This window comes from Hevea brasiliensis, chromosome 3 (assembly GCF_030052815.1).
Source record: "Hevea brasiliensis isolate MT/VB/25A 57/8 chromosome 3, ASM3005281v1, whole genome shotgun sequence".
Lineage (NCBI taxonomy): Eukaryota > Viridiplantae > Streptophyta > Magnoliopsida > Malpighiales > Euphorbiaceae > Hevea > Hevea brasiliensis.
Genome location: NC_079495.1, coordinates 69,700,617 through 69,772,705, shown reverse-complemented (window position 1 = coordinate 69,772,705; position 72,089 = coordinate 69,700,617).

Below are 72,089 nucleotides of genomic sequence, written 5' to 3'. Positions count from 1 at the left end.
TTGCAGCAGCTACCTCCCTCCCCAAAAGCCAGCCGAAACATGCCCTAGACACCTCCATGGATTTTTCTTCAATCAAGCTTAATCTCTCCCTTTCTTACACCACTAAACCCTAACCCCTTTCATTAAACCTTGACCATATCACTTGGAGAAGCTCTTGGCAGCCAAGAAGAAGAAGTAAAGTGAGGTTTAAGGGCTTGGAAAATTCTGCCACTTGAGGTTAGTGCACTTATACCCATTAAACTCTTTATTTCCATGATTTTGGACTTGAACTTAGTAAGATTTGTAGTTTAAATGAACAAAAAAACCTATGTGTATGAACACTTGAATTTTGGCTGCCCTAGTAAAAGAATATGTAGGAATGTTTTTGATGAGCTTGAAGTGAATTAGAAACCATATTTGAAGTTATAAACATATGAGTAATGCCTTAGTAGCTAGCTAAGGTAAATGGCATAAATTATGAATTTGAATTAGGGTTTTGGGGAGTGAAAAATTGATTTGGCTTAGGAAATTGTTAGAGCACATTTTAATGGTCAATTAGTGACCATTTTAGGTATGTTGACCATAATTAGAACTGAAAAATGGTATGGCAAAGTCAAGGTATAAACTGCCCTAGGACAGCAGCATAGGGACTGAAAATTCAGTCCCTTTGCACTGCCATAACTTGGGCTGTGTTAGTCCAATTGAAGTTTGGCCAATTGGACATGAAACTAGGCTTATAATGGCACATTTTTGCTGAAGAAACCATGCCCAAAGGACCAAAGCAAGAGGACCAAAACTTGGCCCCAATCCGGAACCCTGAAACTGATTCTGCAGAATTGGCCAAATGAACAGTAACTGTTCATTTGGCCATAACTCACTGTAGATTTGGTCAATTGACCTGAAATTTTTACAGCAACAAGTTAAGACATAGACAAACAACTTTCATGAAGGAACCTACCCCAAATTATGGCCAGAACCCATCCAACCAAGTGACTCTAGTTACTGTTCATGCACTGTAGATATGGTAATTTTCTGCAGAATGCACATTCGGCCAGCTTGGGTCTTTGGACCATATCTAGAGCTACAAAACTCCAAATGGAGTGATTCAAAAAAGGAAATTCAACTAGACAAAATAAGGAACAACTTTCATGTTTTACATTTCTTCAAATTCCTACAGTAACAGTGTCCAATGGAACAGTGAAGTTGACTCACCAAAACTGAAAATTCTGCTTGTGTTGAGTTACACTTTGAAATGGTATTAACACTTAATGCCAACAAGTTTTAAACACCAAATGTGGTATGTTGGGAGTGCCAAAGTCAATGTACACATTTTTATTCTAAAAGTCAACATTTTTGTTGACCAATGATGAATAGTGACACTAAAAATTTGAAATTCACAAATTGAAGAATTTAAAAGTTTCAAATGCCCTAGTATACCTAACAAGATTGGTTTGGATAGTTTGGCATGCCAATAGGGTTCAGTTAGCGATCGCACATGGCAATATGCCATTCTGTGATTTCATGGCTTTTAGCCATTCTGACTTTGTATTGAGACTTGGCCTTGTGCCTGATATTATTTACAGCTTGTTAGCTGTTCTGTTGCACACCGGGAGATGCATATGTGACCGATGGTGTGACGGCCCGAGGTACTAGGTACCCAGTGCCAGTTTACCCGTTATCCAGTCCAGTCGTCTAGTGTAGGTTACTTGGGGCAACCAAATGAATAAAAGTGAACAAAGTTAATGAAATAATGAATATACCAATACCAAACAGAGAAAGCATACATATTCTATACATATTTAGTTTCTTGCTATTTTCTTTTATTATATTATTGCACCACTAAGCATTATTGTTTAGCGCGTTGCTTTTGCCACGCGTAGGTACTGGAGATCCCGATCATGAGCCCAGTAGACCGCAGACTGGGTGAGTTCATCCTGTAGATCTGCACAGTGTCCGTGTCACCTCACTACCTGCAGTGCATTGGTAGGGCACTAGGTGTCATTTTGTCATTTTGATATTTTGTAGCAGATTTTTACTTTCTCATATGTATTTGAACTCATGTAATATATTTTGATGTTCATGTAAATAATGAAAGTTATGACTATGAATGCAAAAATTTGAGCATGTATTTATCGCTTGTATATGAGAAATGGATGTTTGAGAAATGAAAAGATTATTGAGAATTGAAATTGAGAAATATTGTTGAGATTTTGGATATTGGAGTTTGAGATGATGGAATACAAATATTGGAAGTGTTTTTAACAGTTCAAGAAGCGCTTTCTCCATTTTTAGCCAGATCTACTGGATTTTCTTTAAAATCTTCGGAACCTCAAATGAATAATGTTTTTGATAAATGGTTAAAATAAATCATATTTCATAAATTAGCTTCAAAAGCATGACACAAATTAAGTAAGGTATATTACAGTGTGCCAGTACACCGTGTGGCATTACTTACTCGGGTATACTATACACGGGTAAGGGGTGTCACATTTAGTGGTATCAGAGCACGGTTTAGGCATTTCTGGGCCTAGATTGAGTCCATACCATGCATTGCATTTGTAAGAGTCGAGGTGACACTAACGCAGATCTGTTTATCTTTCTTATTTTGAATATGATATGGATCCTTCATCTCAGAGGGCAGTCGAGGAGGAAGTGGAGAGTCATGCTCCACCTGCAGCAGCGGAGACTGGGGGCATGGGAGAACCTGCTCCGCCAGCTCAAGCCGAGCCTGCTCAGCCTCCACAGGCCATGTTCCAACAAATGGCCGATTTCTTTAGACAAATGGCCGGGGTAATGCCAGCACCACTACCACCACCAGCTCCACAGCAGAAATCACATCTGGAAAGGCTAAGAAAGTTTGGCGCTGTGGACTTCTATGGCAAGAGAGAAGATGACTCTGATGCAGCCGAGAATTGGTTGAACAGAACAGGCAGAGTACTAAAACAACTCCACTGCACTCCAGAGCAAAACCTGGAAGCTGCCATCTCTTTACTGCAAGATGATGCATATGAGTGGTGGGACACCGTGTCCAGTGAAGTGCAGCCAGAAGCTGTAACTTGGGACTTCTTTCTCTCTGAGTTCAAGAAGAAATATGTGGGTACTGTATACCTGGAAGAGAGAAGAAGAGAATTTATTAACCTGAGGCAGAGACAATTGTCAGTGGCTGAGTATGAGAAAGAATTCGTCCGATTAAGCCGCTATGGAAGGGAGATAGTCCCAAATGAAGCTGAAAGATGCAAGAGATTTGAAGAGGGACTAAATGACAACATCAAGATCCAGCTCACTGCCTTGGGAATCACATAATTTACCAAGTTAGTGGAAGCTGCAATAAAGGTGGAAAAAGTAAGAATTAGTGAATGCACTGGAAGGGATAGACAAAGAAGAGGGACCAGTCGTCTAGTTCTCGCTCCTGGATTTGGGAAGAAGTTTAAGGGTCCTCCCGCACGCAGTTTGGGTCAGCCACAAGGTCGTGGTCACCTCGGGGCCCAGCCACGCTCACCCCTAGGAGAGGTCAGTCCACACCATCAGTGGGCAGCTCTCCAGGGATGGGGTTCAGGGGACCAGCCCCAGCATCTTCTGCGTGTCCACACTGTCAAAAATGGCATAAGGGGGAGTGTTGGAGAGTGACCGGTGCTTGCTTGAGGTGTGGGTCAACAAAGCATCAGTTGAAGAACTGTCCACGCAGAACTACTACAGCTGCTCCAACACAATCAGACAGACCTGCTCCTGCACCACCAAGGGGTAGAAGGTCCGTAAATCCAGCTGTGGGACCATCTCGAGGCTCGCATCCGAGCCGAGAGAGGCGGATAACAATGCACCACCTGCCAGAAATTATGCCCTGAGAGCTCAGGAGGAGCAAGATGCCCCGGACGTCATCAGGGGTACGTTTTCCCTCTACAATACTCCTGTGCATGCATTGGTGGATCCAGGATCCACTCATTCCTATATTTGCATCAATCTACCCGTAGAAAGGGGGATACTAGTAGGGGAGAGTGACCAAGACATTCTGGTTACTAATCCATTAGGCCACAGTGTAGTGGTGAACAAGGTATACAAGGGTTGCCCTTTAAGGATTCAGGGGTATGAATTCTTGGCAGACTTGATTGAGTTGCCTTTCCATGAGTTTGACGTGATTTTGGGAATGAACTGGTTGTCACGTCATCAGGCAATAGTTGATTGCAAATTGAAGAGAATTTCTTTAAAAACCCCTGAGGGTAATGAAATTACAGTTGTGGGTGAAAGGACAGATTTTCTGTCTAATGTCATCTCAGCCACTGTTGCAAGAAGAATGATGAGAAAAGGCTGTGAAGCCTACCTAGCACATGTGGTGGATACTAGGCAGGCTAAGCCAAACCTGAGTGACATACCCACAGTGAGAGACTTCCCAGAAGTATTTCCTGAAGAGTTGCCTGGTTTGCCACCAGAAAGGGAAGTCGAATTTGCTATTGAGACACTGCCGGGTACAGTTGAATAAAGTGACTGTGAAGAACAAATATCCGTTGCCTAGAATTGATGATCTGTTTGATCAGTTGAAGGGAGCAGGAGTATTTTCTAAGATTGATCTCATATCAGGGTATCATCAGTTGAGGGTGAAGGATGTAGATGTGCCCAAGACTGCATTCAGGACTCGGTATGGGCATTATGAGTTTCTGGTGATGCCCTTTGGCCTAACAAATGCACCAGCGGCGTTCATGGACCTTATGAACCGTATCTTCCATCCATACCTAGATCGGTTCATAGTGGTCTTTATTGATGATATTTTGGTGTACTCCAAGACCAGGGAAGAACATGATGAACATTTGAGGATTGTTCTGCAAACTCATGAAAAGAAGTCAGTATGCTAAGTTGTCTAAGTGTGACTTTTGGCTGAATGAGATTGCATTCCTTGGACACATAGTGTCAGCTGATGGGATTAGGGTGGATCCCAAGAAAATAGAAGCAGTGATGGAATGGAAGCCTCCCAGGAATACAACTGAGGTCAGAAGCTTCTTGGGGCTAGCTGGGTATTACAGAAGATTTATGAAGGGATTTTCCCTAATAGCTACTCCAATGACCAAGTTGTTACACAAGAATGTCAGATTTGACTGGAATGACAAGTGTCATACCAGTTTTGAGAGGTTGAAGGCTATGTTGATAGAGGCACCAGTGTTAACACAGCCAGTGTCAGGAAAGGACTTTGTGGTCTACAGTGATGCCTCTCATAATGGGTTAGGGTGTGTATTGATGAGAGAGGGGAAGGTGATCGCCTATGCTTCCAGACAGCTAAGGCCACATGAACAGAACTACCCTACCCATGATCTAGAGCTTGTAGCAATTATCTTCGCACTGAAGATATGGAGGCATTACTTGTATGGTGAAAAGTGCTACATTTACACAGACCACAAAAGCCTGAAATATTTGCCAACCCAGAAGGAGCTCAACCTTAGACAGAGGCGATGGATTGAGTTCCTGAAGGATTATGACTGTGTAATTGACTACCATCCTGGGAAGGCAAATGTAGTTGCTGATTCTTTGAGCAGAAAATCCATGACAGCTTTGAGATCATTGAATGTCCGTCTATCTTTGATTCGAGATGGAGCTATTTTGGCTGAGTTGCAAGTGAGGCCAAACTCACAAGCAGAATCTTGGATGGGTAAAAGGCAGATGAGAACTTAATGGCTATTATGAGCAAGATCTCAGAGGGAAAAGCAACTGACTATGAGGTGAAAGCAGATGGGTGTCTGTACTGCAAAGGAAGACTGTGTGTACCAGATGATGGGGAATTGAAAGCTAGTATTCTAAAAGAGGCACACACCAGTGTGTATGCTATGCACCCAGGAAGTACAAAGATGTATCATGATCTGAAGCTTCAGTATTGGTGGCCTGGTATGAAGAGGGACATAGCTGACTATGTGACTAAATGCTTGACATGTCAGCAAGTCAAGGCAGAACATCAAGTTCCATCAGGTTTGCTACAGCCTATACGCATACCTGAATGGAAATGGGATCGGGTCACCATGGATTTTGTAAGTGGCCTACCTCTCACCCGGAAGAAGCATGATGCAGCATGGGTGATAGTTGATAGATTAACAAAGTCAGCACACTTTCTCGCCGATTAGACCGACTACTCACTAGAGAGGTTAGCGAATTGTATATCGCTGAGATAGTTAGATCGCATGGAATTCCACTTTCCATCATATCTGATCGAGACCCAAGATTTACATCGAGATTTTAGAAGAAGTTGCATGAATCCTTGGGTACACAACTCCATTTCAGCACAGCTTTCCATCCTCAGACGGATGGGCAATCCGAAAGAGTAATCCAGGTAAACAATTGAAACCAATGAAATTGATACAAATATTGAATTGAAATGATAACAATAACGTGAAATATATGTCAGGTCCTTGAGGATATGCTAAGGAGTTGTGTCATTGAGTTTGAGGAAGTCGATAGATACCTCCCAATCGCGTAATTTGCATACAACAATAGCTACCAAGCTAGTATCCAAATGGCCCCGTATGAAGCAATCGTATGGGAGAAAATGTAGAACTCCAGCAGTCTTTGGACTGAATTGGGCGAAGACAAACTAGTAGGGCTGCACTGTGAAACAGTGAGGAGAAGGTGAAATCAATCAAAGCCAACTTAAAGGTTGCCTCGCATGCATGTAAATCTTATGCCGACCTGAAGAGAAAAGAAATAGAATATGGGGTTGGCGACAAAGTGTTCCTCAAGGTGTCACCATGGAGGAAAGTATTGAGGTTTGGAAGGAAAGGTAAGTTAAGCCCTAGGTTCATTGGCCCATATGAAGTCATTGAACGTGTGGGTCCAGTGGCCTATAGGCTAGCTTTACCACCAGAGCTGGACAAGATCCACAATGTGTTCCACGTGTCTATGCTCAGAAGATACCGCTCAAATCCTTCACATGTCATCTCCAGAGAAGAAATTGAAATACAGCCGGATTTGACATACGAAGAAGAACCTCTACGGATCTTGGCTCGGGAAGTGAAAGAGTTGAGAAACAAGCAAATTCCATTGGTGAAAGTGCTATGGAGGCACCACAACACCGAGGAGGCAACTTGGGAAAGTGAAGAGTCGATGAGGCAACAGTTCCCTCAACTGTTTGCATCAGGTAAATTTCGAGGACGAAATTTAAATTAGAGGGGAAGAGTTGTAACACCCTCCCGGTAATCATTCCGTACATTCTACTGTTCCGGTGACCGGTGTCGGTCCGGACAGCTAGAACGTCCGGAAAAATAATTAAATTTAAGTGAGGGACCATAATTAACTCAAATATTAATAAGAAAAATTTAGTAAAAATTTTAGAAATAAAATACAACCAAGTCAAACGAGCCGGTGCCCAAGCGATGGGTAACCAGAGGTAAGTTGCGGTTCTCGCAACGAGGAGCCCTATACCCGGGGGAAAAATTATAAAATAATTTTTGGGACTCCAGAGAAGGGTTACTGAGGTTCCCATGGCATTAGAATGCCAAGAAAATACCTAGAAAAATTTTTCAATCGGTACAGACAATTTTGACCCGTTAAGCCAAACGGAGGGCATTTTGGTCATTTCGCCTTTAGATGTGATTTTTGGCCGACTTGTCCAGTTGAGTAAATAATTAATATGACATAAAATATGAATAAACATTACTAAAAATGAAATTGGAAATGAGTAGTGAAAGAAAAGAAAAGAAAATGAAAAATAATGCAAATAATGACATATTATGATGTCATTCAAGATTTTCCACCAATCACCATTAAGCCCTCATTTGACTAACTATTAAAATGGACTAAAAGAAGACCAAAATAATAAAAATTGCAGCAGCTACCTCCCTCCCCAAAAGCCAGCCGAAACATGCCCTAGACACCTCCATGGATTTTTCTTCAATCAAGCTCAATCTCTCCCTTTCTTACACCACTAAACCCTAACCCCTTTCATTAAACCTTGACCATATCACTTGGAGAAGCTCTTGGCAGCCAAGAAGAAGAAGTAAAGTGAGGTTTAAGGGCTTGGAAAATTCTGCCACTTGAGGTTAGTGCACTTATACCCATTAAACTCTTTATTTCCATGATTTTGGACTTGAACTTAGTAAGATTTGTAGTTTAAATGAACAAAAAAACCTATGTGTATGAACACTTGAATTTCGGCTGCCCTAGTAAAAGAATATGTAGGAATGTTTTTGATGAGCTTGAAGTGAATTAGAAACCATATTTGAAGTTATAAACATATGAGTAATGCCTTAGTAGCTAGCTAAGGTAAATGGCATAAATTATGAATTTGAATTAGGGTTTTGGGGAGTGAAAAATTGATTTGGCTTAGGAAATTGTTAGAGCACATTTTAATGGTCAATTAGTGACCATTTTAGGTATGTTGACCATAACTAGAACTGAAAAATGGTATGGCAAAGTCAAGGTATAAATCGCCTAGATAAGAAAGATAGGGACTGAAAATTCAGTCCCTTTGCACTGCCATAACTTGGGCTGTGTTAGTCCAATTGAAGTTTGGCCAATTGGACATGAAACTAGGCTTATAATGGCACATTTTTACTGAAGAAACCATGCTCAAAGGACCAAAGCAAGAGGACCAAAACTTGGCCCCAATCCGGAACCCTGAAACTGATTCTGCAGAATTGGCCAAATGAATAGTAACTGTTCATTTGGCCATAACTCACTGTAGATTTGGTCAATTGACCTGAAATTTCTACAACAAGAAGTTAAGACATAGACAAACAACTTTCATGAAGGAACCTACCCCAAATTATGGCCAGAACCCATCCAACCAAGTGACTCTAGTTACTGTTCATGCACTGTAGATATGGTAATTTTCTGCAGAATGCACATTCGGCCAGCTTGGGTCTTTGGACTATATCTAGAGCTACAAAACTCCAAATGGAGTGATTCAAAAAATGAAATTCAACTAGGCAAAATAAGGAACAACTTTCATGTTTTACATTTCTTCAAATTCCTACAGTAACAGTGTCCAATGGAAAAGTGAAGTTGACTCACCAAAACTGAAAATTCTGCTTGTGTTGAGTTACACTTTGAAATGGTATTAACACTTAATGCCAACAAGTTTTAAACACCAAATGTGGTATGTTGGGAGTGCCAAAGTCAATGTACACATTTTTATTCTAAAAGTCAACATTTTTGTTGACCAATGATGAATAGTGACACTAAAAATTTGAAATTCACAAATTGAAGAATTTAAAAGTTTCAAATGCCCTAGTATACCTAACAAGATTGGTTTGGATAGTTTGGCATGCCAATAGGGTTCAGTTAGCAGTACTGCACATGGCAATATGCCATTCTATGATTTCATGGCTTTTAGCCATTCTGACTTTGTATTGAGACTTGGCCTTGTGCCTGATATTATTTACAGCTTGTTAGCTGTTCTGTTGCACACCGGGAGATGCATATGTGACCGATGGTGTGACGGCCCGAGGTACTAGGTACCCAAAGCGGTTACCCGTTATCGATCCGATCGTCTAGTGTAGGTTACTTGGGGCAACCAAATGAATAAAAGTGAACAAAGTTAATGAAATAATGAATATACCAATACCAAACAGAGAAAGCATACATATTCTATACATATTTAGTTTCTTGCTATTTTCTTTTATTATATTATTGCACCACTAAGCATTATTGCTTAGCGCGTTGCTTTTGCCATGCGTAGGTACTGGAGATCCCGATCGTGAGCCCAGTAGACCGCAGACTGGGTGAGTTCATCCTGTAGATCTGCACAGTGTCCGTGTCACCTCACTACCTGCAGTGCATTGGTAGGGCACTAGGTGTCATTTTGTCATTTTGATATTTTGTAGCAGATTTTTACTTTCTCATATGTATTTGAACTCATGTAATATATTTTGATGTTCATGTAAATAATGAAAGTTATGACTATGAATGCAAAAATTTGAGCATGTATTTATCGCTTGTATATGAGAAATGGATGTTTGAGAAATGAAAAGATTATTGAGAATTGAAATTGAGAAATATTGTTGAGATTTTGGATATTGGAGTTTGAGATGATGGAATAAAAATATTGGAAGTGTTTTTAACAGGTTCCGAAGAACTGCTTTCTCCATTTTTAGCCGGTACTCCGCCGGATTTTCTTTAAAATCTTCAGAACCTCAAATGAATAATGTTTTTGATAAATGGTTAAAATAAATCATATTTCATAAATTAGCTTCAAAAGCATGACACAAATTAAGTAAGGTATATTACAGTGTGCCAGTACACCGTGTGGCATTACGTACTCGGGTATACTATACACGGGTAAGGGGTGTCACAATTCCTTTCTGCCAAAAATATTAAAATACTGATAAGACTCCATATCTATGTCCAAATATCTTCATCCTCAAGGTGTTCTTTCTAATTTATCGCCATACTAAATTCTCAAAGCTTATAGCAATTTTTGTGGTAACGGTAGTCCACATTAGTGTAACCGAGTCACTGACTCTAGCTACCTTAGAAGTGTAGTCTTTCAAAAGGCTAGTTCTGAAGTTTTAAATTTCTGACTAGAATTTTCACATTTATTTCCCGTAATAGTACTCTATTCGGACGTAACTGTATCAAATTATAGATTACTTACAAATATTCTTAGTTTATTATACCACGAAGAAGCACGTAGCTTTACACAATAATCTCATGTCGATACTGTAATCTGCAGCTTATAATACAAACATCGAGAACATTACGTAGTTATTACATTATAACCTCATGAACTAGGTTTTCCACTTCTTTTTCTAATGCACTCTGCGGCTCTAAGTCCATATCTTAACTTTTAATAATAAAAAGTAAACAGATCTGCATTAGTGTCACCTCGACTCTTATAAATGCAATGCATGTATGCACACAATCTTTCCACTTACCTTTGCCTAGGAACGCCTAAACTGTGGTCTGATACCACTAAATGTAACACCCCTCACCCGTCTACAGTAAAGCCAAGCAAAGTGTGTTACACGAAGTGCCGGAGCACCTGATCTTATCTGATTTCATTACAGTTCTTGATTTATTTATTCAAAAACTTTATTTAAGGTTTAGGCTATTTTTACTTTTATCAAAATCTAACTAATTTTGAAATTTCAAAAATTTTAATGATAATCCGACAAAGTGTCGGCTGTAATTTGGACTAACAGTTCTTCTGAACCTGCCAAAGACAATTCACAACATAGTCAAATTCATAGCTCAATTTATCTCAATAATATCTCATCAGTTTCTCAAAATTTCTTAAACTCAATCTCATTCAAAATCATTATGATTAGATAATCAATTTAGACATCAGAATTCTTACATTTCATTAACTTATATAATTTTCCAATTAAGTACATAAATTTGTCAAGTACAGGATATACAAATGAAATTACAATATACATAGAATGAACAAAATACATAACATGTATAATTATGAGCCCTATCTACATGCATTGCTGAGAAGGTGACAATCTTGAACTCTTCTGACACTTCTGTAGATCTGGACTCTAAAAATCTCAGTCGACAGTTTACAGGTTTTAACTTTAGTACCTGCGCGAGGAAGCAATTCCATCGCGCTAAGCATTTCTGCTTAGTGGTGCAATAATATAACAAGAAATATAATATACAAATAAAGAAAAAAATAACTCATAATTCGGATATCCAGGAATCAATTATTCTAACTGTATTATATTTTAAGTCTCTAAGGTTCTGCAAATTGTATCTTTGTTATGTTTCTGTTGCTAATCTCTTTTACTCATTTCATTCAATGCTTAATTTAATTGTACTGAAATTTTCGTATACTTAACTTAACTTAACTTAACTGCCTGAATTGAATAATGTTTTAATTGACTGCCCATGTAGCCTATACACTGACCAGACTGGATAAACGGATATACTAGTACTGGGTACCTAGTACCTCGGGCTGTCACACCATCGGTTACAAAGTATCTCCCGGTGTGCAAACAGTGTGGCTAAAAAGCCATATAATCAATAAGGCATTAAGCCGAGTATAATAACACAATCTGTATAGCCATAGACTATTAAAATCACAGTATGGCATAATAAGCCATAAAACACAATATGACGTAAAGTCATTTACAGAACAGCTGTCAGAATCCTATTGGCATGCCAACCTATCCAAACTAGTCAACTAGGCAAATTAGGGCATATTACAATGTTACATATTTAATTCTTTATTCATAGGGTTTATACATCTTTATGCCTTTCACTGGTCAATAAAATTATTGACCATTTTATGCATCATGGATAGGTTGATTCTAGCATCAACATGTCACAATTTACAATTCAATATGTTGGCAATATAATGCAATTTACCCTTTTCACAAGTTGGCATTCATTGCCAAATCACTTCAAGCATCATTTTATGTAATTACCAATTTTCAATTTTAGTGTGCTAGATTGGTCTAGCTTAAAGTCCTATTTCCCTTGGTTTTTAGCTTGTGGTCAAAGAAGCAAAATTGTAGCTCTATGTCTTATTGCACTCGGGGCAAAATTTCAGGTCATTATGAGTTGTATAGACCAAGATATGGTCAATTTACTAAAGCTGGACAGATTGCACCTTTGGTGCAAAATTTGGTCAATTTCTCAATTTTTGTGTGCTAGATTTGTCTAGCTTAAAGTCCTATTTCTCTTAGTACTATTCCCTTCAATTCATTTCATTAGTCAATCTATAATGTTGACCATTAATGCACTCTACGTGAGTCAATTCTAATGTTACCAATATGTCACATTTTATAGCCCTTTAGTGTTAGTATATGTTACCAATTTCATTTCCAAGTGTATTGCATTTTATTGTAATTTGCCGAATTTCGGTATACTATTTTGACCTAGCCGGACGACCTACTTCCCTCGATTTTTGGGTTTCGGTCAAAACTACAAACTTGTAGGTCTATGTCTTATTGCATGCGAGGAAAAATTTCAGGTCATTATGAGTTGTGTAGACCAAGATATGGTCAATTTACCAACGCTGGACAGATTGCACCTTTAGTGCAAAATTTGGTCAATTTTAGGTCACTTTTGGTTCGGCAGTTTTTGTAGCCGAAATTTTGCAAGCCATTTGACTTGGTTCTGGTCATTTCTGGGCTTTGGTGTCTTCATAAGAATTGTAGATCTATGTCTACACTAACCATGGTAAAAATTTCAGGTCAATTGGACTTGTTTTGAGTGAGTTATGGTCATCCCAAGGAATACTGTTCATATGGTAAAAAATCTGGGTTGCAAGGTTGCTATTCCGGATTTGGTCATTTTTAAGGTCAGTTTCTAGGCAGAATTTTTGCAACATTTCTACATGAAAGTTGGCCTATTTGGTGTCTAGTTTCACCCCCCATTGGCCTCATACCAATTGGGTTCATAGTTTGGCACTTATGGCCTAATTTAGGTACTGCCTTCAATACACAACCTGCACAAAGCACATTCACTTCCAATTTGATATTCCTTCTCCTCCTAATTACTTCAATATTCAATCAATAACACTTCCATATATATATATATTGTACACAATTCCAGCAACACTTTTGGGCAGAATATTCAAGTGCTCAATGCACACAATTCACCATTAAGTTCAACATTCACTTCCACCAAAATTCAACATATCTCAATGTCAATATTACACATACACTTCAACATAATCATACTTCAACATCACTTACACTTGTTGCCCACAATTTAACATTAGCATATTTCATTAATAACTACATGTTCACACACAAATTCATGGTTTAATAGGCTGCCAAACATGGCAGTTTGCCCAAAGCATTAAGGTTCCATTACACACCCTTAATTCAAGCACTACATGTACATACTTAGATTTTAACTTACTACTTCCTCCATTTAAGTTATTCAACCTTAATTTCCATCCATTATAGGTAAGAAAAACTCAACTACAATAAACTTTCATGGCTGTCCAAAATTGAATATATCAATAACTCATCGAATCTTTCAAATTTCTTCACCATCCAACTCATCTCAACCTTAATACAAACTTTAATGAATCAAGGGATGAAAAAACTAACACTAACCTTTTTTGAGCTTCACCAAAACTTCATCAAATCCTCTTCTTTTTGCTTCCAACATACTGCCCAAGGTGTGTGTGCAAGCTTTGATGAAGAAACTATGGTGAAATGAAGGCTTGAACATGGTTGCATGGTGATGGAGGGAGTTTGGCCATGGTGGACTTCCATGGAGGTTTTGCTTGGATCAATTCGGCTGGTCATTTGGGAGGAAGAAGATGGACTGAATTTTTGTCCAAAATGACTTAATTAAGTGTCCCAAGACTTGAGTTAGTGGAGCACTCACTTTAACTTAATGTTTAATTAATCTGATTTTCCTAATTTGCACATTTATCTCATTTCCTTCACTATTTACATAATGTAGCACCATTTAATTTTTTATGACATTTATAAAGTGTAATATCATTTATTTTTTTAATGGACATTGAGGTCAAAAGGCAACTCTAGGTGTCAAATGACCAAAATACCCCACTTCGGGCTATATTCCCGATTTTTCAGTAACACCGATTTTTGTGTGTTTCTCGATTTTTCATTTTTCTTTGTACTAATTTATTAATTTTTCCTTAATAATTCTAGTGTCAATTATATTTCAATAGACCTTTACTTACATCCCGAAATTAAATTCTGAGGGTTCTCCATGGTCCTGGGGTCAGCAACGGCCTTCCCAGTGCGATCACCCATCGCTGCGGTGTCGGTTCGTTTAACTTAGCTTCATTTTCTCTCTTTCATTTGTCTTTGATTTTTCTTGCATTTTCTTCTTATTTATTTCATCATTACATGTCTTTTCATTATCATCGAAGTGTAGTTCTAGACATTCCGACTTTCTGGGGCAGACATTAACCGTCGGAACAATAGAATGTACGGACTTCGAAAATGAGGATGTTACATTTATCTATTTGATTTCAATGATAAACAATATATTAAAACTCTTTTAATATGTTTTTGGATCTGTATTTGCCATTTAAGATTTTAAAATTAATCAGATTAATTTTAGAACCCTAGATTAGATCAAGAATAAGTGCACTAACCTCTTAATGCATAGCAGTGTGTTTGGCACCTTTGGGATGCATCTTTAGGACACCAGATGTTGTCCCTCCAGCTTGTCCACACCAAGATCACCTATGGCAGCCCTTGAACAACTTCTAAAGCTTTTTCTATGAATTAGAAAATCAAGTTTTGCCTTTTGAGAGATTAAAGATGTAAATAGAACACTAGAAACAATTTCTAGTATTTTTAATTTAAGAGATTGTTAGGAAATCGTTTTGAATTGATGAGAGATGAAGAAGATGAAAGGGAGAGGTGCTTTGGGGTGGCACCAATGAAACAAATAGCAGCTAGCTATTTTTCTTTTCATCCTTTCCCTTATATAGCTAGGTCACCACTTAAAACCATTGCCGCATGTCACCTTCTGATTGGCTCTAGGTTTAATTGACTCAATCACATTGTGCCAAGTGTTAAACCTATATTTAATCTTGACTTTAATCATCTTACATGATTAAAAGACATATGGCAAGCTTATGTGTAGTGCCATGTGTCACCATTTCATGGTGCCACATGTTACCTTGTGAAATGACAAAAATACCCCCGTGTCTTAATTTTGAGTTCTCAACCCAAAATAATTATTTCTCTTCTTCTAATCAATTTATATCAAATATAAATTAATTAATTAATCTCTATTAATTAATTTTCCATTAATTAAATTCATATTTAAACACTTTAAATATAAATTTAACTTATACTATACATCCAATAACCTAGATTTGGTTTCAAGCCATGCTAGGAACTATGCAATCTAATTGCTGTTAGTAGTATGCCCTAGAGCATATCATTTAGTATGTATCTTGTACATATTTTTATTAATAAAAGGTATTTCCACTTTTCCATTTACATAATATATTTATGTGTAATAGTTTTAGGTCCATTGATATTTTGTTAGAAATATTATTCTTAAGTTGTTAAGAATATGAATGACAGTATTTCTAACACAAAGTATCATAAATAGGTTCACAATCGAGGATACTTCATAATAAGGACATGACTTATCCAGAAAGATTGTATTCATGTTTGTTACCAAGTTATTTATATGAGATATAAATAAGATGGAATGGTGAGTCTCATGCCATATGACAAACATGATAGGCACTTATAAATGATAAGTAGGCCGAACCAGTGACACTTATAACAAGCACATGGAGTTTATCTTGTCAATGTATTGTCATAAATCATATCAGTGCATATAATCTTTAGACCTTAGATAGCACAGTTATCTTGTATATAGGTGGTTTGAGTTTGATACTGCTTTCATACTTGTACTATGTATGGGTATATGGGCATGTGTTGGCTCCTACTAGTTATATATGGAGGTAGGTGTTGATCAAGATGGAATCTGTTCCTCTAAGTAAATAGAGATAAAATCCGATGTTCATTTAATTGTTCTTGATGTTTCAAGTTCCTGGCCAGGGCAGAGAGATTTATTCAGAAAAGAGTTTCTGATGAGAAAAATCTTTTTAATCAAGAACTGGAATTAAAAGAGAACATAATATTCATAGCAAATGAAGTTTGACATAAACCATGACTCCAGCTTGAGTTGGGATTTTGTAACAGAGAGATTGTAGTGCATGGTAATATATGATTATAGGTTCATTTAAGATAAACCTTATTACTAATTGGGTGGCCATGGCATACTATGCTAGGTGTTAACCGTGGTCTATGAGGTTCATAAAATGATTTAGAGAAATCATTTATGGTAAGAAAGAGTTCTGATGATATTAAGAGTTGATATCATATCTCATTGCCAATTAGTGATGAGCCTAGTAAGTCACACACATACACAAGTTATCACCTAATTAAATATGATTTAATTAATTAATTAAAGAGTTTAATTGATTAATTAAATAGGTTTGGTTTGCAATTAGATTGCAAAGTCCCTAGCATGACTTGAAACCAAATCTAGATTATTGGATGTGTAGTATAAGTTAAATTTATATTTAAAGTGTTTAAATATGAATTTAATTAATGAGAAATTAATTAATAGAGATTAATTAATTAATTTATATTTGATATAAATTGATTAGAAGAAGAGAAATAATTATTTTGGGTTGAGAACTCAAAATTAAGATACAGGGGCATTTTGGTCATTCTACAGTGTGACACGTGGCACCATGAGATGGTGACACATGGGATTACACATAAGCTTGCCAAATGTTTTTAATCATGTAAGATGATTAATATTAAGATTAAATATAGGTTTGACACTTGGCACAATGTGATTGGGTCACTTAAACCTAGAGCTAATCAAAGGGTGACATGTGGCAAGGGTTTAATGTGTTAACCTAGCTATATAAGTGTTGTTATGAAAGAAGAAAAGTAATCAGCAGCCACTCCACCTTTGTCACACCATTTTGAGGCTCTCCATCTATTCTTCTTCATCTCTCATCTATTCAAAGAGATTAGCCATCAATCTCTTGAATTGAGAACACTAGAAATTGTTTCTAGTGTCCTGTTTACATCTTTAATCTCTTAAAAGGCAAAACTTGAATTTCTAATTAATAGAAAAAGCTTTAGAAGCTGTTCAAGCGCTGCCATAGGTATTCTTGGTGTGGACAAGCTAGAGAGACAACATCTGGTGTCCTGAAGACGAATCTCAAAGGCACAGACACGCTGTAATGCATCAAGAGGTTAGTGTAATCGTTCTTGATTTAATTTAGGGTTCTAAAATTAATCTGATTAATTTTAAAATCTTAAATAGCAAATACAGATCCAAAAACATATTAAAAGAGTTTTAATATGTTGTTTATCATTGAAATCAAATAGATAAAAATAAATCTTGCATGATGCATGTGACCCTAGGTGAAAATTTTTGAATTCAATGGTATAAACTTGTGTTTTTCACACTTCCGTTTCTACAATTGGTAATAGAGCCACTATATTTGCCATTTAGATTGTTAATTATATAATTAATTGTGTGTTTTGATCATGAGATGATTTATCCATTGCTGGTTGCAATGGAGGAGTGGCAGCATGCTTGAAAAACACCATCAATGGTGCGCATGGTTTGGCTTCCATGGGTGGTTCAAGGTTTGACTTTTAATTCTGCAATTGTTGTATGATCTAAGGCCTATTCTTTGACTAATTAAAGTGTTTAATTAGTAGTTTTAATCACACAATTAAATTATGATTCAAATCAGAATTTTAAAAAATGTTTGAATGTGATTCAAATATGAATTTTAAAAGTTGTTTGAATGTGATTCAAATCTGAATTTTTAGAGTTGTTTGAATCATATTTAAATATGATTTTTAAAGTTGGTTGAATAATATTCAGATCTGATTTTTTAAAAAATGTTTGAATGTGATTCAAATATGATTTTTTAAAAAATGTTTGAATGTAATTCAAATCTGAATTTTTAAATTTGTTTGAATGAGATTCAAATATGAATTTTTAAATTTATTTGAATCATATTCAAATTTAGATTTTTAAGTTGAATATGAAATATTCAATTTAATTTAAGTATGTATGTTTTATTTAATTATTAAATAGTGATATGCATGATGGATGATCATGAACTATAAAAGACCAATGTGATTGGATTTATTTCTTTATGTTTTCTTTGGGATTGTAAATTAATTAATTTATTTTAATTTATTTTGGGCATGTATTATTAAGTTTGTAATAATTTTTGGGTTGTAATTTCATTTATTTAAGTTCTTGTAAATTCGCCTTGGTATGCCAAGGATTACTATGTAATTGGATTACAAGAAGTTCAAGGAGGTCAAGAGCATTGGTGGGACCAATGGGAGGAATTCAAGATCAAGTGTTGATTATGTACTCCTTCAGCAACTCTTGTAAAATGAATGAATGAAATGCACCTAGGAATGCCCTGATTCAATTCTTGGTGGCTCAGAATTGAATCCCTTAGAAAGTCCATGATCATACCATATTTACTGCTTATCTATGAATGCATGAGATGTATGGGAATGTATGCAATTATATGATATATGCATGCTAAATGGATAATGTGAAAAGTGAGACCTTAATAGTAATTAGGATGACTATAAAATCTTCCAAACAAATGATTAAGTTGGAAATGCTATAATTAAAGTAATTATAACATAGGCCCTCTAGTGGGGCAATTATTTTAAGAAATTTTAAGTAGTTGCATAAGATGCAATTAATTTAAGAGATTTTCTTAAGAATAATTGTTAAATATGAGATGTTGTAAATATGTAAATGGTTTGGTGGTCAATATTGGATGTACCTGAGGACATTAAAATTATTTGCATAATTACTGGCTCAATGTGATCAACCTAACTAATGCAAGATAAGTCAATAATGGATGTACCTGAGATTTTGAGCATTAGGGGCTAGGCAAAGGATTGAACCTCACATGAGATGTGATGGGCAAGGAGTTGCTCACTTATAGTTTATTGTAATTCCAATAACGGATGTACCTGAGGATGATCAATAGAATTATAAGAATTCAATGACCCACTAGAAATCCATCCAACTAGGATTTCTGTTTTCTACTTTGGAAGTGTAGGATTTGCTAAGTTAGTGGGAGGACTAATTTGATTAAAAGACCATAATCATTTTGGTTAATTACATGATACATTTACTAATTAATCTAGTTATTTTCTGCAGTTAATTTTCTGATTAAAATGAGCATAGAACAACCACCACTATCCAATATCTTTGCAAGCATACTTGATATAATAGGTTGAAAGGACCTAATCTCTCTGATTGGCTAAGAAATTTGAAACTTGTCTTGAACCTTGAACATATAGGATATGTTCTAGATTCAAATGTTCCTGGTCCCTTACCTCCAGAGGCTACTCAAGAGGAACATGAAACTTTGGATAAGTGGAAGGAGCATGATATAAGAGCTAAGTGTTACATGCTTGCTTCTATGAGTAATGAGTTACAGAAGCAGCATGAAAACATGCAGAGTTCAAGTGAGATCCTCCTTCACCTACAAGAGTTGTATGGTGAGCACAGTAGGAATGCTAGGTATGAGATATCTAGGTAGCTGTTACGCATGAGGATGTCTGAGGGACAGAATGTTGGGGATCATGTCCACAAGATGATTCAGCTGATTGAGCAGTTGGAACATATTGACTTCAACATGGATTTCCAACTACTGACGGATTTGATCCTTCAGTTCCTTCCTGAGTCTTTTGGGAATTTTGTGACAAATTTCCATATGAGTAAATAGGAATGCACCTTAGCTGGTTTACTCAACATGCTGGTTATTGCCCAAAAGAATATACCGGGCAATAAAGGAAAAGAGGTAGCTTTGATTGCATCTTCTTCTGCTGGAAAGTCCAACAAGAAGAAGGCCAATAAGAAAAAGAAATCTCAAATTCCTAGTCCTTCCAAGAAAATAGCTAAACAGAAAAGGAAGACTAAAGCTGATGTAGGCAAAGGAAAGTGTTTCCACTGCCAAAAGGAAGGGCACTGGAAAAGGAACTGCCCAGAGTATCTTACTGTGACACTCCTTACCAGTGTACAGTATATCCGAGTAAGCAATGTCACACAGTGTATCGGCACCCTCTATTTTAATTTAATCAATTTTTGTCATAGTTTTGAATATAACTTGTGAAATATAATATATTTGAGCCATTTATCGAAATTATAATTTATTTGAGGTTCCGAACATTTTATAGAAAATCCGGCAGAGTACCGGCTAAAAATGGAGAAAATAGTTCTTCGGAACCTGTGAAAAACACTTCCAATAATCGTATTCAATCATTCTCAAACTCCAATGTCATCACAAACTCAATATTTTTCAACAACATTTCTCAATCAATCATTTCTCAGGGTACTCATATATAAGCAATGAATAAATACTCAAATTTTTCCATACATAACCACAAATCTTTATTATTTACATGAACATCAAAATACATTACATAAGTTTCATTTACACAAAGGAAAATAAAAATTGGTTACCAAATACCAAAATGAAGCCTAGTGTCCTACCAATGCACTGTGGAAGGTGAGGTGACACGGACACTATGCAGAGCTGCAAGATGGACTCACCCAGTCTGTTGGGCTCACGATCAGTATCTCCAGAACCTACAGGTGGCAAAAGCAACGCGCTAAGCAATGATGCTTAGTGGTGCAATAATAAAATAAAAGAAAATAGCAGAAAATAAATATGTATTGAATGTATATGTCTTATTTGTTTTGTATTTGTTATATTTATTTATTTCTTTAACTTTGTCCATTTTCATTCATTTAGTTGCCTAAGTAACCTATACTGGATGACTGGACTGGATAAACAGGTAAACTGGCACTGGGTATCTAGTACCTCGGGCCGTCACACCATCGGTCACATATGCATCTCCCGGTGTGCAACAGAACAGCTAACAAGCTGTAAATAATATTAGGCACGAGGACAAGTCTTAACACAATATCAAAATGGCTAAAAGCCATAAAATCACAGAATGGTATAATGCCATGTGCAGTACTGCTAACTGAACCCTATTGGCATGCCAAACTATCCAAACCAATCTAGTTAGGTATACTAGGGCGTTTGATACTTTTGAATTCTTCAATTTTTGAATTTTAAGTTTTGGTGTCACTATTCACCTCATTGGTCAACAAAAATGTTGAATTTTGGATAGAAAATAGGTACATTGGTTTTGACACTCCCAACATACCACATTTTGCATTCAAAACTTGTTGGCATTAAGCATTAATACCATTTCTAAGCTTAAACCAAGGGAAGCAAAATTTTCAGTTTTTGTAACCCAACTTTACTGTTCCATTGGGCACTGTTGTAGTAGAAATTTGAGGAAATGGTAAACATGAAAGTTGTTTCTTATTTTGTCTAGTTGAATTTTCGTTTTTGAATCACTCCATTTGGAGTTTTGTAGCTGCAGATATGGTCCAAAAACCACAGCTGGCCGGATTGGAAATCTGCAGAATTTACCAAATCTACAGTACAATAAACAGTAACTGTGAGTGCCTTGTTGGATAGGTTTTGGTCATAATTTGGGGTAGGTTCCTTCATAAAAGTTGTTTTTCTATGTCTTAGCTTGTTGCTGTAAAAATTTGAGGTCAATTGACCCATTCTACAGTGAGTTATGGCCAAATGAACAGTTACTGTTCATTTGGTCATTCTGCAGAACCTGTTTGCAGGGTATCCGGATTGGGGCTAACTTTTGGTCCACCTGCCTTGGTCTTTTGGACATGGTTTCTTCAGAAAAATTGTGCCATTATAAGTCTAGTTTCATGTCCCATTGGCCAAACACCAATTGGACCTACACAGCCAAAGTTATGGCTGTCTAAGTGGGCTGGAATCACATCCTCCCTGCTGCTGTCACTAGGCAGCCTACCCATTTCAGTTTGCCATGCTATGTTTCAGTCCAAATTATAATCAAATTAACTCAAATGGTCACTAATTGACCAATAGAATGTTCTTTAACAATTTCATAAGCCAAGTCCACATTTTACTCCCAAAACCCTAGCTTCCCATTATGATTTACACAAGATGCCTTAATTTGCTAACTCATTCACTAACCACATACATACATGCTTTAAACATGATCTCTAGTCCACTTTAAATCCATCAAAACAGTCAACCCTATCCCTTCCTTAGGGCTGCTGAAATTCATGGTGGACATACACATAATTTTTATTCATTTAAGTTACAAATTCTTACTTAATTCAAGTCACTAACATGGAAATAAAGAGTTTAAGGTATATATGTGCACTAACCTCTTGTAGGGCAGAATTTTTCCAAGCTTAACTTCACTTTCTTTCTTCTTCTTCGCTGCCAAACACTTCCCCAAGAGGTATGGACAAGTTTTAATGAAAGGTGTCTAGGGTTTAGTAGTGAAACAAAGAGAGAAATGAAGCTTTGATTGAGAATTAATGGAGGTTTGAGCTAAGCAAGGTTTCGGCTGGTTTGGGAGGAAGGAGATGGCTGTTTACTTTTTGTTTCCTTTGGTATTTATTTATCTCTTTTATTAGTTAGTTAAATGGTTGTTTAAATGTGATTGGTGGTAGCTTTTAAATGACATCATCATATGTCATAAATTGCTTTATTTTGATTTTTCTTTTCTTTTCTTTTCTACTAACTTCAAATTAATTTTTCATCAACATTAATTCATATTTTATGTCATAATAATTATTTACTCAACTGGACAAGTCGGCCAAAAATTACCTCTGAAGGCGAAATGACCAAAATGCCCTCCGTTTGACTTAACGGGTCAAAATTGTCTGTACCGATTGAAAAATTTTTCTAAATATTTTCTTGGCATTCTAATGCCATAGGAACCTCAATGACCCTTCTCTGGAGTCCCAAAAATTATTTTATGAATTTTTCCCCGGGTCTAGGGCTCCTAGTTGCGAACCGCAACTTCCTCTCAGGTTACCCGTCGCTTGGGCACCGGCTCATTTAACTTAGTTGTATTTTATTTCTAAAATTTTTAGTAAATTTTTCTTATTAATATTTGAGTTAATTATGGTCCCTCACTTTAGTTTAAATATTTTTCCGATCGTTCTAGCTGTCCGGACCAACACTGGTCACCGGAACAGTAGAATGTACGGAGTTGTTACCGGGAGGGTGTTACAAGTCTTCCCCTCTAATTTAAATTTCGTCCTCGAAATTTACCTGATGCAAACAGTTGAGGGAACTGTTGCCTCATCGTCTCTTCACTTTCCCAAGTTGTCTCCTCGGTGTTGTGGTGCCTCCAAAGCACTTTCACCAGTGGAATCCGCTTATTCCTCAATTCTTTCACTTCCCGAGCCAGGATCCGTAGAGGTTCTTCTTCATATGTCAAATCCGGTTGTATTTCAATTTCTTCCCTGGAGATGACATGTGAAGGATTTGAGCGGTATCTTCTGAGCATGGACACGTGGAACACATTGTGGATCTTGTCCAGCTCTGGTGGTAAAGCTAGCCTATAGGCCACTGGACCTACACGTTCAATGATTTCATATGGGCCAATGAACCTAGGGCTCAACTTACCTTTTCTTCCAAACCTCAATACTTTCTTCCATGATGATACCTTGAGGAACACTTTGTCGCCAACCACATATTCTATTTCTTTTCTCTTCAGGTCGGCATAAGATTTTTGTCTGTCTGAGGCAACCTTCAGATTGGCTTTGATTAGTTTCACTTTCTCCTCAGTCTGTTTCACCAGGTCTGGCCCCACCAGTTTGTTTTCGCCCAATTTAGTCCAGCACACTGGAGTTCTACATTTTCTCCCATACAGTGCTTCATATGGGGCCATTTGGATACTAGCTTGGTAGCTATTGTTGTATGCAAATTCTGCCAGTGGGAGGTATCTATCCCAACTTTCCTCAAACTCAATGACACAACTCCTCAGCATATCCTCAAGGACCTGACATATATTTCATGTTATTGTTATCATTTTAGTTCAATAATTGTGTTAATTCAATTGGTTCAATTATTTACCTGGATTACTCTTTCGGATTGCCCATCCATCTGAGGATGGAATGCTGTGCTGAAATGGAGTTGTGTACCCAAGGACTCATGCAACTTCTTCCAAAATCTCGATGTAAACCTTGGGTCTCGATCAGATATGATGGAAAGTGGAATTCCATGCAGTCTAACTATCTCACTGATATACAATTCTGCTAACTTCTCCAGTGAGTAGTCAGTCCTAACTGGCAGAAAGTGTGCTGACTTTGTCAATCTATCAACTATCACCCATACTGCATCATGTTTCTTCTGGGTGAGAGGTAGACCACTTACAAAATCCATGGTAATCCGATCCCATTTCCATTCAGGTATGCGTATAGGCTGTAGCAAACCCGATAGAACTTGATGTTCTGCCTTGACTTACTGACATGTTAAACATTTAGTCACATAGTCAGCTATGTCTTTCTTCACACCAGGCCACCAATACTGAAGCTTCAGATCATGATACATCTTTGTACTTCCTGGGTGCATAGCATATGCACTGGTGTGTGCCTCTTTTAGAATACTGGCCTTCAATTCCCCATCATCTGGTACACACAGTCTTCCTTTGTAGTACAGACATCTATCTGCTTTCACCTCATAGTCAGTTGCTTTTCCCTCTGAGATTTTGCTCATAATAGCTATTAACTTTTCATCTGCCTTTTGCCCATCTAAAATCTGCTTTGTGAGTTTGGCCTCACTTGCAACTCAGCCAAAATAGCTCCATCTCGAATCAAAGTTAGACGGGCATTCAATGAACTCAAAGCTATGATGGATTTTCTGCTCAAAGCATCAGCAACTACATTTGCCTTCCCAGGATGGTAGTCAATTACACAATCATAATCCTTCAGGAACTCAATCCATTGTCTATGTCTAAGGTTGAGCTCATGCAGGTTAGCAAGTATTTCGTGCTTTTGTGGTCGTGTAAATGTAGCACTTTTCACCATACAAGTAATGCCTCCATATCTTGATCACGAAGATAATTGCTGCAAGCTCTAGATCATGGGTAGGGTAATTCTGTTCATGTGGCCTTAGCTTCCTGTAAGCATAAGCGATCAACTTCCCCTCTTGCATCAATACACACCCTAACCCATTATGAGAGGCATCACTGTAGACCACAAAGTCCTTTCACGACCTTGTATGTGCTGCTGGTGCCTCTGTCAACATAGCCTTCAACTTCTCAAAGCTGGTGCGACACTTGTCATTCAGTCAAATCGACATTCTTGTGTAAAAACTTGGTCATTGGATCAGCTATTAAGGAAAATACCTTCACAAAAATTCTGTAATACCCAGATAGCCCCAATAAGCTTCTGACCTCAGATGTATTTCTGGGAGGCTTACATTCCATCATCGCTTCTATTTTCTTGGGATCCACCTAATCCCATCGGTGACACTATGTGTCCAAGGAATGCAATCTCATTCAACCAGAAGTCACACTTGGACAACTTAGCATACAGCTTCTTTTCTCTCAGGGTTTGCAAAATAATCCTCAAATGCTCATCATGTTCTTCCCTGGTCTTGGAATACACCAAAATATCATCAATAAAGACCACTACGAACCGATCTAGGTATGGATGGAAGATACGGTTCATAAGGTCCATAAATGCCGCTGGTGCATTTGTTAGGCCAAAGGGCATCACTAGAAACTCATAATGCCCATATCGGGTTCTGAATGCAGTCTTTGGCACATCTACATCCTTCACCCTCAACTGATGATACCCCGATCTGAGATCAATCTTAGAAAATACTCCTGCTCCATTCAACTGATCAAATAGATCATCAATTCTAGGCAACGGATATTTGTTCTTCACAGTCACTTTATTCAACTGCCGGTAATCGATGCAAAGCCTCAAAGTCCCATCCTTCTTCTTTACAAACAGCACTGGAGCTCCCTACGGTGACACACTGGGGCGTATAAACCCCTTATCATGTAACTCTTGTAACTGAGTTTTCAACTCCCTTAATTCAGTGGGTGCCATCCTATAAGGAGCAATGGAAATGGGTGCTGTAACCGGCAGTGTCTCAATAGCAAATTCAACTTCCCTTTCTGGTGGCAAACTAGGCAACTCTTCAGGAAATACCTCTGGGAAGTCTCTTACTGTGGGTATATCACTCAGGTTTGGCTTAGCCTGCCTAGTATCCACCACATGTGCTAGGTAGGCTTCACAACCTTTTCTCATCATTCTTTTTGCAACTGTGGCTGAGATAACATTGGACAGGAAATCTGTCCTTTCACCCACAACTATGATCTCATTACCCTCAGAAGTTTTCAAAGAAATCCTCTTCAGTTTACAATCAACTATTGCCTGATGACGTGACAACCAGTCCATTCCCAAAATCATGTCAAACTCGTGGAAGGGCAACTCAATCAGGTCTGCCAAGAATTCATACCCCTGAATCCTTAACGGGCAACCCTTGTATACTTTGTTCACCACTACACTGTGGCCCAATGGATTAGTGACCAGAATGTCTTGGTCACTCTTCCCTACTAGTATCCCCCTTTCTACGGGTAAGTTGATGCAGATGTATGAATGAGTGGATCCTGGATCCACTAATGCATGCACAGATGCATTGTAGAGGGAGAACGTACCCCTGATGACGTCCGGGGCATCTTGCTCCTCCTGAGCTCTAATGGCATAGGCTTTGGCAGGTGGTCTGTTATCTGGCCTCTCTGCTGGCTCAGATGTAGGCCTCTGTGATGGTCCCACTGCGTCAGATTTGCCAGATTTCCTACCCCTTTGTGGTGCGGGAGGCAGTGCATGCTTGTGTTGGAGCAACAGTAGTAGTTCTGCGTGGGCGGTTCTTCAATCGATGCTCTGTTGACCCACACCTTAGCGAGCACCAGTCACTCTCCAACACTCCCCCTTATGCCATTTCAAGCGGTGTGGACATGCGAGAAGATCTTTGGGCTGGTCCTGAACCCCATCCACGGAGAGCGCCCACCGATGGTGTGGGTGACCTCTCCTAGGGGTAAAGCGTGGCTGGGACCACGAGGTGACCACGACCGTGTGGCTGACCTGAACTCTATGCAGGTGGACCCTTGAACTTCTTCCCAAATGCAGGAGCTGAACTAGACTGACCTGGGCCCCTCTTCTACTGTCTATCCCTTCTGGTCTGCTCACTGATTCTTACTTTTTCAACTTTTATTGCAGCTTCCACTAACTTGGTAAATTCTGTGATTCCCAGGGCAGTGAGCTGGATCTTTATGTTGTCATTTAGTCCCTCTTCAAATCTCTTGCACCTTTCAGCTTCATTAGGGACTATCTCCCTTCCATAGCGGCTCAATCTAACGAATTCCTTCTCATACTCGGCCACTGACAGCTGTCTCTGCCTCAGGTTAATGAATTCCCTTCTTCTCTCTTCTAGGTATACAGTACCCACATATTTCTTCTTGAATTCGGAGAGGAAGAAGTCCCAAGTTACCATTTCTGACTGTACTTCACTGGATACCGTATCCCACCATTCATAAGCATCATCTTGCAACAGAGATATGGCAGCTTCTAGGTTTTGTTCTGGGGTGCAGTGGAGTTGTTTTAAGACTCTGCCTATTCTGTTCAACCAATTCTCGGCTGCAACAGAATCATCTTCTCTCTTGCCAAAGAAGTCCACTGCTCCATACTTTCTCAATTTTTCCAGGTGTGATTTTGGTTGTGGAGGTGGTGGTGGTGGTGCTGCTGCTGGCATTACCCCAGCCATTTGTCTGAAGAATTCGGCCATTTGTTGGAACATGGCCTGTGGAGGCTGAGCAGGCTCTGCTTGAGCTGGCGGAGCAGGTTCTCCCATACCCCCAGTCTCAGCTGCTGCAGGTGGAGCATGACTCTCCACTTCCTCCTCAACTGCCCTCTGAGATGTAGGGTCCATATCCTATTCAAAATAACAAAGACAAACAGATTTGCATTAGTGTCACCTCGACTCTTACAAATGCAATGCATGGTATGGACTCAATCTAGGCCCAGAAATGCCTAAACCGTGCTCTGATACCACTAAATGTGTCACCCTTACCGATTACAAGATATCCGAGTAAGCAATGTCACACGGTGTATCGGCACCCTCTATTTTAATTTAATCAATTTTTGTCATAGTTTTGAATATAACTTGTGAAATATAATATATTTGAGCCATTTATCGAAATTATAATTTATTTGAGGTTTCGAACATTTTATAGAAAATCCGGAAGAGTACCGGCTAAAAATGGAGAAAACAGTTCTTCGGAACCTGTGAAAAACACTTCCAATAATCGTATTCAATCATTCTCAAACTCCAATGTCATCACAAACTCAATATTTTTCAACAACATTTCTCAATCAATCATTTCTCAGGGTACTCATATATAAGCAATGAATAAATACTCAAATTTTTCCATACATAACCACAAATCTTTATTATTTACATGAACATCAAAATACGTTACATAAGTTTCATTTACATAAAGTAAAATAAAAATTGGTTACCAAATACCAAAATGAAGCCTAGTGTCCTACCAATGCACTGTGGAAGGTGAGGTGACACGGACACTATGCAGAGCTGTAGGATGGACTCACCCAGTCTGCGGTCTACTGGGCTCACGATCAGTATCTCCAGAACCTACACGTGGCAAAAGCAACGCGCTAAGCAATGATGCTTAGTGGTGCAATAATAAAATAAAAGAAAATAGCAGAAAATAAATATGTATTGAATGTATATGTCTTATTTGTTTTGTATTTGTTATATTTATTTATTTCTATAACTTTGTCCATTTTCATTCATTTAGTTGCCCAAGTAACCTATACTGGACGATTGGACTGGATAAACGGGTAAACTGGCACTGGGTATCTAGTACCTCGGGCCGTCACACCATCGGTCACATATGCATCTCCCGGTGTGCAACAGAACAGCTAACAAGCTGTAAATAATATTAGGCACGAGGCCAAGTCTTAACACAATATCAAAATGGCTAAAAGCCATAAAATCACAAAATGGTATAATGCCATGTGCAGTACTGCTAACTGAACCCTATTGGCATGCCAAACTATCCAAACCAATCTAGTTAGGTATACTAGGGCGTTTAATACTTTTGAATTCTTTAATTTTTGAATTTTAAGTTTTGGTGTCACTATTTACCTCATTGGTCAATAAAAATGTTGACTTTTGGATAGAAAATAGGTACATTGGTTTTGACACTCCCAACATACCACATTTTGCATTCAAAACTTGTTGGCATTAAGCATTAATACCATTTCTAAGCTTAAACCAAGGGAAGCAAAATTTTCAGTTTTTGTAACCCAAATTTACTATTCCATTGGGCACTGTTGCAGTGGAAATTTGAGGAAATGGTAAACATGAAAGTTGTTCCTCATTTTGTCTAGTTGAATTTCCTTTTTTGAATCACTCCATTTGGAGTTTTTTAGCTCCAGATATGGTTCAAAAACCACAGCTGGCCGGATTGGAAATCCGCAGAATTTACCAAATCTACAGTACAATGAACAGTAACTGTGAGTGCCTTGTTGGATAGGTTCTGGTCATAATTTGGGGTAGGTTCCTTCATGAAAGTTGTTTGTCTATGTCTTAACTTGTTGCTGTAAAAATTTGAGGTCAATTGACCCATTCTACAGTGAGTTATGGCCAAATGAACAATTACTGTTCATTTGGTCATTCTACAGAACCTGTTTGCAGGGTATCCGGATTGGGGCTAACTTTTGGTCCACTTGCCTTGGTCTTTTGGACATGGTTTCTTCAGCAAAATTGTGCCATTATAAGTCTAATTTCATTTCCAATTGGCCAAACACCAATTGGACCTACACAGCCAAAGTTATGGCTGTCTAAGTGGGCTGGAATCACAGCCTCCCTGCTGCTGTCACTAGGCTGCCTACCCATTTCAGTTTGCCATGCTATGTTTCAGTCCAAATTATAATCAACTTACCTCAAATGGTCACTAATTGACCAATAGAATGTTCTTTAACAATTTCATAAGCCAAGTCCACATTTTACTCCCAAAACCCTAGCTTCCCATTATGATTTACACAAGATGCCTTAATTTGCTAACTCATTCACTAACCACATACATACATGCTTTAAACATGATCTCTAGTCCACTTTAAATCCATCAAAACAGTCAACCCTATCCCTTCCTTAGGGCTGCCGAAATTCATGGTGGACATACACATAATTTTTATTCATTTAAGTTACAAATTCTCACTTAATTCAAGTCACTAACATGGAAATAAAGAGTTTAAGGTATATATGTGCACTAACCTCTTGTAGGGCAGAATTTTTCCAAGCTTAACTTCACTTTCTTTCTTCTTCTTGGCTGCCAAACACTTCCCCAAGAGGTATGGACAAGTTTTAATGAAAGGTGTCTAGGGTTTAGTAGTGAAACAAAGAGAGAAATGAAGCTTTGATTGAGAATTAATGGAGGTTTGGGCTAAGCAAGGTTTCGGCTGGTTTGGGAGGAAGGAGATGGCTGTTTACTTTTTGTTTCCTTTAGTCTTTATTTATCTCTTTTATTAGTTAGTTAAATGGTTGTTTAAATGTGATTGGTGGTAGCTTTTAAATGACATCATCATGTCATAAATTGCTTTATTTTGATTTTTCTTTTCTTTTCTTTTCTACTAACTTCAAATTAATTTTTCATTAACATTAATTCATATTTTATGTCATAATAATTATTTACTCAACTGGACAAGTCGGCCAAAAATCACCTCTGAAGGCGAAATGACCAAAATGCCCTCCGTTTGACTTAACGGGTCAAAATTGTCTGTACCGATTGAAAAATTTTTCTAAATATTTTCTTGGCATTCTAATGCCATAGGAACCTCAATGACCCTTCTCTGGAGTTCCAAAAATTATTTTATGAATTTTTCCCCGGGTCTAGGGCTCCTAGTTGCGAGAACCGCAACTTTCCTCTGGGTTACCCGTCGCTTGGGCACCGGCTCATTTAACTTAGTTGTATTTTATTTCTAAAATTTTTAGTAAATTTTTCTTATTAATATTTGAGTTAATTATGGTCCCTCACTTTAGTTTAAATATTTTTCCAATCGTTCTAGCTGTCCGGACCAACACTGGTCACCAGAACAGTAGAATGTATGGAGTTGTTACCAGAAGGGTGTTACACTTACTTCTCTGAAGGACAAGAAGGATACACCTTCGGAAGGTATGTCCATATCTTGTTATTTAGATTCTAATGATACTCATAGTTCATCTACAGCTTGGGTTTTAGATACTGGTGCCAGTTCTCACATTTCTAATGATATGCAGGAACTAGCAAATAGTAGCAGCTTGCGTTCTCAAGATGCTAGAGTCCGGATTGGCAATTGCTCAACTGTTGAAGCTTTAGCCATAGGATCTAAATCTTTTTACATGTTTAGACATGTTTTTTTTTGGATAAAAATTTTATATGTACCTGATGCTTTTAAGAACATCATTTCTATATCTAGTTTAACTAGAAATGGCTATGAATTTCAGTTTACAGATGATGTTTGCAATATTTATTTTGGAAATAAATATGTTGGTTAGGGTTATATGAATGATGGTCTTTATTATTTGGATAATAATGACAAACACAAATTGAATGCAAGTGATCTAAAAGAATGCAATGCCATGGTGAAAACCAACTCAAGTTTAAAATATATTTGGCACTTAAGGTTATATCATGTTATAGAAGATAGGATTGTAAAACTGGAGAAAATGGGGATTCTATCCTCATTGGGCTCTGAGCCTACTCCAACTTGTGAATCTTGTCTTCATGACAAAATGACTAGATCACCCTTTGTTGGACAAGGGCTAAGAGCTAAAAATATTTTAGAGCTAATACATAGTGATGTATGTGGTCCATTTAAAGAAATGGTTAGAGGGGGCTTTCATTATTTTATTGCCTTTACTGATGATAAATCAAGATTTGGGTATTTGTATTTGATGAAATACAAACATGAATCCTTTGAAAAGTTCAAAGAATTTAAATATGAAGTAGAAAATCAAACAGGAAAGAGTATTAAAGCTCTTCGATCAGATCGTGGAGGTGAATATTTGAGTACTGAATTTGATGAATACTTGAGAGAGCATGGCATTGTTTCCCAGCTGACTCCTCCAAGAACGCCATAGCTGAATGGTGTATTTGAAAGGAGAAATAGTACCCTATTGGATATGGTACATAGTATGATGAGCTATACTGATATGCCAATCTCCTTTTGGGGATTTGCAATAGAATCAGCTTTGTATATTCTGAATAGGATTCCATCAAAATCAGTTTCTTCCACACCTTATGAGATATGGCATGGAAGAAAACCAAGTCTTAAGCATGTTAAGATTTGGGGTTGTCCAGCTTATATCAAAAAGCTGAACAATAATAAATTAGAGACCAGATCAGAAAAAGGTCAATTTATTAGATATGCAAAAGATAGTTTTGGATATTATTTTTATTTGCCTACTTCACAAAAGGTTGTGATAAGTAGAGATGCCACATTTCTTCAACAACAGTTTGTTCAAAAAGGAGGCAAAGGAAGGCAAATAGAGTTAGAATTGGAGAATTCTGACCAACCAACAGATCAGATGGATATAGATCCATCTAGTCAACCTATATCCGTTGATAAAACATCTACAGCTGTTCCTCGTAGAACAACCAGGGTATCTCACCCACCAGTGAGATATGGTTTCCTTTATGAAGAAGAACAAGAGTTGTCTACTCATGAAGAAGTAGATCATGGAGATGATCCACTTACCTATGAAGAAGCTATATCAGATATAGACTCTTTAAAATGGATTGATGCTATAAAATCCGATATTGATTCCATGTATAAGAATCAAGTTTGGGATCTTGTTGACCCACCTGAAGGTATTGTACCTCTAGGGAACAAATGGGTTTTCAAGAAGAAAATTGGTTCTGATGGAAAGGTAGAGACCTATAAGGCAAGGCTAGTTGCGAAAGGGTTTCGCCAAAGGCAAGGAGTCGACTATAAGGAGACTTTCTCACCTGTTGCCATGCTTAAATCAATTAGGATTTTATTAGCAATAGCTGTATACTATGATTATGAGATTTGGCAGATGGATGTCAAAACAGCTTTTCTCAATGGATACATTGAGGAAAACATTTTTATGGAACAACCTAGGGGTTTTGAATCCCAAGATGGTTCCAAGGTATGCAAGCTAAAGCGATCCATTTATGGGTTGAAACAAGCTTCGAGGAGTTGGAACATCTATTTTGATGAAGCCATTAAATCCTTTGGTTTTATAAAAAATGAGGATGAGCCATGTGTATATAAGAAGGTTAGTAACAGTGCTATCACTTTCCTTGTCTTATATGTGGATGACATACTGTTGATGGGTAATGACATAGGTATGTTGACAACTATAAAGGTACGGTTGTCAAATACATTCTCCATGAAAAACTTAGGGGAGACAACTTATATTTTTGGGATTCGCATCTATAGAGATAGGGTGAAAAGAATAATTGGTTTATGCCAAAGTCTATACTTGGAAAAGGTGTTAAAGAGGTTTAACATGCTTGATTCCAAGAGAGGATTGTTACCAATGAGACATGGTATCCACCTTTCTAAAGAGATGTCTCCAAACACACCTGAAGAAAGAGATAAGATGGCCAGGATTCCATATGCTTCGGCTATTGGAAGTTTAATGTATGCAATGTTTTGTGTACTAGGACGGATATTGCATATGCTGTTAGTTTGACTAGCAGGTATCAATCCAATCCAGGTTTGGAACACTGGATAGCTGTCAAGAATATTCTTAAGTACTTGAGAAGAACTAAGGATTTATTCTTGATTTATGGAGGTGGAGACTTGCAATTGGATGGTTATCGATTCGATTTCCAATCAGATTTCGATGATAGAAAGTCTACCTCTGGATATGTGTTCATTTGTAATGGAGATGCAGTCAGTTGGAAGAGTTCCAAATAGAGCACGACTGCAGATTCCACTACAGAGGCTGAGTATATTACTGCATCAGATGTTGTAAAGGAAGCTATTTGGATAAAGAAGTTCGTGACAGAACTTACAGTAGTTCCTTCCATTGAGTCAGCAGTTCCACTACACTGTGACAACAATGGAGCAGTCATACAGGCTAAGGAACTAAGGTCTCACCCAAAATCCAAACACATAGAAAGGCACTACCACATTATCAGAGATATAGTTGGGCAAGGCGATATAGCCATGTAGAAAATAGCATCAGTTGAAAATCCAGCTGATTCATTCACTAAGCCTTTGTCACAAGCTCAGCTAGACCGACATCTTGAGAAGATAGGTCTAAGATATTGTAATGAATGGCTCTTGTGCTAGTGGGAGATTGTTAGTAGTATGCCCTAGAGCATATCATTTAGTATGTATATTGTACATATTTTTATTAATAAAAGGCATTTCCACTTTTCCGTTTACATAATATATTTATGTGTAATAGAAAAGGTCCATTGATATTTTGTTAGAAATATTATTCTTAAGTTGTTAAGAATATGAGTGACAGTATTTCTAGCACAAAGTATCATAAATAGGTTCATAATCGAGGATACTTTATAATAAGGACATGACTTATCCAAAAAGATTATATTCATGTTTATTACCAAGTTATTTATATGAGATATAAATAAGATGGAATGGTGAGTCTCATGCCATATGACAAACATGATAGGCACTTATAAATGATAAGTAGGCCGAACCAGTGACACTTATGACAGCACATGGAGTTTACTCTTCTCAATGTATTGTCATAAATCATATCAGTGCATATAATCTTTAGACCTGAGATAGCATAGTTATCTTGTATATAGGTGGTTTGAGTTTGATACTGCTTTCATACTTGTACTATGTATGGGTATATGGGCATGTGTTGGCTCCTACTAGTTATATATAGAGGTAGGTGTTGATCAAGACGGAATCTGTTCCTCTAAGTAAATAGAGATAAAATCCTATGTTCATTTAATTGTTCTTGATGTTTCAAGTTCCTGGCCAGGACAGATAGATTTATTCAGAAAAGAGTTTCTGATGAGAAAAATCTTTTTAATCAAGAACTGGAATTAAAAGAGAACATAATATTCATAGCAAATGGAGTTTGACATAAACCATGACTCCAGCTTGAGTTGGGATTTTGTAACAGAGAGATTGTAGTGCATGGTAACATATGATTATAAGTTCATTTAAGGTAAACCTTATTACTAAGTGGGTGGCCATAGCATGCTATGCTAGTTGTTAACCATGGTCTATGAGGTTCATAAAATGATTTAGAGAAATCATTTATGGTAAGAAAGAGTTCTGATGATATTAAGAGTTGATATTATGTCTCATTGCCAATTAGTGATGAGCCTAGTAAGTCACACACATACACAAGTTATCACCTAATTAAATATGTAACACCCCGAACCTCCGAGTTATGAATAGTACCATTTTTGGTCCGTGACTAATACTATTCGAAGACACCTTGAGGACCAAAAATAAATAGAAATTAATTGAGATAGACACAATAAAAATTCTAGTGAACAAAAAAAAAAACTAAGGACTCATCGGGTATTATAAAAAGAAGGATTATGACCCGATGAGGGGCATTTTGGTCAATTCACCTCAATAGTTGACTTTTGACCAAAATGTCAATTAAATTAAATAAAATTAATGAATTGAATTATGGGGTAAAAATTGAAGAAAAATTCAAGTAAAAATATGTAAGGGAAAATTTAAGAAATGAAAACTTAAACTTTCATTTCCATTATGACAAAATTAAAATGAAAGACTTATGGGCTTTTGATAGTTAAATTTAATTATTTAATTAAAAGGAAAAATTAAGTAAAAAATATGGGAATAAAAATTTAAGTTTAATTATCCTTATGGCACAATTAAAATTTATAATTTTAATAAAGCTAATTTTGGGGATATATATATATATATATATATATATATATATATATATATATATATATATATATATATATATAAGAAGACAAATGTCTTCTTCATTTCTTTTTTTCATAAGAGGCCACCACCCTCTCCTCTCTCTTTTTCTCTCTCTCTTTTTCTCTTCTTCTTCCACTTCTTCCCCTCATTGATTTCCCCTCCCAAGTTTTAATTCCCTTAAATTCCCTTCATAAATTCCATAGCCCACTAAAAGAAAACATCAAAGAGATCTTTGATTGAGAGATTAAAAGCAAGGAGAATAAGAATTGGAAGAAAAGTGAAGTTGGAAAGAAATCAACAAGAGGTAATTTTCTTTTCATTTTAGATTAGTTGTATAAGCTTTGAATGAAGTTAATTTATGATGAAATTTCATAAGAAAATGAAAGAAAACATATATGGAACCTAAACTAGGGTTTTGGCCAAATGGGAGAAAAATTAGGGTTTTGAACATTAGGGTTTAGAGACAAAAAATATGAAGAATTGCTAAATGATGTCTTTGACATAGTTTAAGGAAAGAAATGGCCATTTGTGACGTAATTAAGTGTGTGAGAAGTGTTTAAATCAAAGCCAAATTCGGATTGGGTATGAAGCATGACCAAAAGTCAACTTTGAGGGACCAAAAATGAAATTTTACAAGTGCAATTGGTATGGTACCAATTGGGACTGAAAATAGTCACTAAATGACACAATTTTCATTTAGGAAGCATGCCCAAAAAGTGACCAAAACCTAGTGAACAAACTGACCAAACTTGAAAAATTGAAGTATGAACAGTACACATGAACAGTAATCGAGTTTGGGTCATAACTCAAGCTAGGCAGGTCAAAATGACCTGAAATTTTACCAGTAGTTAGACGAGATATAGACCTAAAACTTTCATGAAGAACACAAACCCAAATTATGCCATTAACCCAATCAAATTATTAAGCAAAGTTGAGTTACTGAATCTGCAAAACTGCAAAATTGCCAAATGAACAGTAAACTTTGCAAGGCTATAACTCTCTCTAGAAAACTCTGATTTAGGCGATTCTTAAACCGATGGAAACATAAGACATAGTAGAATATTTCATATGCAGAATGTTAGGCCAAATTATGAACTTAACTCAATCAAATTGCGAAAAGAAGTCGAGTCACCGAATCTGCCAGAATCTGGGCACCTAAAATTGACCAAATGAACAGTAAAATTTGCTAGGCTATAACTCTCTCTAGAAAACTCCGATTTAGGCGATTCAAAAAGGAAAATAAATTTAAGACCTAAATGAACAATTTTCATGAAGAACAACTCACCAAATTATGATCAAAACTAGGTAAAAATTGGGTTCAAAGATTGGGGCACCAAGCTGTCCCAAAACCAAAATATTCTAAAATTTTCAAAGCTAACTTGGGATGCATTAGACATGCATATAATGAGTTCTTGGCAGCAATTGAGATTGGTATTGAGGTATTCTATTTGTGTATTTTCAATAGAAAAAGAAGTTGGAACGAACAAGGAGAAGTAGGTAACAATAAAGGAGAGCATTGAAGGTGAGAATAGTTAAAATTCCATGCAAACATTCATTGGAAATAATGATAGACTAAATATTGCAAATTGGAAATGGTGAGTTGTTCTTCATGAAAGGAAAATAAAGTTAAGACCTAAATGAACAATTTTCATGAAGAACACCTCACCAAATTATGATTGAAACTAGGTACAAATTGAGTTCAAAGATTGGGGCACCAAGCTGCCCCAAAACCAAAATATTCAAAAATTTTCAAAGCTAACTTGGGATGCATTAGACATGCATGTAATGAGTTCTTGGTAGCAATTGAGATTGGTATTGAGGTATTCTATTTGTTTATTTTTAGTAGAAAAAGAAGTTGGAACGGATAAGGAAAAATAGGTAACAATAAAGGAGAGCATTGAAGGTTTGTGCACAACTAACATTTTCTTCGTTTTTAAATTTGTAAATTGCTTGGAATGTGTTAAATTGAATGAGTTTGCTTTGAACAAGTTTACTTTGACTGAAATATGGTTTTTCTCTTGTATTTAAGAAATTTAGGTGTTGCTACCTTTACTTGGATATTATGATGATTTTAAATGTGTTTATTGGTCTATAAATGTGATTGTTGAATGGAAAATTTTTGGAAACTGTTTTGAAACCACAGTTAGCATGACAGTCCCTTTTGGAACTCCCCAGTAGTAACGGCTACTTGGGGTTGGTAATTGATATTGATTATGTCTCCCATTAATAACGGTTAGTGGGGTAACACTATATGAGTACTCATTAGCTAGCTAGCCCTTCCCTTATTAATAACGGTTAGTGAGGTTGAGATTGCTTTATCGTGGTGTACAACACGGCACTGATCGTGAAATTTTGTGTCATGGCCTGAACTGTGTGTTGATGTTGGCAACACTAATGCTTTGTGAATTGTGATTTATGAAGTATGATTTCTCATTTGCAATGTTATTCTAATAAATGGCTCTTATGAACTTAGAACTCTTATTAAGTTTTCATGCTTAAAAAAAATGTGATTTATTATGCTTTGACAAATTGTGTTTTACCTTAAGTTTTAAAGTTATTAGTTGTGCACCACTGAGTGATATACTCAGCGATAGCTTCTTTATGCTGTCGCAGGTAAGGGAAAGGAGAAGGCTACCGAGTGAGAGACTTGAAAGCAGCATTTTGGTATTGTTTGTGGGTATTTACGTTAGGTATACCCTTGTGATTCCTTTGGATGTATTTTGCACCTATATGTATGGATGTACGGATATTGAGCAGTTTGTATTTAAAAACATTGCATTGCTCTCTCATTTTGAGTTTGTAACTATTTTGTAGTTTACTTTGAGACTTATGAAAATGTAACTTTTGTAATATTTAGTCTATCATTATTTCCAATGAATGTTTACATGGAATTTTAACTATTCTCATGCAGTTTTTTGCAAAAGAATTGATAAGATAAAAAGTTATGGTTTGTTTTAAAATCCTTTGTAGCATAACTAATGGGTTATCTGTAGGTAGAGTTTGATAATTCATTAGGTATGCTACGGGAATATGTCGTGCCTTATAAGGGATAGGGTGTGACATGTTTCCCTTAGGCAAATCCCACATCGGCAAAGCACAGAGATGGTATTGGGTTCAAAAGTAATGATATATAAAATGAGAGAACTAATCACTAGAGGCGCCTTTTGGTGGAATGGCCTGGAGAGTTGGAAGAACTCTAGGGTTAAGCGTGCTCGCTTGAGAGAAATCCCAGGATGGGTGACCTCCTGGGAAGTTCTCCATTCCATCTATGGGACAAAATCGTGAGGCTTATGGCCAAAGTGGACAATTCCTCTAGTGGTTGGTTCCCAACCGTTACAATTGGTATCAGAGCCGCTCGCGTGTCCTGTTGGGCGATGGTGGGGCACACCTCAGTGAGGACGCTGAGTCCCGAAAAGGGGGGGAGAAAGGTCCTTTAGGCAAATCCCACATCGGCAAAGCACGGAGATGGTCTTGGGTTCAAAAAGTAATGATATATAAAATGAGGGAACTAATCACTAGAGGCGCCTTTTGGTGGAATGGCCTTGAGAGTTGGAAGAACTCCAAGGCTAAGCGTGCTCACTTGAGAGAAATCCCAGGATGGGTGACCTCCTGGGAAGTTCTCCATTCCACCTATGGGACAAAACCGTGAGGCTTTTGGCCAAAGCAGACAATTCTTCTAGTGGTTGGTTCCCAACCGTTACAATTGGTATCAGAGCCGCTCGCGTGTCCTCTTGGGCGATAGTGGGACAAACCTCAGTGAGGACGCTGAGTCCCGAAAAGGGGGGGAGAAAGGTCCCTTAGGCAAATCCCACATCGGCAAAGCACGAGATGGTCTTGGGTTCAAAAAGTAATGATATATAAAATGAGGGAACTAATCACTAGAGGTGCCTTTTGGTGGAATGGCCTGGAGAGTTGGAAGAACTCCAGGGTTAAGCGTGCTCGCTTGAGAGAAATCCCAGGATGGGTGACCTCTTGGGAAGTTCTCCATTTGACCTATGGGACAAAACTGTGAGGCTTATGGCCAAAGCAGACAATTCCTCTAGTAGTTGGTTCCCAACCGTTACATATTCTTCTTCATCTCTCATCAATTCAAAGAGATTAGCCATCAATCTCTTGAATTAAGAACACTAGAAATTGTTTCTAGTGTCCTGTTTACATCTTTAATCTCTTAAAAGGCAAAACTTGAATTTCTAATTAATAGAAAAAGCTTTAGAAGCTGTTTAAGGGCTGCCATAGGTGTTCTTGGTGTGGACAAGCTAGAGGGATAATATCTGGTGTCCTGAAGACGAATCTCAAATGCATGAGACATTTGCGATTGCATCAAGAGGTTAGTGTAATCGTTCTTGATTTAATCTAGGGTTCTAAAATTAATCTGATTAATTTTAAAATCTTAAATGACAAATACAGATCCAAAAACATATTAAAAGAGTTTTAATGTAACACCCCTATGTTCGGTAGTGCGTTCTACTGTTTTGGTGACCAGTGTTGTCCGGACAGCTAGAATGCCTAGAACTACACTTTGATATGAGTGAGGAGACATAAAATAATGAAATACAAGAAAAGAAAATACAAGAAAAACAAAAAAAAATAATAGCAAAGAAATATAACCAAGTTAAGCGAGCTGAGAACCCTAGCGATGTGTGACCGCACCGAGAAGTAGCAGCGTGGACTGTTGACTAGCCCTGGACCCCGGGGAACCCTGGAAAATATTTTTAGGACTTAAATAAACCCCTATTGAAGTATAAATACCATTAGAAATATCAGAGAAAATTTAATTAATTAGTACAAAGAAAAGTGAGAAATCGAGAAAACGAAAAAAATTGGTGTTATCGAAAAATCGGGAATACAACCCGAATAGGGGCATTTTGGTCATTTGACATCTAGAGTTGACTTTTGACCTAAATTTCCATGAAAAACATTAGTAGTGTTAAAATTTAAAAATGCCAAAAAAAATGAAATGAAATGAAATTTATGTATAAAGTGTCATTAAGGGAAATAAAGGGGGTATAATTAGAAATACTAAAACTTGATTATTATAATAATATTACCATTGTTAGTAGGGGTATAAATACACATGTTAAGCCAGATTTCTCCACTAACTAACTCATTTCCTTCAAGCTTCCAACAATGGCCGATTGTCACTCCATGGAAATTTTTCATGCAAAGCTTAATTCTCTCCCATTTTCAACATAAAACCATAAATTCTCTTCATTAAACTTGGTCGACACCTCTTGGGAAGATTATAGGGAACAAAAAGGAAGAAATTTGATGAAGTTTTGTCAAGCTCAAATCAAGGTTAGTGTTAATTTTCCTTCCCTTTCTTAATTAATCTTTGAGTTAATGTTGTAATTAGTTGATTTATGGAGAAATTTGAAGAATTGGATGGGTAATTGGTGGACTTCAATTTCGGCAGCCATGGTGATTAAAAGAGTTTGGTTTGTTTTTACATGTATTTGTTGGGGAATGATGTTTATTAGAGTGTTTAAATGTATAAGAGTTTGATTACCATAGGTATAGTTTGAATTGTGTATGTGAAGTGAGGTTGTGAATTGAAATTGGAAGCTTGATGTATATGTGTAAATTTGGACAGCTTTGGGACAGCCTTGATATGATTAGGAAGACCTTTATTTCATGTATGTTTAATGTTGATTAAGAACAATGGGCTGTATGTTATTGATCTTGGTTAGTTGGATTAGGTTGGAGCAATTGAATTGTTGTTAGATATGGATTTGATTAATTGAATGTGATGGAGACTTACTTGAGTTGAATTGGTATTTGGACATTGATTAAATTGCTGGACATTTGATTAAGTATATTGTGGATGGATATTGGTTGTATTAAAGTATTGTTGGACAATTGACCTAGATACAATGTGTATGGTGTCCATTACAAATGTAAAATTTTAATGCAAAGTGTGGTTAGTATGGGTAGTATGCATTATAGGTTATGAATGAATTTTTGTGGGTCCAATTGGTATGAGACCAATTGGAGGTGAAACTAGGCACAAAATGTGCCAAATTTCATGAAGGAAGCTTACCAAAATTCTGCTTGCAAGGTAACTTGAAAAATGACCAAATCCGGATTAGTGCAATTAAGGCCTGAAAATTGACCATTTGGGCAGCAGTTAGTGTTTTGGCCATAACTCACTCAAAATAGGTCCAATTGACCTGAAATTTTGACCATCAATAGTTAAGACCTATGTCTTATGAAGACACCAAATCCCAAAAATGACCATAGGCAAGTAAAAAAGCTTGTACAAATTCGGGTCCAAAAGCTGGTATAACCTAAAATGACCTAAAATGACCTAAAGTGACCAATTTTGATGCATTTTGATCAGCAATAGTAAAATGACCATAACTTAGTCTGGTAAACTCAGAATGACCTGAAATTTTGCCCCACGTGCAATAAGACATAGATCTACAAGTTTTTAGTTTTGATCGAAACCTGAAAACTGAGAGAACTAGGTCGTCCGGCTAGGTCAAACTAGTATCCCGGAATCCAGCAAATTGCAAGAAAACGCAATATACAGGGAAATGAATTTGGTAACATGTACCAACCCTAAAAGACTATTGAATGTGACATATTAGTAACATTAAAACCTAATTTACCTAGAATGCATCGAGGGTTGACATATTAGGTTGACTAAGCAAATAATAGAATTCAGTGAATTAATTATCAAGCATTATGGTTAGAGACAGTTTAAATGAGTACTGAAACACTTCAAATTGTGTTTCTCAGTTAGCAAAGACTCAGGGAAAGGGAAGGAAACACTGAGTCAAGGCCAAGAGACAGTTATCAGAGGTTTGTACAATGATTATTTCTTTTGAATTTTTCAATTGAAATAAATTATGACTATTTGTATATTATTATTTTCAATTATGGAAATGTTTTTGAATGGATACTTATTACTTGAAAAGCATTGTAAATGGTTTGAAACTGTGGAAAAATTGATTTAGTGCGATTTGTGAAAATTTGAAGTTAATTATGAATTGTGTTGCCATCTTGTGAATGAAATTATGACTTTGGAAATTTATTGGATTTCTCACGAATCATTTGAATAAAATGTTTGGAATTGATTTTGTGTTCACACTTAGCATGACAGTATCACATTATTCCTCCTCCATTTATGGGGTTGAGATCGTTTATTTTCCTCCCTCTCTGGTTTACCAGTTGAGGTTGTAGATCGGATGAGTACTCATTATATAGCTAGCTTCCTCCCTCATTGATTTCGATTAGTGGGGTTGTAGATTGCTTTGTCGTGGTGTACAATATGGCATTGATCGAAAATTTGTGTCATGGCTTAAGTTGTGTGTGAATTGGCAACACTGTGTTCTTAAACCATTTGACTAAATTGTGTTATTATGAGCTTTGATAATTTGTGAAATGGAGTTCAAATTCTTTACGACATTCATTATCTTGAATTTAACTATGGTTTAAGTATTCACTATTTATATGACTTATGATTTGTGATTTAAAGTTGGATTTGGTTAATGTTGTGCACCACTGAGACATTATCTCAGCAATAGCTTTTCATTGCTGTCGCAGGTAAACAGACGGACAGGGCAGCAGATTACGCTGCTAGTGCATTCAGCGAGAGATCATCGGGTATATTGAGTATACCATATTTTGCATTTTGTACTGTAATGTATGTTCACTGTATGTATATATTGTTCTTGGTTTTGAGCAGTTGTAAATTAAAATTGTACATTGAAGTTGTAAAGTAAATTATGAGTTATTTTGACTTGTAAAATTTGTATTATATTTCTTTTACCTCATCCTTTGAAAATACTGAAAAATTATTGTGGATTTGAGTTGAGAAATATATTGTGTAGTTTAACTGTTGGAGTTGAGATTGAGAAATATATTTGAAGTACTTTTTACAGGTTTTCTGAAGAACTGTTTTATTCAAAATACAGAGGGTACTCCGCCAAAATTTTTACAGAAATTCCTAATAATTCAAATGTGTTAGCTCTTTCACTTAAGTTCAAAAAATTTTTTAACACCTGTAAATAGTGCTCACCACTGTGAAAAAGAAGTAAGAAAAGTTTTAAAATCCCTTGTAGTGTATTAAATGGGTTATCAGTAGACGAAGTTAGTAATTCAATAGGTATACTACGAGATCATGTTATGCCTTACAGAGGGGTGGGGTGTGACATTTAATATGTTTTTTTATCATTGAAATCAAATAGATAAAAATAAATCTTGCATGATGCATGTGACCCTAGGTGAAAATTTTTTAATTCAATGGTATAAACTTGTGTTTTTCACACTTCCGTTCCTACAATTGCAAACTAAACCTATTTAATTAATCAATTAAACTCTTTAATTAATTAATAAATTAATATTTAATTTAGTGATTACTTGTGTATGTGTGTGACTTACTAGGCTCGTCACTAATTGGCAATGAGACAAGATATCAACTCTTAATATGATTAGAACTCTTTCTTACCATAAATGATTTCTCTAAATCATTTTATGTACCTCATAGACCATGGTTAACACCTAGCATAGCATGTCATGCCCACCCAATCAGTAATAAGGTTTACCTTAAATGAACCTATAATCATCTCTCTGTTATAAAATCCCAATTCGAGCTGGAGTCATGGTTTATGTCAAACTCCATTTACTATGAATATTATGTTCTCTTTTAATTCCAGTTCTTGATTAAAATATTTTCTCATAAGAAACTCTTTTCCGATTAAATCTATCTGTCCTAGCCAGGAACTTGAAACATCAAGAACAATTAAATGAACATAGGATTTTATCCCTATTTACTTAGAGGAACATATTCCATCTTGATCAACACCTACCTCCATATATAACTTGTAGGAGCCAACACATGGCCATATACTCATACACAGTACAAGTATGAAAGCAGTATCAAACTCAAGCCACCTATATACAAGATAACTGTGCTATCTCAGGTTTAAAGATTATATGCACTAATATGATTTATGACAATGCGTTGACAAGAGTAAACTTCATGTGCTTGTCATAAATGTCACTGGTTCGGCCTACTTATCATGTATAAGTGTCTATCATGTTTGTTATATTGCATGAGACTCACCATTCCATCTTATTTATATCTCATATAAATAACTTGGGAACAAACATGAATACAATCTTACTGGATAAGTCATGTCCTTATTGTGAAGTATCCTCGATTGTGAACCTATTTATAATACTTTGTGCTAGAAATACTGTCACTCATATTCTTAAAAACTTAAGAATAGAATTTCTAACAAAATATCAATGGACCTTTTCTATTACATATAAATATATTATGTAAATGGAAAAGTGAAAATCCCTTTTATTATTAAAACATATACAAGATACATACCAAATGATATGCTCTAGGGCATACTACTAACAGGTATGATTATGAGATAAAACATCCATTACTGATTGCAATGAAAAAGGTGGCGGCTTGGATGGGACACCATGTGTGCGCAAGGTTTATTCATCTCTTATGGTGCGCATGGTTTTGGGCAATATTTGTGCAATTATTGTATGATCTAATGCTCATAATTATGTCCATTTTATGTCTAATTAGATTATTTAATTAGAGTTTTATTCACACAATTAAATTTTGATTTAAATCTGAATTTTAAAAACTGTTTGAATGTGATTCAAATATGAATTTTTAAAGTTGTTTGAATGTGATTCAAATATGATTTTTTAATGTTATTTGAATGTGATTCAAATCTGAATTTTAAAAGTTGTTTGAATGTGATTCAAATTTGAATTTTTAAAGTTGCTTGAATGTGATTCAAATAAGAATTTTTAAATTTGTTTGAAAGTGATTCAAATCTGAATTTTTAAATTTATTTGAATCATATTCAAATTTGGATTTTTAAGTTGAATATGAGATATTCAATTTAATTTAAGTATGTATTTTTTATTTAATTGTTAAATAGTAATATGCATGATGGATGATCATGGACTATAAAAGACCAATGTGATTGGATTTATTTCTTTTATGTTTCTTTGGGTTGTAAATTAATTAATTTATTTTAATTTATTTTTGGGCATGTATTATTAAGGTTGTAATAATTTTGGGTTGTAATTTCATTTATTTAGTTCTTGTAAATTTGCCTTGGTATGCCCTAAGGATTACTATGTAATTGGATTACAAGAAGATCAAGGAGGTCAAAGCATTGGAGGGACTAGTGGGAGGAATTTAAAATCAAGTGTTGATTATGTACTCCTTCAGCAACTCTTGTAATATGAATGAATGAAATGCACTTAGGATTGCCCTGATTCAATTCTTGATGGATCAGAATTGAATCCCTTAGAAAAGTCCATGATCATACCATATTTATTTATTATCCATGAATGCGTGAGATGTATGCGAATGTATGCAAGTATATGATGTATGCATGCTAATTGGATAATGTGCAAAGTGAGACCTTAATAGTAATTAGGACAACCACAAAATCTTCTAAACAAATGATTAAGTTCGATATGTTTTGATTAAAATAATTATAACATGGGCCCTCCAATGAGGCAATTATTTTAAGAAATTTTAAATACTTGCATATGATGTAATTAATTTAAGAGATTTTCTTAAGAATAATTGTTAAGCATGAGATGTTGTAAATATGTAAATGGTTTGGTGGCCAATATTGGATGTACCTGAGGACATTAAAATTGTTTGCATAATTACTGGCTCAATGGGATCAACTTAACTAATGCAAGATAAGTCAATAATGGATGTACCTGAGATTTTGAGCATTAGGGGCTAGGTAATGGATTGAACCTCACATGAGATGTGATGGGCAAAGAGTTGCTCACTTATAGTTTATTGTAATTCCAATAATGGATGTACCTGAGGATGATCAATAGAATTATAAGAATTCAATCACCCACTAGAAATCCATCCAACTAGGATTTCCATTTTCTACTTTGGAAGTGTAGGATTTGCTAAGTTAGTGGAAGGACCAATTTTATTAAAAGACCATAATCATTTTGGTTAATTACATGATACATTTACTAATTAATCTGGTTATTTTCTGTAGTTAATTTTCTGATAATAATGAGCACACCACAACCACCACCATCCAATATCCTTGCAAGCATACTTGATCATGATAGATTGACAGGACCTAATTTATCTGATTGGCTAAGAAATTTGAAACTTGTCCTGAACCTTGAACATATGGGATATGTTCTAAACTCAAATGTTCCTGGTCCCTTACCTCCGGAGGCCACTCAAGAGGAACTTGAAACGTTGGACAAGTGGAAGGAGCATGATATGAGATCCAAGTGGTACATGCTTGCTTCTATGAGTAATGAGCTACAGAAGCAACATGAGAACATGCAGAGTGCGAGTGAGATCCTTCTTCACCTACAAGAGTTGTATGGTGAACACAGCAAGAATGCTAGGTATGGATATCTAGGCAGCTATTCCGCTTGAGGATGTCTGAGGGATTGAATGTTGGGGATCATGTCCACAAGATGATTCGGCTGATTGAGCAGCTGGAACATCTTGACTTTAACATGGATTTCCAATTGCAGACAGATTTGATCCTTCAGTCCCTACCTGAGACATTTGGGAATTTTGTGACAAATTTCTATATGACTAAATAGGAATGTACCTTGGCTGGTTTACTCAACATGTTCGTTATTGCCCAAAAGAATATGCCGAGCAATAAAGGAGAAGAGGCAGCTTTGATTGCATCTTCTTCTGCTGGAAAGTCCAACAAGAAGAAGAGCAATTAGAAAAAGAAACCTCAAGTTCCGGGATCTTCCAAAAAGATAGCCAAACAGAAAAACAAAGATAAAAGCTGACAAAGGCAAAGGAAAGTATTTCCACTGAATATGGAGGTGAATACTTGAGCACTGAATTTGATGAATACTTGAGAGAGCATGGCATTGTTTCCCAGCTGACTCCTCCAGGAACACCACAGCTGAATGGTGTATCTGAAAGGAGAAATCATACCCTTTTGGATATGGTACGTAGTATGATGAGCTATACTGATATGCCAATCTCCTTTTGGGGATTTGCATTAGAATTAGCTTTGTATATTTTGAATAGGATTCCATCAAAATCAGTTTCTTCCACACTTTATGAGATATGGCATGGAAGAAAACCAAGTCTTAAGCATGTTAAGATTTGGGGTTGTAACACCCCAAAGTTCGGTAGTGCGTTCTGCTGCTCCGGTGACCAGTGTTGTCCGGACAGCTAGGATGCCTAGAACTACACTTTGACATGAGGGAGGAGATATAAAATAATGAAATACAAGAAAATAAAATACAAGAAAAACAAAGGAAAAACAATAGCAAAGAAATGTGATCAAGTTAAGCGAGCCGGGAAACCTAGCGATGGGTGACCGCACCGGGAAGTCACGGCGTGGACCGTTGACTAGCCCTGGACTGCGGGGAACCCTGGAAAACATTTTTTGGACTTAAATAGAACCTTATTGAAGAATAAATATCATTAGAAAGATCAAAGAAAAATTAAATAATTAGTACAAAGAAAAGTGAGAAATCGAAAAACAGACAAAATACGGTGTTACCGAAAAATCGGGAACGTAACCCGAACAGGGGCATTATGGTCATTTGACATCCCGAAGTGTCTTTTGACCTAAATGTCCATTAAAAATAAATAATATTACTTTAGACAATGAAATGAAAAATTAAATTGGTGGTACCTAAAATAAATAGTGGAAAATCATGGGTTAATGTGGAATAAATGCACATTTGGCTTATTATATGATATAATTTTTTAGTGGACCACTAAGGGGATTAATTAAATGCATAGTGGGACATGTGTACACTTAAAATGCAGCTGAATAATTCATCTTCCTCATTTGCATTCAACTTGCCGAAATGAAGAACCTTGAAACCTCCATGGACGTGTTGTGTAAAGCTTGATTTCCTCTCTCCATTTCAACTCCAATCCTTTAAGTTCCTTCATAAAAAATGGTCTACACATCACAAGGAAGATATTGATATCAATTTTGAGAAGTTTGGTGAAGGTTTAGCAAGCTACAATTAAAGGTAAGTTTGCATTTTTGAGAATTTCCTTGTTAAACTTTATGTTTATGTTATGGGTGTTAGTTTTGTGAAGGAAATTTTGAAGTTTAAATAGTTATTGAGATAGCCATTTTTGGACAGCCATGGGGTCACACATTTGATGATTTATTATGCATATAATTGATGAGAAATAATGTTGATCATGGTAAATTAATATCCTAATGAATTGTTTCACATATATATGGTGATTTTGGCACTTGGATGAGAATTGATGGATTGTAGGGCAATGTGGTGTTGAAGGACAATTTCGGCAGCTTGGGAACCCTTGCATAATTGTATGTATTGATGGAAGTATAGGCAGAATATTGACCTAGAAGGATTGATGGATATGTATGTAGATTGATGATGTAAAGTGTATTTAAAATTTGTAATGGTTAGGTGTGTATGTAATGGTACTTAGAAATTGTAAATGTGAATTATACTTGGTGTGTTGAGGGTAATGGTAATCTGCCCAAAATAATGTTAATGAAAAGTAGAAAATGCTTTTGGTAATGTACCAAAACAGATTGGTAGGGTATGGAAGTAAACTTTGCAAGGTAAATATGTGTTTGAAGTGGGGTGTGAAAGGCATAGTGAGGGCAGTGTACAATTTAGCCTATAACCTTAAATGTGTAACCTCAATTGGTATGAGACCAATTGGAGGTGAAACTAGGCACAAAATGTGCCAACTTTCATTGAGAGAACATACCAAAATTCTGCTTGCAAGGTGATGTGAAAAATGACCAATTCGGATTAGGTACACTTGAGACCTAAAAACTGACCATTTGGGCAGCAGTGAGTGTTTAGGCCATAACTCACTCAAAACAGGTCCAATTGACCTGAAATTTTAACCATGAATAGTTAAGACCCATACCTACAAGTCTTATGAAGACACCAAAGCCCAGAAATGACCATAAGCAAGTCAAAAAGCTTGCACAAGTTCGGGTCCAAAAACTGGCCGAACCAAAGTTGACCAAATTGACCTAAAATTTACCTAATTTGATGCCATTTGACCAGCAATAGTGTAATGACCATAACTTGGTCTACTTAACTCGGATTGACCTGAAATTTTACTCCGCGTGCAATAAGACATAGATCTACAAGTTTGTAGTTTTGACTGAGACCCGAAAACCGAGGGAACTAGACAGTCCGACTAGGTCAAACCAGTGTCCCGGAATCCAGCAATTTGCATTAAAATGCACTAAACAAGGAAATGACTTTGGTAAAACGTACCAAACCTAAAACCCTATCGAATGTGACATATTAACGACACTAAAACCTAATTTACCTAAAACGCAACGAGGGTCGGTATATTAGGTGATTAAGTGAATAATTGAGTTCAGTGCATTATTTACCAAACACCATCAATAGAGACAGTTTAATTTAGCACTGAAACACTTCAAATTGTGTTTCTCAGTTAACAAGGACTCAACAAAAGGGAAAGAAACACTGAGTCCAGACCAGGGAGACAGTCATCAGAGGTTTGTGCACAACAACTGTTTCTTTTGAATTATTTTCAATTGAAATAAATATTGACTATTTGTATATTATTGTTTTAAATTGTGTAAAAGAGTTTGATGGACACTTATTGATTGAAAAATATTGTGAATGGTTTGTAACTGTGAAAAATTGTTTGAATGACAAAAATCATTGGAAATGGTTTGAAACCACAGCTATCATGTATATTGATTGTATTCCTCATTAGCTTGTCTAGTGGGACGAATTGAATTCCCTCTCTGGCTGAAGTGTTGAGGTGTGTGCCTGTTGAGGACGAATTGGATGAGTACTCATATTTTTGCTAGCTAGCCATGTTATTCCTCATTAGTCATTGACTTTTGGGACTAATTGGATACCTCATTAGCCATCGGCTTTTGGGACGAATTGAACTATGGATCATGATTAAGCTGTGTGTGATTTATTGATGTGTATTGTGAGATTGTGAAATGGATTTAAACTCTCATTGACATATACTGTCTTTTGAATTCAAACATGACCTGACTTATGAAAATCTATTGTGATATTGAGAAATGGAGTTTAAATTCTTATTGACCTTTATTGTCTTAAATTTGACTATGGTTTTAAGTATCCACTATTTACATGATTTATGAATTGTGATTTAAATTGTATTTGGTTAATGTTGTGCACCACTGAGACATTGTCTCAGCGATAGCTTTATTCTTTATGTGCAGTAGAGAGCAGCAGTGAGCAGACTAGGCCGTGCATATACATCCAAATGAGGATTACAGTATTATGAGTATACCAGTATTTTGCATTTTGTACTGTAATGTATGACACTGTATGTACATTTTGTTTTTGGTTTTGAGCAGTTGTAAATTCAAATTGTACCTTGAAGTTGTAAATTAATTATGAGTTGTTTGACTTGTAAAAATTGTATTATATTTCCTTATCTCAGACTTTGAAAAATTTCTATGGAATTGAGTTGATAAATTGTTGTGTTGAGAAATGTATTGGAGTTGAGATTTGGAAAATTATTGAAGTGCTTTCTGAGTTTTCTGAAGAACTGTTTTGTCCAAAATACAGATGGCACTCTGCCAAAATTTTTACAGAAATTCCAAATAAACCAAATGAGTTAGTTATTTCACTTCAGTTCACCAAAGTCTTTAACACCTGTAAATAGTGCTCACCACTATAAAAGAAGTAAGAAAAGTTTTTAAAATCCCTTGTAGTGTATTTAATGGGTTATCAGTAGACGGAGTTGGTAATTCATTAGGTATACTACGGGATCATGTTATGCTTTACAGAGAGGTAGAGTGTGACATGTTTTGGTGGTATCAGAGCAAAGTTTTTAAATTCTGTTTTCACCTGTTATTTGATTATTCTTTCTTCATAGTACAACTGCTCAATATCATTGTTTGATACATACAAGACATTCTGAGATAAATATGCACTAACGGGAGGAAATCTCCTTGTGTTATTTGTTCAGGAGATCTAAAATCCTCGCATTGAATATGGAAGAGGGTGATCATTCAGTCGATCAATCTATTGAGGCTGAGGTGCAAGGGGAAGCCCCAGGTCTACAAAATGTTAGTGGTTCAGCAGCACCAGCCCCTGCAGTACCGCAGTTTTCTGCTCAGTTCGCTCAGCAGATGGCTGCAATGTTCCAGTAAATGGCTGGTAATGCGCCTACTCAAGTTCCAATACAGACACCAGTGGTACAACCACAGTCTCCTACAAGGCAGTATGATAAATTGATGAAGTATGGGGCTACAGAGTTTAAGGGGACAATAGACCCTCTAGAAGCTGAACAATGGTTAGAGAGGATGGATAGGGTGTTCAAGAAGCTACATTGTACAGAAGAGCTTAGGTTTGAATACTCAGTGTCCTTACTATAGGGGGATGCTTATGACTGGTGGAAAACCATTCCCCACGATGCAGTAGAGCTGCGGTGCTAACATGGAATGACTTCCTCGGGAATTCAGTAGAAATATATCACGATGCTTATGTAGACCGGAAGGCGCAAGAGTTCCTAAGTCTAAAGCAGGGAACAGATCGGTGGTGAGTATGAAAGAGAATTTTCCACTTTGAGCCATTATGCAAGAAGTTTGCTTGCTACCAGGAGAGATGCAAGAGGTTTGAAAGCGGCTTGAAGCCCGATGTCGAGTACAAGTGCTCGGCTTCAAACACACTAACTTCTCTGAACTTGTTTCTCAAGCCCTAGAGTTGGAAAGGGTTGAGTTTGAGACCGCCTCCCAGAAAAAGAGATCGAGAAGACAGAGAAAGAGGGAAAATCAAGAGAAACGAGTTCCAGTGGTCATACTGGAAAGAGGAAGAACTATGGGGGACATGGCAGAGGTGGCAAGAAATCTGGTAGGGGAAGACATTCAGGACAGAGACCTCCCCTATCTGGATAGTAGAGTACCAGAGGTTCCTATCCTCCCCGCCAATGTGAAACATGTGGAAGAAATCATGGTGGGATCTGCTACAAGGCTATTGGAGCCTGTTATAACTGTGGAGGCACCGGACACTTTGCCAAGGACTGCACCAGTAGTCGCAGAGTTGGACCACCTCCTACTACTGCAGAAGGGTCGATTGAGCCACTGTCACGAGCTCACAACCACCTAGCAGAGGTAGAGGCGGGGTAGAGGTAACCCAGCGGCCAAGGCACGATAAAACAATCGAGCAAGATAGTGCTCGATCGAGTCTATGCCATGAGACAGAGGAAGAGGCGAGACATCGATGTTGTGGTACCTTCTCAAATTTTAACCAGAATGTGTTTGTGTTATTTGATCCGGGTTCTACCCATTCTTATGTGAGTGCTAGCATCATTGATTGCATTGTTGTTCCATGTACAAAAATGGACTTTGAGGTGCTAGTAACAAGTCCGTTAGGACAGGAGGTCAGGGTTAATAGAATGTATAGAGATTGTCCTTTGGTGATCCAAGGACACACTTTCTATCGATTTCATTGAAATGCCCTTCAGAGATTATGATATCATCTTGGGCATGGATTGGTTAGCTAGGCATCATGCCATGATTGGATAGGATGAAGACAGTCACTTTTGGCCTTCCTCGATCTGATGATGTGGTGATACAAGGAGAGGCGATTATTGCCATCAAACCTCATTTCGGTGCACTAGCGTAAAAATGATCAGAAAGGGGTGTGAAGCATACTTGGCACATGTGGTAGACACCCAAGTGGGGAGTCCAGCGTTGAAGGACATCCCTACAGTACATGACTTTCCAGATGTGTTTCCTGATGAATTGCCAGGATTACCTCCGGAAAGAGAAGTGCAGTTTGAAATTAACGTTATGCCTGGTGTGGATCCAATTTCCATAACGCCATACAGAATGGCACCAGCAGAGTTGAAGGAGCTGAAGATACAATTGCAAGAACTACTTGAAAAGGGCTTCATCCGCCCTAGTGTGTCACCTTGGGGAGCACCAGTGTTGTTTGTTAAGAAGAAGGATGGTACTCTCCGCTTATGTGTTGACTACAGGCAGTTGAATAGGGTGACAATAAAGAATAGATATCCATTGCCTCGCATTGATGATCTGTTCGATCAGTTGAAGGGTGCAGCAGTATTCTCCAAAATTGATTTGCGATCGGGTTATCATCAATTGAAGGTGCAAGAGCAGAGTATTCCAAAAACTGCTTTCAGAACTCGATATGGCCACTATGAGTTTCTAGTAATGCCATTCGGGTTGACAAATGCTCCAACTGCTTTTATGGATCTGATGAACACTATCTTCAGACCATATCTTGATCAATTTGTGGTGGTGTTTATTGATGACATTTTGATATACTCGAGGAGTGCAGAGGAGCATGACAGACATCTGCGGATTGTGCTGCAAACCTTAAGGGAGAAACAGCTATACGCCAAATTGTCGAAGTGTGAATTTTGGCTGAAAGAAATCTCCTTTTTGGGACATGTTGTGTCAGCTGAAGGGATCAAGGTAGACTCCAGCAAGGTAGAAGCTATCCTTAATTGGAAGCCGCCCAGGAACATCACAGAAATTCGCAGTTTTCTGGGTTTAGCTGGATATTACCGTCGGTTTGTGAAAGGATTCTCTATGTTATCTTCTCCACTGACTAAGCTGCTTCGGAAAGATGTGAAATTTCAGTGGACTGATAAATGTCAGCAGAGTTTTGATGAGTTGAAGAGGTGCTTAACTGAAGCTCCAGTTCTCACTTTACCTACTCCGGGTAAAGAATACACAGTTTATAGTGATGCTTCTCACAATGGGTTAGGCTGTGTACTGATGCAAGATCAGAATGTCATTGCTTATGCATCACGCCAGCTGAAACCGCATGAGAGGAACTACCCAACACATGACCTGGAGTTAGCAGCTATTGTGTTTGCTCTGAAGATCTGGAGACACTATTTGTATGGGGAGAAATGCTACATTTTCACAGATCACAAGAGCTTGAAGTACTTAGGTACCCAGAAGGAATTGAATTTGGTTAGAACTGATTAAAGACTATGATTGCTTAATAGACTATCAGCCAGGGAAAGCAAATGTAGTGGTTGACGCCTTAAGTCGCAAGATTACGGCAAATCTCAGAGTTTCTCCTATGTCCATGGTATGTGAATTGAAAGCACAGCATGCCAGTTTAGAGATTGATGATGAGGGATAGACAGTAGTTGCTTGGCATGTACAACCAGTGTTGATTGATCAGATCAAAATGGCTGCTCAGAGTGATGAAAGTATCAGAAGCTACTGAAAGAAGTCCAGCAGGGCAAGAAACCTGAATTCTCTGTGAGAGATGATGGTTTATTGCTACATCAGGGTAGAATGTGCGTTCCTAGAGATGTGGAATTGAGACAAATCATTATGAAGGAAGCACATGAGTCTCCATTTGCTATGCACCCTGGTGGAACTAAAATGTACAGAGGGCTGAAAGAACATTACTGGTGGATGGGTATGAAGAGAGATATAGCTGAATTCGTTTCGAAATGCCTAACTTGTCAGCAAGTAAAGGCAGAACATCAAGTTCCAACTGGTTTGTTACATCCTTTGTCAGTACCAGAGTGGAAATGGGAATGGATAACTATGGATTTTGTTACAGGACTTCCAAGGACACAGAGTAGTCATGATGCAGTATGGGTTATAGTTGACATATTGACCAAGTCTGCTCACTTTTTACCAGTTCGGATGGACTATAGCCTGGAAAGATTGGCCAAATTGTACATATATGAGATTGTAAAACTGCATGGAGTGCCAGTATCAATTGTGTCTGACAGAGATCCTAGGTTCACTTCTAGATTCTGGGTAGTCTTCAGAGAGCCCTAGGAACTAGATTGAACTTCAAAGACCAAAGATTCCACCCACAGACAGATGGCCAGTCTGAGAGGGTTATTCAGATATTGGAGGATATGCTACGAGCTTGTGTGATTGAATTTGAAGGTAGTTGGGATACACACTTGCCTTTGATTGAGTTTTCTTATAACAATAGCTATCAATCAAGCATTGGGATGCCTCCATATGAAGCTTTGTATGGCAGGAAGTGCAGAACTCCCTTATGTTGGGATGAGGTAGGCGAAAGGAAGATGATTGGGCCAGAAATTGTCCAGCAGACAGAGGAAAAGATCAGATTGATCAGAGATAGGCTCAAGGCTGCATCAGACCGCCAGAAGTCCTATATTGATCTAAAGAGAAGAGATATTGAGTATGCAGTGGGTGATAAGGTATTCCTCAAAGTTTCTCCTTGGAAGAGGATTATGAGATTTGGCGAAGGGGAAAGCGAGTCCTCGTTTCATCGGACCATATGAAGTTACGGAAAGAGTGGGTCCTTTGGCATATCGGTTGGCATTACCTCCAGAGCTAGCAAGGATACAGTGTCTTCCATGTGTCCATGTTAAGGAGGTACAGATCGACCCATCTCATGTACTATCGATTGAAGAGATTGAAGTAAATCCGGACCTTTCATATGAGGAAGAACCCATAAAAATTACGGCATATGAGGTGAAGCGGTGAGGAACAAAGATACACATGGTTAAAGTCTTTGTGGAACCATCATTCAGGCCAGGAAGCTACTTGGGAACGTGAAGAGGATATGAGGAGACAGCACCCACAGCTGTTCAGAGACTAATGCCAGGTAAAATTTCGAGACGAAATTTTTTTAAGGGGGAGAGAGTTGTAACACCCCAAAGTTCGGTAGTGCGTTCTGCTGCTCCGGTGACCAGTGTTGTCCGGACAGCTAGGATGCCTAGAACTACACTTTGACATGAGGGAGGAGACATAAAATAATGAAATACAAGAAAAGAAAATACAAGAAAAACAAAGGAAAAACAATAGCAAAGAAATGTGATCAAGTTAAGCGAGCCGGGAAACCTAGCGATGGGTGACCGCCTTTGGGAAGTCACGGCGTGGACCGTTGACTAGCTACGGATCATGGAACCCTGGAAAACATTTTTTGGACTTAAATAGAACCTTATTGAAGAATAAATATCATTAGAAAGATCAAAGAAAAATTAAATAATTAGTACAAAGAAAAGTGAGAAATCAAAAAACAGACAAAATACGGTGTTACCGAAAAATCGGGAACGTAACCCGAACAGGGGCATTATGGTCATTTGACATCCCGAAGTGTCTTTTGACCTAAATGTCCATTAAAAATAAATAATATTACACTTAGACAATGAAATGAAAAATTAAATTGGTGGTACCTAAAATAAATAGTGGAAAATCATGGGTTAATGTGGAATAAATGCACATTTGGCTTATTATATGATATAATTTTTTAGTGGACCACTAAGGGGATTAATTAAATACATAGTGGGACATGTGTACACTTAAAATGCAGCTGAATAATTCATCTTCCTCATTTGCATTCAACTTGCCGAAATGAAGAACCTTGAAACCTCCATGGACGTGTTGTGTAAAGCTTGATTTCCTCTCTCCATTTCAACTCCAATCCTTTAAGTTCCTTCATAAAAAATGGTCTACACATCACAAGGAAGATATTGATACCAATTTTGAGAAGTTTGGTGAAGGTTTAGCAAGCTACAATTAAAGGTAAGTTTGCATTTTTGAGAATTTCCTTGTTAAACTTTATGTTTATGTTATGGGTGTTAGTTTTGTGAAGGAAATTTTGAAGTTTAAATAGTTATTGAGATAGCCATTTTTGGACAGCCATGGGGTCACACATTTGATGATTTATTATGCATATAATTGATGAGAAATAATGTTGATCATGGTAAATTAATATCCTAATGAATTGTTTCACATATATATGGTGATTTTGGCACTTGGATGAGAATTGATGGATTGTAGGGCAATGTGGTGTTGAAGGACAATTTCGGCAGCTTGGGAACCCTTGCATAATTGTATGTATTGATGGAAGTATAGGCAGAATATTGACCTAGAAGGATTGATGGATATGTATGTAGATTGATGATGTAAAGTGTATGTAAAATTTGTAATGGTTAGGTGTGTATGTAATGGTACTTAGAAATTGTAAATGTGAATTATACTTGGTGTGTTGAGGGTAATGGTAATCTGCCCAAAATAATGTTAATGAAAAGTAGAAAATGCTTTTGGTAATGTACCAAAACAGATTGGTAGGGTATGGAAGTAAACTTTGCAAGGTAAATATGTGTTTGAAGTGGGGTGTGAAAGGCATAGTGAGGGCAGTGTACAATTTAGCCTATAACCTTAAATGTGTAACCTCAATTGGTATGAGACCAATTGGAGGTGAAACTAGGCACAAAATGTGCCAACTTTCATTGAGAGAACATACCAAAATTCTGCTTGCAAGGTGATGTGAAAAATGACCAATTCGGATTAGGTACACTTGAGACCTAAAAACTGACCATTTGGGCAGCAGTGAGTGTTTAGGCCATAACTCACTCAAAACAGGTCCAATTGACCTGAAATTTTAACCATGAATATTTAAGACCCATACCTACAAGTCTTATGAAGACACCAAAGCCCAGAAATGACCATAAGCAAGTCAAAAAGCTTGCACAAGTTCGGGTCCAAAAACTGGCCGAACCAAAGTTGACCAAATTGACCTAAAATTTACCTAATTTGATGCCATTTGACCAGCAATAGTGTAATGACCATAACTTGGTCTACTTAACTCGGATTGACCTGAAATTTTACCCCGCGTGCAATAAGACATAGATCTACAAGTTTGTAGTTTCGACCGAGACCCGAAAACCGAGGGAACTAGACCGTCCGACTAGGTCAAACCAGTGTCCCGGAATCCAGCAATTTGCATTAAAATGCACTAAACAAGGAAATGACTTTGGTAAAACGTACCAAACCTAAAACCCTATCGAATGTGACATATTAACGACACTAAAACCTAATTTACCTAAAGCATAGCGAGGGTCGGTATATTAGGTGATTAAGTGAATAATTGAGTTCAGTGCATTATTTACCAAACACCATCAATAGAGACAGTTTAATTTAGCACTGAAACACTTCAAATTGTGTTTCTCAGTTAACAAGGACTCAACAAAAGGGAAAGAAACACTGAGTCCAGACCAGGGAGACAGTCATCAGAGGTTTGTGCACAACAACTGTTTCTTTTGAATTATTTTCAATTGAAATAAATATTGACTATTTGTATATTATTGTTTTAAATTGTGTAAAAGAGTTTGATGGACACTTATTGATTGAAAAATATTGTGAATGGTTTGTAATTGTGAAAAATTGTTTGAATGACAAAAATCATTGGAAATGGTTTGAAACCACAGCTATCATGTATATTGATTGTATTCCTCATTAGCTTGTCTAGTGGGACGAATTGAATTCCCTCTCTGGCTGAAGTGTTGAGGTGTGTGCCTGTTGAGGACGAATTGGATGAGTACTCATATTTTTGCTAGCTAGCCATGTTATTCCTCATTAGTCATTGACTTTTGGGACTAATTGGATACCTCATTAGCCATCGGCTTTTGGGACGAATTGAACTATGGATCATGATTAAGCTGTGTGTGATTTATTGATGTGTATTGTGAGATTGTGAAATGGATTTAAACTCTCATTGACATATTGTCTTTTGAATTCAAACATGACCTGACTTATGAAAATCTATTGTGATATTGAGAAATGGAGTTTAAATTCTTATTGACCTTTATTGTCTTAAATTTGACTATGGTTTTAAGTATCCACTATTTACATGATTTATGAATTGTGATTTAAATTGTATTTGGTTAATGTTGTGCACCACTGAGACATTGTCTCAGCGATAGCTTTTATTCTTTATCGCGGTAGAGAGACAGACAGGCGTGACTAGGCCGCATATACATCCAATGAGGATTACACAGTATTATGAGTATACGAGATTTTGCATTTTGTCTTGTAATGTATGACCTTTGTATGTACATTTTATTTTTGGTTTTGTGCAGTTGTAAATTCAAATTGTACCTTGAAGTTGTAAATTAATTATGAGTTGTTTGACTTGTAAAAATTGTATTATATTTCCTTATCTCAGACTTTGAAAAATTTCTATGGAATTGAGTTGATAAATTGTTGTGTTGAGAAATGTATTGGAGTTAAGATTTGGAAAATTATTGAAGTGCTTTTCTGAGGTTTTACAAGAACTGTTTTGTCCAAAATACAGATGGCACTCTGCCAAAATTTTTACAGAAATTCCAAATAAACCAAATGAGTTAGTTATTTCACTTCAGTTCACCAAAGTCTTTAACACTTGTAAATAGTGCTCACCACTGTAAAAGAAGTAAGAAAAGTTTTTAAAATCCCTTGTAGTGTATTTAATGGGTTATCAGTAGACGGAGTTGGCAATTCATTAGGTATACTACGGGATCATGTTATGCTTTACAGAGGGGTAGGGTGTGACAGGGGTTGTCCAGCTTATATCAAAAAGCTGAACACTGATAAATTGGAAACTAGATTAGAAAAGGTTTGATTTGTTAGATATCCAAAAGATAGTTTTGGATATTATTTGCCTACATCACAAAAGGTTATGATAAGTAGAGATGCCACATTTCTTGAACAAGAGTTTGTTCAAGAAGGAGGCAAAGAAAGGCAAATAGAGTTAGAATTGGACAATTCTGACCAACCAATAGATCAGATGGATATAGATCCATCTAGTCAACCTATACCTATTAATGAAACATCTACAGCTATTCCTCGTAGAATAACTAGGGTATCTCACCCACCAGTGAGATATGGTTTCCTTCATGAAGAAGAAGAAGAGTTGTCTACTCATGAAGAAATAGATCATGGAGATGATCCACTTACCTATGAAGAAGCTATATCAGATATAGACTCTTCAAAATGGATTGATGCTATGAAATCTGAGATTGATTCCATGTACAAGAATCAAGTTTGGGATCTTGTTGACCCACTTGAAGGTGTACCTATAGAGAACAAATGGGTTTTCAAGAAGAAAATTGGTTCTGATGGAAAGGTAGAGACCTATAAAGGAAGGCTAGTAGCGAAAGGGTTTCTCCAAAGGTAAGGAATCGACTATGAGGAGACTTTCTCGCCTGTTGCTATGCTTAAATCAATTAGGATTCTATTAGCAATAGCTGCAAACTATGATTATGAGATTTGGCAGATGGATGTCAAAACAGCTTTTCTTAATGGATACATTGAAGAAAACATTTTCATGGAACAACCTAGGGGTTTTAAATCCCAAGATGGTTCCAAAGTGCGCAAGCTAAAGCGATCCATTTATGGGTTGAAACAAGCTTCGAGGAGTTGGAACATCCGTTTTGATGAAGCCATTAAGTCATTTGGTTTATAAAAAATGAGGATGAGCCATGTGTATATAAGAAGGTTAGTGATAGTGCTATCACTTTCCTTGTTTTATATGTGGATAATATTTTGTTAATAGGTAATGACACAGGTTTGTTGACAACTATAAAGGTATGGTTGTCAAATACATTATGCATGAAAGACTTAGGGGAGGCAACCTATATTCTTGGGATTCGCATCTATAGAGATAGAGCGAAAAGAATAATTGGTTTATCCCAAAGTCTATACTTGGAAAAGGTGTTAAAGAGGTTTAACATGCATTGATTCGAAGAGAGGATTGTTACCAGTGGGACATGGTATCCACCTTTCTAAAGAGATGTCTATAAAAACACCTAAAGAAAGAGATAAAATGGCTAGAATTCCATATGCTTCGGCTATTGGAAGTTTGATGTATGCAATGTTCTATACTAGGCCGGATATTGCATATGCTGTTAGTTTAACTAATAAGTATCAATCCAATCCTGGTTTGGAACACTAGATAGCTGTCAAGAATATCTTTAAGTACTTGAGAAGAACTAAGGATTTATTCTTGATATATGGAGGTGGAGACTTGCAATTGGATGGTTATACTGATTCTAATTTTTAATCAGATATCAATGATAGAAAGTTTACCTCTGGGTATGTGTTCATTTGTAATGAAGGTGCAGTTAGTTGGAAGAGTTCTGAACAGAGTACGACTGCAGATTCCACTATTGAGGCTGAGTATATTACTGCATCAGATGCTATAAAAGAAGCTATTTGGATATAAGGAACCCTGGTCTCACTAGAAATCCAAACACATAGAAAAGCGCTATCGCATTATCAGAGAGATAGTTGGGCAAAGCGATAAAGCCATACAGAAAATAACATCAGCTAAAAATCCAGCTGAATCGTTCACTAAGCCTTTGTCACAAGCTCAATTACACAGACATCTTGAGAAGATGGGTCTAAGATATTGTAATGAATGGCTCTAGTGCTAGTGGGAGATTGTTAGTAGTATGCCCTAGAGCATATCATTTAGTATGTATCTTGTACATGTTTTATTAATAAAAGGCATTTTCACTTTTCTGTTTACATAATATATTTATGTGTAATAGAAAAGGTCCATTGATATTTTGTTAGAAATTCTATTCTTAAGTTGTTAAGAATATGAGTGACAGTATTTCTAGCACAAAGTATCATAAATAGGTTCACAATCGAGAATACTTCATAATAAGGACATGACTTATCCAGAAAGACTGTATTCATGTTTGTTCCCAAGTTATTTATATGAGATATAAATAAGATGGAATGGTGAGTCTCATGGCATATAACAAACATGATAAGCACTTATACATGATAAGTAGGTCGAACCAGTGACATTTATGACAAGCACATGGAGTTTACTCTTGTCAATGTATTGTCATAAATCATATCAGTGCGTATAATCTTTAGACCTGAGATAGCACAGTTATCTTGTATATAGGTGGTTTGAGTTTGATACTGCTTTCATACTTGTACTGTTTATGGGTATATAGGCATGTGTTGGCTCCTACTAGTTATATATGGAGGTAGGTGTTGATCAAGATGGAATCTGTTCCTCTAAGTAAATAGGGATAAAATCTTATGTTCATTTAATTGTTCTTGATGTTTCAAGTTCCTAGCCAGGATAGATAGATTTAATCAGAAAAGAGTTTCTGATGAAAAAAATCTTTTTAATCAAGAACTGGAATTAAAAGAGAACATAATATTCATAGCAAATGGGGATCGACATAAACCATGACTCCAGCTCAAATTGGGATTTTGTAACAGAGAGATTCTAGTGCATGGAAACATATGATTATAGGTTTATTTCAGGTAAATCTTATTACTAATTGGGTGGCTATGGCATGCTATGCTAGGTGTTAACCATAGTCTATGAGGTGCACAAAATGATTTAGAGAAATCATTTATGGTAAAAAAGAGTTCTGATGATATTAAGAGTTGATATCATGTCTCATTGCCAATTAGTGATGAGCCTAGTAAGTCACACACATACACAAGTAATCACCAAATTAAATATGATTTAATTAATTAATTAAAGAGTTTAATTGATTAATTAAATAAGTTTGATTTTCAATTAGATTGCAAAGTCCCTAGCATGGCTTGAAACCAAATCTAGGTTATTGGATGTATAGTATAAGTTAAATTTATATTTAAAGTGTTTAAATATGAATTTAATTAATGAGAAATTAATTAATAAAGATTAATTAATTAATTTATATTTGATATAAATTGATTAGAAGAAGAGAAACAATTATTTTGGGTTGAGAACTCAAAATTAAAACACAGGGGTATTTTGGTCATTTCATAGGATGACATGTGGCACCATGAGATGGTGACACATGACACTACACATAAGCTGCCATATGTCTTTTAATCATGTAAGATGATTAAAGTCATGATTTAATATAGGTTTGACACTTAGCATAATGTGATTGGGTCAATTAAACCTATTGCCAATCAAAAGGTGACATGTGGCAAGGGTTTTAAGTGGTGACCTAGCTATATAAGTGTAAGGATGAAAGAACAAAAACACAAGCTGCCATTCACTCTTTGTGCCGCCACCCTTGGCTACCTTCTCCCCTCTTCTTCTTCATCTCTCATCAATTCAAAGAGATTAGCAAACAATCTCTTGAATTAAAAAAAATACTAGAAATTGTTTCTAGTGTCCTGTTTACATTTGTAATCTCTCAAAAGGCAAAACTTGATTTTCTAATTCATAGAAAAAGCTTTAGAAGCTGTTCAAGGGCTGCCATAGGTGATCTTAGTGTAGACAAGCTAGAGGGACAACATCTGGTATCCTAAAGACGCATCCCAAAGGTGCCAAATACACTGCAGTGCATCAAAAGGTTAGTGCACTTGTTCTTTATCTAATCTAGGGTTCTAATGGATTAATCTGTTAATTCTAAAATCTTAAATGGCAAATGTAGATCCAAAATATATTAAAAGAGTTTAATATACTGTTTATCATTGAAATCAAATAGATAAAAATAAATCTTGCATAATGCATGTGACCCTAGACAATTAAATTTTGAATTTCAATGATCTAAACTTGTGTTTTTCATGCTTCTGCTCCTTCAAATTTTGCTATGACTAAGCACACATTTTTCTCTCAGCTTTTTATTTTATTTTTTCTTTTTCTCTCCCTTTTTTTTTTTTTTATCTCACAACCCATGGATCAATTTTCTCACCACCCAAATAAACATTAAGAATTAAAATAATGTGACATTTTAATTTTCAAAGGCCCACTCATAATTATTTTCTCTAACCCACTTACAATGGACACATCAACTCTCTTAACCATAGATGATAAGCCCAATCTCTCTTACCCACACATAATGGACCATTTGCTGTCTTTCAAAATGGGCTCAATCTCAACTCTTATAAACACATTAATTCTTCAAATATAATAAGCCCAAAATCTTAGTCTTATTACCAAAATATACTAGACCCAATAACTCTTTCAAATGGACTAATTTAATATTTTAGACCTATTAATTATTTGGAGCCCAAAAATATTAAAATTAAATTGTAGTATAACCAAATGGCCCCCATGTGTATAGCTTTAAAACTTAGGCTATATACATATATAGAAGAGGTTGAATGTTATCTCGGCGGTCACTTGGCTATCTTGAACTAGACTTGAAATTTTATAGCTTCTGTACCACTCTTAACTTGCTTCCATGGAGAAAAGCTTGAAGGATTTAATCTATTGAATAAAAATTGACAAAATTAGTAGAGCTAAAATTTTACCCAAAAAATTAAAGAAGAGAACATTTTAATTCTATTAAATAAAATTTAACTAGAAATGTGCTAGCCAAAATTTATTTAATAAAATTAGCTATGAATTTTCCTATGACTAAGCACACATTTTTCCCTCAGCTTTCTATTTTATTTTTTCTTTGTCTCTTCTTCTTCTTCTTCTTCTTCTTTTCTTCTTCTTTTCTTCTTTTTTTTTTTTTATCTCACAACCCATGGATCAATTTTCTTACCACTCAAATAAACATTAAAAATTAAAATAATGTGGCATTTTAATTCTCAAAGGCCCACTCATAATTATTTTCTCTAACCCACTTACAATGGACCCATCAACTCTCTTAACCATAGATGATAAGCTCAATCTCTTACCCATACATAATGGACCATTTGCTGTCTTTCAAAATGGGCTCAATCTCAACTCTTATAAACACATTAATTCTTCAAATATAATGAGCCCAAAATCTTAATCTTATTACCCAAATATACTAGACTCAATAACTCTTTCAAATGGACTGGACCCAATCTAATCCTTGTATCACAATCTCTCATTTCTCTCACTAATGGGCTTAAAATCACAATTCTCACTTTCCAATTACAAGCCCATCAGCTCACATAGGTACCCAAACCCCACACAAATGCCCAAATCAACAACACACACTCTTTCACTCTCCTAATAAGTTTCTCTCTCTCTCTTTCTACCTCTCACCATCTCTCTCACTCTCTCCATTGATCCATCTCTCACTCTCAATCTCACACTTTCTTCTCTTAATTTCCCTATCCACACATAATCCCCAATTTTCTTTCCAATTTTCCTAAGAAAATCACCTAACACTCTCAATCCTCACAAACCCATACCAATCAAAATGCTAAAATTGGCAAGTAAGTGAAGAAGGAGAGTTGTCCACTGGCCAAAGAAGAAAGGAATAGCAATTGCTAGCCAAGGGAGGACCTAAGGTAGCGCAGCGCAAGGGAAAGAGGAGAAGTGGCGGCACTACGAAGAAAAGGGAAAGAAAAGAAAAGAAAAGAAAAGAAAGGAAAGGAAAGGAAAGGAAGAAGAAAAAGGAAAAGAGAAAGAAAAAGGATGAAACACGAAGAAGGTATGTTTTCTCTGAATTTTTTTGGCATTTTTGATGTATCAGAAATTTTCGAGTAACAAGAAATTAATTGTTGATGAGGATGATGTGAAATTGTATGATTCTGAGTAACCAAAAATTTATGGTTGATGAATTGATGAGTTTGAAGAAATTTCTTGAATATCAGAATTTTTTGATAACAAATAGACTTTACGCAACTAGTGAATGTGGGTATCAGAATTTTTTAGATAACAATAAGTTGATAGAAATTGACAAACTTGGATACTGAAATTTTTTGGGTAATGAATTTAATGGAGAAGATAAAATTTGAGTATCAAAAAATTTTTGAGTAGTGTACAATTAAATAAAACTGATGAATTTTAAGTATTAGAATTTTTCGGGCAATGCACCTTTGAATAAACTGATATTATACTGCATGATTTTTGCTTGTATCATATAATTAAAGGATGAACTATTTAGTGGTTTACAACCTCGCAAGTGCTCGGATCGTGAACAAGTAATATAGTAGTGAGTAGAGTATTGTTCCCACGAGGAATTTATAGGCATAAGTACTAAGCTAAATAGCAATTTTGACTATTTAAACTATCAAAGTTATGGAGAGATCAATTTTAGCTACTACTACTGTGAAATTAAAGAAAAATAAAGCTGGGAATTTAATTTAAAAGAATCAATAGACTAAACAATTTCAGAATTAAGATTTCACACTTTAACCCTATTATGGATTTAACCTTGCTTATTCAACAGATTGAGGATTGTTACTTTGATGAAAATTAATCCTAAGATATCCTAAGTCATCTCTCAAGGCATCTAAGGTGTATTTTAATTATTCTAAACCCTACATTCGTGGCAATCATTCTTAATTAAAATCCTTTAAGTTCTTTGATTAATTATGAAATTCCACAAAGGATATTAGCCTATTTCTAGATCAGATTTTCTAGGCTCAAAATCCTAATTTTCAATACTAATTTTCACCTTTTTCTCCTTCAACTAGTATCTTATATCATGACTAAGTGGATACCAACACATAGCATACATTGAGAACACAAAATATTAAATTAAAAAAAAACTCAAATCCATTAAATAAACTTAGTATGCATCCATAATAAAAGTTAAAAGTGTTACTCTTCTAATTTCAGAATTAAATAAACTACTCATTCATGATGAGTTTTACAAGCATACTATAATTAAAATAAAAGAACATAAAGCAATTTGAAGAAATAAAACAAAAGAACCTAAAACAAAGATTCTATAGCCTTTAACTTTTGAAACTTCAACTGAGAGCTCTTTTCCTTGGTGCTGATGTAGCTTTTCTTGAAACGGCTTGGAAAACTAGGGTTTTACAAAGCTAAAACTGATTCTAACTTAAAAGACTTCTTTCGAAGGGTTCCCTTTCCTTGTTTCGGTCTTCTCGTATTTATATTAGGTGCCTACGAGTCATGTTTTAGAGTCCCAAGAGCCTAAAAAGTCTATTCAAAATACAAGAAATAGAGTTAGAGTCGCATTAGAAATCTACCTGCTACAAAGTATATGGCTCATGTGGCACTATATAGCCCAGGGGTATGTAAATTTCTGGATACAATTTGGCTTTTTTCAAGTGGGAGACAGCAGGTTACACGGGGTTCTTTAAGCTTACATGGGGTCAAGTACACGACTTGCATACTTTCTTCCTCTCTTTAGCTTTTTAGGTTTAGGCTTCCAAAGACATACATGAAGGCATTATGATCATGATGTAAATAGGGTCAGTTACACGACCCGTGTACTGTGGTTCCTTATGTTCTCTTCAATTTTCTCTGGCCAGAAGGTTACATGAGTCTGGCTTCATTCTTACACGACACGTGTAATATTATGCAGTAGCTTCTCTTGCTTATTCTACTTTCCAAACTTGTGTAATTGACTCTCATGCCTTGAACTTCCTTTAAAACACCTGAAAAGATACAAAAAATATGAAATTAAGTGAAGATTAACCAAATTAACAAAAATTAATGAAACTTACTAAAATGCATGTAATTAGCTACCTAAATGCTATGGAATGCAGTGTAAAAGTGCCTTAAAATATCTATATGTTACCAGCGCATTAAAAAACCCCCAACTCAAACTTTTGCTTGTCCCTAAGCAAAACAAAACTTTGAAAACTCATTAGGGCATTTTATTTTTCTTAAAAACATAACAAAAAACTTAACTTGCATAAAATTGAACTCTCTACGTCCTTCATACCAATTTTTCTACTTTCAGGGCATAGAGACATCAATAATTGCTTGCTAAAATCTCATCCCCTTCATGGTGCTTTAACTAATCATTCCACTAGCAAAGCCATTAATAAGTAACAAATAACTTGTTTTATCAAAATAGGTTTGGGAAATACTTTAATAGATATGAGAAATACTTTCTCACCTAAAATTGCCTCTATTATGGATGATTATGATGAAATGATATATCTCCAATCCCATAGACATATCTCAATTCTCTACCTCCACTAATGAAGTATACACCTTTCAAAAGATTAAAAAGTCTTTAAAATGGTTGTAATTAAGCTTGAGGGTAGTGATTTAGCTGCCAATGAAAGGTTTTAGGGAATGCAAGTGTGAGGATTGCTATTATGCATAGGTTCCAAATATACTAAGTTTACCTTACTATTTGTGTATGGAAAGAAGGAGCCTTTGGTTTTCAGTGCTAAGTATGCTTACTTGTTGCTCATCTTGGGACTTCTTTGCTTGTTTTTGTTAGTAGTATGCCCTAGAGCATCTCATTTAGTATGTATCTTGTATATGTTTTACTAATAAAAGGCATTTTCACTTTTCCGTTTATATAATATATTTATGTGTAATAGAAAAGGTCCATTGATATTTTGTTAGAAATTCTATTCTTAAGTTGTTAAGAATATGAGTGATAGTATTTCTAGCACAAAGTATCATAAATAGGTTCACAATCGAGGATACTTCACAATAAGGACATGACTTATCCAGAAAGATTGTATTCAGGTTTGTTCCCAAGTTATTTATATGAGATATAAATAAGATGGAATGGTGAGTCTCTGTCACACCCTACACCTTAGTAAGATGTAACATGATCCCGTAGTACATCTAATGATTTACCGTACTTCGCCTGCCGGTAACCCATTAAATATACTACAAGGGATTTTAAAACAATTTTCTTACATTTTGGAAGTGGTGAGCATTTTGGTAGGAATTAAAATCATTTATTCAAAGTTTTAAAACTACTTGAAATTTTTATCCCATTTTATTTTTCGGCAAATTTTATAAAAATTTCAGCAGAGTGCCGTCTATATTTTGAGAAAACAGTTCTTCAAATACCTAAGAAAATGTAACACCCTCATTGTAGCAATTACGTACATTCTACTGTTCCGGTGACCGGTGTCGGTCCGGACAGCTAGAACGTTCGGAAAAATATTTAAACTAAAGTCAGAAACCATAATTAACTCAAATATTAATAAGAAAAATTTAGGAAAATTTTTTGAAATAAAATACAGCCAAGTTAAACGAGCCGATGCCCAAGCGATGGGTAACCAGAGTGAAGTTGCGGTTCTCGCAACGAGGAGCCCTAGACCCGGGGAAAAATTCATAAAATAATTTTTGGGACTCCAGAGAAGGGTCATTGAGGTTCCTATGGCATTAGAATGCCAAGAAAATATTTAGAAAAATTTTTCAATCGGTACAGACAATTTTGACCCGTTAAGCCAAACGGAGGGCATTTTGGTCATTTCGCCTTCAGAGGTGATTTTTGGCCGACTTGTCCAGTTAAGTAAATAATTATTATGATTCAAAATATGAATAAATTTTGCTAAAAATTAAATTGAAAATAAGTAGAGAAGAAAAGAATAGAAAATGAGAAAAATGCCCATTTATGACATATGATGATGTCATGTACTTTCTCCCAACCAATCACCATTAAACAAGCTTTCTTAAATCACTTAAAAGAGACAAAGAAAGACCAAAAATTCTGGTCATCTTCTTCTTCTTCTTCCTCAAAACGTGACCCTCTCTTCTTCCTCCCTCCATGAAAATTTTCTTTCATTTCCTCCATTTCCCATGAATTTCCACTATAAAACCCTAGACAACTTTCATTAAAACTTGTCCATACAACTTGGGGAAGTGTTTGGCAGCCTAGAAAAGCAAAGAAAGTGGAGTTGAAGCTTAGAAAATTCTGCCCTACAAGAGGTTAGTGCTTACTTATGCAGAGATTTCTTTATTTCCATGTTAGGGACTTGAATTTAGTAGGAATTTGTAAACTAAATGGACTAAATTCATGTGTATACATACCATGGATTTCGGCTGCCCTAAGGAAGGAACAAGATTGAGTGTTTTTGATGGACTTAAAGTGGACTAGAGATCATGTTTGAAGTACATAATTATGTGGATAATGACTTAGCTAGTTAACTAGGGTAACTAGTGTGAAATGGAGATGGGAATTAGGGTTTTGAGAAGTGAAAATTTGACTTGACTTAGGAAATTGTTAGAGAACATTTTAAGGGTCAATTAGTGACCATTTTAGGTAAGTTGACCATAATTTGGACTGAAATGTAGCATGGCAAAGTGAATGAGTATGCTGCCTAGGGACAGCAGCAGGGTGACTGAAATTTCAGTCCACTTAGACAGCTATAACTTTGGCTGTGTAGGTCCAATTGGTGTTTGGCCAATTGGACATGAAACTAGGCTTATAATGGCACATTTTTTCTGAAGAAACCATGCCCAAAAGACCAAAGCAAGAGGACCAAAAGTTGGCCCCAATCCGGATACCCTGCAACAGCACCTGCAGAAATGACCAAATGAACAGTATTTAGCCATAACTCACTGTAGAAATGGTCAATCGACCTGAAATTTTTACAGCAACAAGTTAAGACATATACAAACAACTTTCATGAAGAAACCTACCCCAAATTATGGCCAGAACCTAACCCAAATGGCAGTCACAGTCACTGTTCATGTTACTGTAGATTTGGTAATTCTGCAGTTTTGGCAATCCGGCCAGCTATGGTTTTTGGACCATATCTGGAGCTACAAAACTCCAAATGGAGTGATTCAAAAAAGGAAATTCAACTAGACAAAATAAGGAACAACTTTCATGTTTACCATTTCCTCAAATTCCCACTGCAACAGGGCTTAATGGAACAGTAAAGTTAGGCTTCAAAAATTGAAAATTCTGCCCTTTTGGTGTCAAGCATAGAAATGGTAATGGCAATCAATTCCAACAAGTTTTAAATACAAAATGTGGTATGTTTGGGGTGTTAAAACCAATACACCTATTTTCTATCCAAAAGTCAACATTTTTGTTGACCAATGAGGTGAATAGTGACACCAAAACTTGAAATTCAAAATTTGAAATTAGAAATGCATCTAGGGGACTTTAAATTGCAATTGGCAATTAATACTAGCAAATGTAAAACTCAAAATGTGGGATCTTGGTGTAATTAGAATTAACATATCCCTTAAGTATGAAAAAGTCAACATTTTGGTTGACTAGTAAGGTGAATAGTAATCAAAATGAGTAACAAACTAAGATGAAGACCTAGAACCAATTCTAAGCTTAAATGCTTAGAATTGTATGACAAATGTGGACTATGCATCTTAGTCAAAACTGTTAAAAGGAAATTAAGAGCATAAATTTGAAATCCATGAAATTTTCATGGATTACTTGAAACATGATAAATAAGTCACCTAATTGATGTGAATAGATAATTAGGGCTTATATGCCCATCACAAGTGGAATTCATAAAATATTAGTAACTCAACTTGAAATATAAAATTTGTAATTACATAAGTAGATT